The sequence below is a fragment of the Rhea americana genome, unplaced genomic scaffold (genome assembly GCF_003343005.1).
Source record: "Rhea americana isolate MKP2758 unplaced genomic scaffold, rheAme1 scaffold_376, whole genome shotgun sequence".
NCBI lineage: Eukaryota > Metazoa > Chordata > Aves > Rheiformes > Rheidae > Rhea > Rhea americana.
In genome coordinates this window covers 135,944-206,681 of record NW_028186508.1, presented here as the reverse complement: position 1 = coordinate 206,681, position 70,738 = coordinate 135,944, and the positions used below count along the sequence as shown (strand labels likewise).

Here is a 70,738-nt window from a genome sequence, read left to right as displayed (position 1 = left end):
AAACTGATTTCCCTGTGGTTGGCCCAGAAAACACCCATCACAGTCGGCATTGTAGACAGAGACAGCCCCAAATCCGTGATGGCCAGCATGGAGAGGAAACTGTACATGGGCTCGTGGAGGCTTGGGTCGGTCCYGATGACAAAGAGGATTGTGCAATTCCCCACCAGTGCCACAACGTAAATACAAGTGAAAGGGATGGAGAGCCAGATGTGGGCAGCCTCCAGCCCYGGGACGCCTGTCAGGATGAATGTCAGCTGAGAAGAATTGGTCTTACTGCAACACAACATGATGAACTGAAGCACAAAAAGGTGATACAAGCCTGTAATCAGTGAACCGAAGAAAAATACACAACCTAGAAATAACCCCAGATCATAAATCTGCAAAACCTAAGCAAATAGAGTCATGTTACAYGCACTGGCACTTTCAAAGTGCTGCAGTACAAATCATTGTGCACATGAAAGCATGATGATACAGAAACATAGCATAGAAAGATACCATCACTGCACTTTGCAATGACAACAATAAATACCATAGAGCGTGGCAGCCTGATAATTTCTTCATTTACTTATTACTATTGTCAATGTCAATATGTGATGTTACTGTTATTACAAACATTATTATTTTAGGAAAAAGGAGAAAAGTTTGTAATTTTTCCCTAGATAAATACCAAGCAATCAAATGTACCAGGTKAAGCAAAGATAACGTAATTTCACCTGCACCTTTGGCGTTCTAGGGCTTCAACTTAATGGAGTCAGAAGACTCTTGTGTCATTGATACAGTTTTTCACTCCAGAAATAAGTAGGAAGTTCTCTTTAAATGGTGAATTTAGAAGTGCTGTCAATTCTTTAGACTGTGTCCTGATGACTTCCTGATCCCACTGCAAGATGTGATGCAGTTTCATGCCAGTTGTCCTCTGTCTTCTCCTCCCTCTTCCCAAATAACACACTTTTATACCTTGGCTTCAAGGAGCCCTCAATGACTGAGGAACTGAAGCTCCCAGAGCTGTTGATCACACACTCATCGTAGAGGTAGCACAGTCAGGAATGTCCTCCAAGTATCTGTGTTGATCGCTCATGGTTTAGAGCAGATTCTTGGAGAAACAGCTGACAGGAGAAATGTGTTGTTTTCATAAATACAATGTGCAACCACACTGAAACGGCGGAAATTCTGTGTGTTTATTTTATCCATGGAAAATTTTGTAAGTACCTGGCAGGTATGCAAGATTTCTAATCTGAACATCTTTTGAACAGCAGTGAAATAAAACAAGACACAGCAGTATCAATCTGAAAAAGCCGTAACAGGCACTAAGTTCTTATTTTATGCTAAGCAGGTAAAACTGACTTAAAACATGGTAATGGATTTGCTGTTGTGGTGAGGAAGCAAGTTGATTACTGCCTGCTAATACCTTCAAGATGAAGAGATTTCTGAAAACAGAACACCCTTTGATATGGCAGGGGAGGTTGGAGAAGTTTTATCTCTTGAAGGCTAAAAGATTTGGTAGCTAAATTAAAGCTAGGGGCACTTTTTAGACGTGATTTAGCATTATCCATTGGGAGCAACCAAGCTTAGAAGCTACAGATTCTCTTCTGCCTAAAGTCTTCAAAGGGCCACTGGATGAAATTTCAGTTCAAAATGAGGTCACTGATTTAACRCCAGTAAAATGTGATCACCACATTAGTAGAAAATATGCCTGAAAGGGCCCGCGTGAGACCACTTTCCCATCTCTGACGAACCACCAGTAGCCATTGATCAGCCATGGAGGAACCGCACCCTAGTCCATTGCCTGCCCGAAGGCAGGATCCACCTATGCCATGCCATTCCTGACATAAACCTGCTCAATCTGGTTTTAAAAGTGCCAGCAATGGCAAATCAGCATCCTCCCTAGGCAATCTAGTGCCCTGCTTCGCTGCCTTCACTCCGCTCCTATGTTGACCCTCTCTTCCTGCAGAGACCTGACCCATCCTTCCTGGCCCTACCCACAGCGGTTGCAAAGAAGAGTTTATTCCCTTTTCCACAGCTCTGATAACCGAAAGATGGTTATCTTTGGTCTTTTGTTCTTTAACCTACACAATCCAAACTCCTTTAAAATTTCCAGGTCAGGCTTCATTCTTGTGGCATATCCCCAACCTATCTTCAGTTGGTCTACTTTATTTTTGAACTGTGGAATTAAACCCAAGTAACTTCACTGGTCCCTTCTGACCCTAAAATCTACAGATCTATGAACTGTGGAAAAATGAGCAAGTAGCAACAAGAAGAAATAAATATAAAGGTAGAAATCTGAATGGAAACTTACAAACAATATCTGTCATTTCAGCTTTTTGTTGTGCTTCCGCATCTTAGTGGTGCTGTGCTCATGTGGAATTAAAGATCATATTAGTCTTTCTTCTCAATGCATTGAAAACCTTAGTCCTGCCAARAATGCAAGCTTCTGAAAGAACTGAAGAATCAAGGCCAAAGTACTTCCTCCCTGTGCTGCTCACACAGAGCTATTTATAATGTTTTCCTGGCAAAACACTGCTGAGAATGAGCATTGTGAGCAATCCTCAGGCAGAACCAGAGCGTCCCTGGGAAGCAAAGTGTTGCTGTGAAGAGCTKCAGACAAGCCAAAGGGAATAGAAACTAAGGGATTCATTGTGCCTTCAACTCCCCACTGGGTAGGGGACACAAACCACACAGTTCCCACTCACGGTCCCCACTGGCCACACAGCCTCCATAGATGTAAAAGCACTGTTAACACAYGAAGAAAAACTGCAAACACTACTTCCTTTGAGCAGAGGGATCCTAAACACCCAACATCAGAGTAAAATCTGGGAAATGATTTACTGACCCTTGACAAATGAGAACCTTCCAGTGACATTACCTACTGGTGGAGGTGCTGGTGCACAAGCACTGTTGCAGTCCTCCATGGCTCCTTTTCCTCACCCTCTACCCGTTACGAATGTACTAACGCAAAGTTCCAGGCCTCCATCTCTCAGCTGTGTTAAAGCCTGGGACTGCTCTCACAGTGCCCATGAAATGTTGCTGAGTGCAAGGAGTTTCCAAGACACRGACAGGTTTGCTGAGTAGCTCCATGGTCAGTGCTCAGAAGCTTAGGGGGAAAAAAGTGCAAATAATGGTTAAGACAGGAATAAACATCAGGGAACACCATCAGGGAACATCCTTATACTGCTGTATAAACCTAACCTTTACCCTGATCTTGTGCAATTCTGCTTCATTGATCTCAAAAGTATATGTGAAACAGAGAAAGTTCAGGGAGGGCATCACAAGCAATCAGAGATCTGGAACAGCTTTCCTGCACTAGACACACAGACTCAAATGCCTATAAATACGCTGAGCTGCATGAGGTGTAAGCGCCTCTGGATCTTTGCTGTCAAACATGTAGGCATCAGCTGAATTCAGGTGTCTTTAGAYTGTACGTGGCAGAGGAAAAACTTGGAACCAATAGCTAAGAATTACATATCTGAATTCAGCCAGGGCTTGTCCCTGGTAAAGCATGGACAGTCTGAACTTTAGGATATAAGGCACCCTTGCTCCTGCTAGGTTATCAATGATCCTGGCCACATGGCATGGCAGAGGCAGGCACCTCTGACTTCAGTGGGTTGGTTTCTTTGCTTCTCTGTTCAATTATTTATGTTCTAATACAAACACACCGTAACAACAACTGAAAATAACATATTAGTTTATAACACTGGTAAGAGTGGACTGGATAGCAGGAGATGTTTCAGACACCTTGGCTGAGTCCAGGTGTATTTCTCCTCTGATTGGACACTGGCACCAACATCTTTCTGACCATTTTTCCATTTTTCCATTAGGTGCTCAAGGATTGCTGTTCTTTCTGTTCCTAGTTTGGATCCAGATGAATTTAAGGAACACGGACAGCAAGAACACTCTCCCTCATTCTTGAAGCTGATGCACAAGACAATTCTGATGGCAGAGATGAGTTAAACATAATGTTCTTGCTCCAGTGGAAGGACATCCAAGAAATTTTCTTGGAATGTATCTCCCTTTTTGCACATTCTCAAAATTGCAGTATATTACAATCATTCATAAAGTAGTTTTGCATTAATGCTACCCTGGCTACCGGTAGCAGTGTTCCCACAGTAACACAAGCTCAGCATGAGATGGATGATGCATCAGAGAAATTAGACAACCAGCCTGTGGCAGAACTAGTCACTTCCAGTACCTGTTTAGGTTGTTTTACTGATGACTTTATTGATGTCTCTGCTAAAATTCTGACATAGTATTTATCAAATGAAATACACCCAGTAAATACAGATTCCTATCTCAGTATTGTGCCATACAAATGGCACAATTCTCTCCTTGCTATGATTGTTTTGTGGCAGGAGTCACACCAGTCTGGCAAAAAGTCACTTTTTTTTTTTGTTTATGTGGCCAGTGAAAGATTGCTGCCAAGCTGGCATTGTTAGAGGACCTATGGGACCAGTATATAAAACCTTGTGCCAGYCTCTGGAGTAGTGAGTGCAGGACTGGTGCCCACATCTGGAGAAGGATGAGGCAGAATTAGAGAACATGGAGTTAGAGCTGAAGTTATTGGGGGGGTGGGGCAGCTGCCTATGGAGGAGACACTAGAAAAGCTGAGAATCTCTGATCTGGAGAAGATATGGGGGGTATGACCAAATTGCACAAAATCACAAAACAGCTGGAGTAGGAAGGGACCTCTGGAGATCATCAGGTCCAATCCCTTCCTCAAGCAGGGTCAGCTTGAGCAGGTAGCTCTAATCACGAAAGCAGCAGATAAACTTGATGCACAGCAGTCACCCACCGATACTAGAACTGCAGAGCACTTGAAACCAATATAAAATTAATTTAAAGTAAAGACAAATGCTTCTTTTACAGATAAGGTAGTGAACATCTGGAGCTTATTGTCACAATAGGTTATGAAGGAGGACAGTGTCAGGAAGTTTAAAAGGGGATTAGACAAATTAAGGGGCACAGGTCCATAAACAGATATTCTAGGGAGTAGTCAGGGAGGTTACTGCTAGTATCACTGACACAACAGTAATGGAAGCTGGGACAGTATGAGGGGAATGGACTGCAGAAATTGTCCAGGCCTATGTACTCTCCCTAAAAGATGTGTCCTGTAGACACTGATAAATACAAGGTGAGGTAACCCAACAGTCTGAGATACACAGGGACACAAAGTGACAGGTCATTTGTTTTGTGCTGATCTTGAGGGAATGTTGAAGGACAAAAAATTTGCTGGTCCAATTTAATCTCACTTCAGTGAGATTGTGTGTTTCTTCACAGTTAGGACATTCACTCTAGGGGAGTTTTATAAGATACACTGAACAAATACAGGGCCAAGGCATTAGGACAACCCATCACCACCACCCCATCAGTCACTATCAGTCTATATCCAGATCATTTTCTGTGCTCAGAAAAGATCTTCCCTGAACAGGACACAGAAGCACAAAAGGAAAACTGCAAATAGTGGGAATCACTAAGCACTGCAGGGGTATTACATGAAATTCAGTGGTAAGGGTAAAAATGCTCAGAATACATACATAATGGCTCTTCCTAGCCTTAAGATCTGAGCACATACTGACACCAAACTGATCATGTCTGCATGCAATGCTGCAGTGCAATGGCTCTCACCCAACGGAGCTTAGCTCAAAAGCTGAGTCAATACATGGAATCTCTATCAGAGAGGACGTTGTTCAAGGAGACTGTTCAGGGAAACACTTCCCTTAATTTTTTTCAGCAGGGTTTCCCAAGTCTGACTGGTTTTCTTCCCATAAATGATGGGGTACAGTATGGGTGCAACCAGCACATACAGTTTGGCAAGGAAAATGCGGATAAGGTGAGGAATGTTGTGCCCAAACTGAAGAATTAGAAGGGAGAAGGCAGCCAGTAGGTCACACATTGCTGTGACACGCAGTTAGGACCCACAGGTGCCAAGAGCCTTGGCCAGGGCAATGAAGATGGTCCTTTGRACCAGAGTGCACAACAGAGCAATGAAGACAGTGCCCAGCCCCACGACAAGGAGAGGCACAGTCAGTCCATGCACAGTGCTGATGGAGATGTGGTGGTGAAGCTGAGGACGGGACTGGGACAGAGAACGTGGAGAGGAAAGTGCACATGGGCTGGTGCTGGCCGCACTCCAACAGAATGGCCAGGAGCATGGCCGTGTTGCCAGCCAGGAACACCTCAGAGGTGGTGAGGGTGGAGGTCCAGAGGCGGGCATCTTCCAGCTTGGGGTGMCAGTCAGGAAAAGCACTCCTAGCTTGGAGCTGGGGCTGCTGAAAGCTGACATAATGTATTTGTTGTCCAAATGTCCTTACTCACTATAGAAATCAGAAGAGCAAAAATACAGAATTTTGCAGCTCGGTGGATTTAGGAATTTTCTTCAGCTTTTCTTCTGAGGTGCCTTCCTCCTGCATATTTCAAGCTCTCACATGTGCTTGTGGATTTATCTTCCCAATCTGTGCATTCAGAGGTCAATATGGATCTTGTTTCATAGTTCCCAGAGATTCTGTCCTTACCACAGAGCTGAGAAAACTGTGCCTATATCCTCTATGGAAACACCTTGAGGTTTTTGAGATATTTCATGGGGGGGGGGGCAACTTTAACAAAGATCACTCTCTCTGTGGATCTATCTATCCTCACGCACATATCTCTCACTGTTTATCATTTTCCAATTTTCCTATTAATCCTTCCTTACTTTTTTTATTATATGAATATACTCAAGTTTTTGTTCTTCCCTGGATAGCATGTAAACTTCCACATGTATAGCCTCTTCCATTCAGCGATATTAAAGTACTTCATCAAATAGAGGCAATTTGTCTTGCTGAGCTTCTGGCAGGCAGAACATGTGCATGTGTTCCCTGGGAAATAAATAACGGTGTATTGTTAAATTGCACATATTGGGCTCCCTATATTTCCATCAGCAGAGAACAGCAAAATACAAAAGCAGTTGCTGTTCACAGTCTCAGGCGTCAAGCATAGGAGGATGTTTATATATAAATAACTCCAAATCTGCTGGGTCTGCTCCACAGGCTGGGTCCTGAAGGTGTCTCTGYAGAGCAGCAGCAAGCCAAACTAGCCCCTGTGGTCTTCCCATCTCTCMGTTGTCACCTGCTCACCCTGAGGTCCTGCATGCCCGGCATCCTTCTGAGTGGTGAAGGTGTCTCCTTCTCCATCTGAGCTAGCTGCCTGGACAGACCTGCACCACGGTGGTACCTCTTGCTCCTTCTCGCTAAAGGCCAGCAGTGTCTCCTGAGCCGGACAAGCTGCTGAGCTGCCCTGCTGGGCAGAGGAGGGGAAGAGCTGGGCCAAGAAAAGCTCTTTTCTCCTGTCACCACAGCAGGCAGCCAAGAGCRATCCAACAGTTTCAGCATGTAATCACTGACTTCAGTTTTAATAACCACCTTCAAAATCTTCCTCGACTTTTTAATCAACAAAAACATTGATGGATGGAACAATCAAGTATTTGAAGTGAAAGGTCTGGAGTGACAGCRTCTGTCCAAGATAAAATGTATCTCCACTTTATCCCTTTCCTTTTATCTGCATCAAGGAAATCCCCTGCTTTACACTCTGTTTTAAAGTGTATTAAGTAATTTTTGCAGGGAAAAGAACAAAAGATTAGATATTCTCTCAGGGACCTTGGGGTTATCACTGTTATTCTTGCAGTCAAACACTGATTTATTTCTAAAGGACTCCAAGACTGAGCTCCAGCTCCAGGGAGACTAATGCAGTAACACAGTATTACTGCTGCTTGTAATAGGCCATGAGCTTTGTTATGAGTCTGCAGAACCTCAGGACTGAGGTTTGTCAGACTTCGTAGGAATTTGTSTTAATCTGCCTCCATCTTGGTTTTTACTAAATTTAGCAGAAACAGCAATTTTTATTCTGACCAGGTGGCTATGGCTGATTTGTTTTACTTTTGCTAACCACTGTATATTGCGACCATAGTTTATTGTTTCRTATAGACGGTAGTAACAAGTGGTTATTCTGTGTGGAAAGAGATATTTATGACTCTAACATAATGAGGACTTTTAACTGCATTATTGAGACTTCCTTTTTTTTTCTGTAGGTAAGTATTTGTTTGTTTATTTTCTCAGCAATAATTAGACCTGGACTAATAGTGATTTTTGAGTTAGACTGTTAAAATCTCAGTTACAGTGACAATAAGTTCTTKTTGGCTTTACACACACAATGTGTGCCCTTTTTTCCCAAAGCAAGACTCTGAGCGTTATGACCCTCACAGCATTTAGGACCTGGTGGGACACCACTGGGCAGAGGGGTTTGGCATACCCAGAACTTGCTGCCCCACAGCTGCTCAGTTGAATCTGCCCTCCAGGAAGGAGCAGCTGGAGCATGAGGTTAGGAATCCCTGACTTAATGTGCTGGGACAGCAAGAAACATCTCTGCTGTCCGCCCCAGGGCAGCCAGCTCACCACAACTCACCTTGGGGTGGAAGTTCCCAGCACACTGTCGATCCCAGACCCCAGAGACAACTTGCACAAGGCAAGTTAACTGGGTGGAGCAAATATGGATGCACCCTTCACCTGTCCTATCAAGATATTGGTAGGACTACAGTGAGAGGGAGAGTCTCCCCATCTGCACTGAGCATCACACGTAGAAGTACCCCTTCAGGGACACAGGACACATGTTCATGTGGCTCATACTGAAAAGGCTTTCTGGGGAGATCTAGACAACTGTAGAACCATGAATGTGAGACCTCTGCAGGACAAGACTGCAGAAGATAATAGAAGATTGAATCAACCAGCCCTTGGATAAGCATGCAATACTGGGGAAGGGTCAGCACAGCTCTTCTAACATGGAGAAAAGCCTCACCAGCATATCAAAAGTCTTCAAAGGACCTGAAAAGATTCCAGATGAGACAGATCCAGTTGATAACTCAGATTTCCAAAGGCTCTGAATAAGGCCCCCACCAAAACTCATCAAACAAGCAGCTGTCAGACGAGAGCAAAGTCCCTCACACTGGTGAATAATTGAATCATAAGATAGAGGCACGCGGCTATCCTTGAGAGCAAACCCCTGCAGGAGTCTGTACTGGGGCCTGTCCTTTTCAGTTTATTTTATCCAGGGTGACCAAATTTGCTGATAATAYTAAATTATTCAAGAAAAAGGAGGACTGGCTGAAGAAATCTGCAGAAGAGCCTAATAAGRCTGAGTCACTGTATGATACAACAACAGATACAAATCAGTTTAGATAAATATGAAGTGATGCAGTTGGGGGAAAAAGTAGAATACTTTAGACAGAAAATGACGGGCTCGTGGCTAACAACTATCTCTCAGGAACAAGCTGTCAAAGTTCTGACAGTTTTATGACAACATCATTTCAGTGATCAGCAGTACCAAAACCAAACCAGATATTAGAAATTCCTTATAAAGGAGTAGAAAACAAACCAAGAACGGTGTTAGGTGTCTGGGATACTGCTGTAGCTGTGACTCCTTCGGGAAGGGGGAACACATACGGCAAGACGCGAGGAGATCGCAACCCTCCAGCATGGAAAAGAGAGAGCTGAGGGAGATATGATAGAGAYGCAAAGGCACAGAGAAGCTGAATGGGGAATGGTTGCTCACTATCACTTCCAACACAAGAAATATGAAAACATTCAGGGCTGTGATCGCAGAACCTGTGTGGTTTAAGAGGGAAGGTTCTGCCTGTTAGCTGCAAGGGGGTAGGGGCTTCCCAAGGGTCTCATGGTCAAACCTCACTTTCAGGTTCAGTTATAGTGCTCAGGTCTTTGCAGCAAGGCTTATCGTTTCCTCTCATCAACTAGCATTTATTTTTTTAATTTGGGAGTTATTACTCCTCTGAGACAATAGCGCTTATTTCTGTATCTTTGTTTTTGAAACTTGAGCTTTTGTATTTATTTATCGGTGTACGGCAGAATCCTAGAACTGGCCTTTCTTGGCYGTTTTATCTCATGCAATGAAGTACAGCAAATTAAAACAATACGGCAAAAGGAGAGTAAAGGAAGAAGAGCTTGTTACAAATGGCCAAGGCTGATCTGAGATACGTCTTTTAAAATAAACTACTAAATTGTTCCCCCAGGTAAGAGATGGTGGCTTGTGAGAGAAATTGGGCACAGCTGGTTGTCAGTAAACCACTACTCCTAAGGTAATGTGTGCTGGCAGAAGCTAAACTTCATTAAGCATATTAGTGCTTTGAAGTGCCAGCACCTGTGTTAGAAGATTTTCCTATTAAAGCTGACCCCAAGATGTTGCTGCACTGAGTGGTTCCAAGGTCTTACAGAGGTCTTAGAGGCTGTTTTGACTGGTAAGTTTTTTGGAGGTTTGTTTTTGTTTGTTTGTTTTTTTCATATATTCAGTTATTATGCAGATTAGCTACTTTCTTAGTCTYGGGTTTATGTATGTGTTTCCTTGCCTCAATAGTTGCTCTTTTCTCCTATACCTCTTTATGCTGCTTTTAATGTTGTAAGCAGTGTATATTCTTTCTGTGCTTTGAAAAATTTTTCCTATAAGTGGCAGTTCTACACTGTTATCCTGCATTGACAAGGAACATGAGGGAGTAGCATTCCTCTTATCTCCTGGATAAGAAGGAGAGGCTAAGACATCTTTATATGAAGCTGTTTCATATTTATCAAATCTCTTCTCCTATGAAGTCCTTAGTTCTGGCTCTGTAATGGCTCTGAGTTGCAGATGAAATGAAACAAATGCCTTTTTCTTTTGAGCTATTCCTGAAAACAAGGTGGGCTTCTTGTAGTTGTTGGTCCAGGCAAGGTGTTGGCATGCTACTGCTCTTAACTGCCTCTTCTGAACCACTAGCTAAAAACATCACTGGGGATGTCTAGCTTGTGTGAAGCTTGGACTCTGAGAGCTCTGAACTTAAACRGTGGGCTGGCTTAGTGTAAAAAGGAATCCAGCTTGAAAGGATCTAACAGAGCATTGTCTTGCTGATCATGGTGCCTTGTGGGATTTCAGAGGCTGACTGTCAATTAGTGACAGCCTGTCCAGAGATAACATCAGGCTGACCTTGCAGACTTTCTTTGGAGCACTGCCATGTTTCTTGGTGCTGTGAATTGCTAACAACCCTTTTGCCTGTGCAGCTTTACTGTTCTCCTGCCTCTGTGGAGATGGCAGCAGGGCAGGTGCTGCTTGTGCTGCTGGCTGCCTTCATAGTGACTACTGCCAAGGACCCACTGCTGAATATCTGCATGGATGCCAAGCACCATAAAACTAAGCCTGGCCCAGAGGGGCTGCTGTATGGCCAGGTATGATGTTGCTGTCTTGGTGATGTCTCTGTCCAACTATCACTCTTGCAGTCTGGGATATGTCAGTTGGGATTGTCTGGGTCCCCTCTGCCTGCTTTCCCAGATCAAAGATGCTAGTGTGGAGCTCTGGGCTTAGCAGCTTCTTGTCTGGGAAAGATAGTCTGTGCTGTGTATGAGGCTGACTTGTTTGCCCCTTCCACCAAAAGGCTGTAGCAGACAAGRTGGTGGTGGTGCCACTAAGACACTTTCCCTCAAGGCTCAGCTACCTGAGATCAGTGAGATAAATGATGGCAAGATTCTCTTCTGATCCCTCTGTTAGAGCTGCTTTCTACTCATTGAGAGCTCTGGTCCCCAGCTCTTAGTGGGGACAGGCCAAACAGCCAGCCAGTGTTCAGCAGGCAGCTTCTGTTGCTTCCCTGGAAGCAGGGAGCTTTTGTTTCTGTTCTGTGGTGCCAATCTTGTGTGTGTGATCTAGGCTAGGATCTGATCTTTGTGGTCCCCCTCTTGCTCTGATGCAGATCTAAGCTCTGCAGTTTGAAGTACCCTTGAGCTGCTGCAGAAGAGCAAATGMTCTTGCTGGAGGCAGTGCAGGGAGCTGGCGCCTGCAGCAGCCTCTGACTAATTTCAGCTGCTGCCTGGCCTTCCTGATGGGCCTGTCTCCTGCTTCATTGCAGTGTTCCCCCTGGAAGGACAATGCCTGCTGCACAGCCAACACCAGCTCAGAAGCCCACAAAGACCAGTCCTATCTCTACAACTTCAACTGGAACCATTGTGGGGTGATGCCACCCAAGTGCAAGAGGCACTTCATCCAGGACACATGCTTGTATGAGTGCTCACCCAACCTGGGGCCTTGGATTGACAAGGTAGGTATCAGTTCTACTGTGATTTGAGGCAATGGAGCTTGTGCTGGTCCTATGATATATATTGGTGCCTGTATGTTAGGCTGTTGCATGCCTGGATGTGGGCTGGGACATGTGCTCTCCAGGAATGTTGAGCCTTTTCATCTGATAGCTAGACTAACAAATGACTTTGCTATTGTCTGCTTAAGTACACAGAGAGGCTGATACTAAATGTTCTTTATCAAGATATGTTTACTGAGACTGTAACTTTAGGAGGCCAGCTCTGGAGCCTGGGGAAAAGGCTGGAAGGGGGATTCAGAGGAACTCTGGGATGTAGCAGAGCCGCTGGCTTTTGAGGGGCACTACCAATGTGTATTGCCCTCTTCTCTTGGAGGCTGACAGCAGCTGGCGTCGGGAGAGGATTCTCAATGTACCACTCTGCAAAGAGGACTGCGAGGAGTGGTGGGAGGATTGCAAAGACTATGTCACCTGCAAAGAGAACTGGCACAAGGGCTGGAACTGGGCAACAGGTTAGTGGGCTCTCTGGAACAAGCCTTCTCTCATCTCTGCCAAGAAAAACCTGGGAGTGTCACTGCTGCCTGCCCTGTGGTCAAAGCCAAAACAGTTAGTTGCTCTCACTTTTTCTTGAGGGTTGCAAACTAGAACGTAGTCAAGCCAYAGTCCACCAGCATGTATGTGGTAATGAGCTGTGGGCAGGCTGTTACCTAGTGGCCCACCCCTTTGCATGGGAGGAAAGAACCAAAATGTGTTCAGTCACAAGGGTCCTTCTGGTATTGTTTGTCTCTAGGAACAAACCGCTGTCCTTGGGGCTCCATGTGCAGGCCGTTCTCCCATGTCTTCCCACGACCTGCTGACTTGTGTGAGAAGATCTGGTCCAACTCCTACAAATACACCACAGAGCRCCGGGGCAGTGGGCGCTGCATCCAGATGTGGTTTGATCCTGCCCAGGGAAACCCTAATGTGCTTGTGGCAAAATACTATGCTTGGAAGAAGAGATCTTCTGCTTGGATGAAGAACATGACTCCTGCTGAGACAGGCAAAGCTGCATGTGCTTTGCCATGGCCAGCCCTGGTTCTGCTGCCTCTTGCCCTTGTGATGCTTCCCTAGGAACCCAGGAGCTGTTGGCCTTGTGGATGGTGGGGGATCCCTCTAATAGCTTTTCCAAGGGTCTTGGCCACTCTGAAATGAGCTGTCCTGCAAGAGAAGGCATGGATAACACTTAGATCTGTCTGAACTGTTTGTACAGGCCAGTAAGTGCTTGACATGAATTTTGTTGTTGGACTTTGTCTGCCTCTGCTTACAGGTAGTGGTGAAGGACACTTTCTCTGCCATGCTCTGGAGGGAAGTCCTACACTTTGCTCTGGCATAGGATGTGTTGCTCTTTCAGCACATCTGTTCCCACCACATGCTCAGCTTCTCCTGTCTTTAGGACAGGCTCTGACAGCTGTGTTCTAATTTGGCATTGCTGTTTATGGTCCTCAGCTGAGCTCTGGTGCTGGGTTTCTTGGACTCCTCTCCAGATCTCTGAAGGGTGAAGAGTGATAATAAGTGTTCTTAATTGGCCTTGTTCAACTGAAGTTGAAATAAATACTATTGAGGAAGTAACAGGTTTCTGGGTGTGAAATAAGCCTACTGTTTTGACCTGGACAGGGTTTTTATARATGAAGAAACCCTTCTGGGGGAAGGGAAGCTGCAGCCTTACCTCACATGCCCTGGGAGATTCTTGGGTGCTGTGCTCTGCTCCATCCCACTGGAGGAGAGACRTGGCTTTCTGCTTGTCCACGCTGGTGCTCTTGCAAGCCTAGGCRTAACAAGAAGCAAGACATCATGGGTGCTTCTGTCCCTAGCCTTAGCTATTCTCCAATGCCCTTTTCCTTCCCTTGGAGATGGCTTCCCAAAGCCAGGTGCAGGCTGATCTGTGTGTGGATTTCTGGAGCTAAAGGCAAATAGCTGTAATAGCTCACCACAAATTGAACAGCTGCAGGACTAGGACAGTTCTGCYATGATGTTCCTCAGACACATTCCCTGAGCTAGGAATGAAAATGCACGCTTTCAAACAGATGTACTCTGAAAGCTTCCTTTGCTGCACCTGTGCTTCAAAGGTCAGGTTGACTTGTATGGCTCTCCTTCCCCCTGCCTGTAACCTGTTTCTGGCTGTATATCTGTCACTTATTTATTTATTTATTTTTTTTTTGCTGTGGGGTAACTGTTCACAACCTCCCAATGGGATTTTCAGACTTCATAAGTAGCTGTGTAAAGGCTTGTACTGACTCTTTTACTTTCCTTCTGAAGAGGAAACAAGTTTCTAGCAGAACTTCAACTTGTGAAATGCACTTGAGGGGGAAGTAATGGGAAAATGCTCAGGGGGCTTAGATTGTCCAATGTCCATAGTCTTCAGAGCTTTATCTTCTACTGCTTTAAGGAATTTTTAAACCAAAGCAGCTATTCCTAACAGTGTGTGTTTTATTGCTCTATGCATTTCTAATCGTACAACCTCCACTGTAGCTGATTACTCTTGGTTGCTTTATGATCAGACACAGACACTTCCTAGCTTCACTGTGTTGTCTACTGAAGCTATTCTAGGATCTCGGCCTTTGAAGAAAAAAGCTAACAAGAAAACCTAACAAAAYTGCTTTATTAGTCTTTAGTTGTAGCCACTTGCTCCCTGGGCACTTCACTAGTTCTAGTGCTGCTATTATTGACAGGCATGGGAATAGCCCCATTTTGCTTATTGCAAGTGACTGTGTGAAATCTGGGCCTTCCATAGGGGAAACAAATTGGTCTGCAACTGCAGTTACTTTTCTCTCTGCCCCTTGATTCCTGCTGGAAGAGTCCCATAGTCAYGACTGCCAACAGCAATGTGGTGGTCCTCACTTTCCAGGCTAGGCTGCACCCTCATACTTCTACTGTGTGAGGTTGGGAGAGGTTCTTCATAGGTATGGGGGGATTCATGCACTGCAGAGCATCCACGCTGCAGTGTGTCAACATGGAGCAGTGCTGACTGGCAGGGCTTTGGTGTGCTAACCCTGAGAGCAGCCCTGGAGTGGCAGATGGGTACAGCTGACTGCATCTTTTCTGATTGCTTTGTGCTGTTTGTGGGGAACTGCACAACTGTCTACTACCAGGTTGGATCTGAGCTTCTGCAAGCTTGTGTGCAAATTACTACCCATACTGGTCATGACTGATTAGAGTTTGTCTATGATGCTAGCTGTGCAGAGCACCTTGTGATTTGATAGCAGAGAAATTAGTTTTCACGCTCTTCTTGCTTTTACTTGTCTCTTCTCTTTTTTTATGGTTGTATTGTATTTCTTTCTGCTTTTTTTTATGGAGGCTTCAGTTTTTAACTTGTAAAAATCCTTTGAGCTGTAGTGATTTGCAGTGCCTAATGACAGATAGAAAAGCAGCCATGTGAACAGAGTGAACATGTCAATGTTATTACTTGAGCAGGGACAACTCTCTATACTACAGGAAACTTCTGCTTTAGTGAAGCTGTGCTAGAGATAAGACACTTGAGGAGAAGAGGTTGTTAGATCAGTGTCCRTTGGGCATAACAGGTGAAGTTTATCTGCTCAGCCCTGAACTGAGCTAAAAAGGTTCAAAACTGCACCTGATCTAACTTCTATATTGAACACACCTTGTTTAGATAGGGTTCAACTTAGCAGTCTTTCATGCGTTAATCCTAGCATGCTAAATACCACTCTTGACTCATTATTTCTCTGGCAGTTTTCTTAYGAATAAGTCCAGAAATGGGTTGAACTGAACAGAATTTTACAGAAGTCTCTTCAGCTGGCTATCTTTGCTCTAACTACTTAATTACTTGAAAAGACGCTATCCACAGCTGTACAGGGACAGGAAAGCRCTGATTTCACATGATATGCTGAAACTGCTGCCCATCGGACTGGCCCAACATTGCTTCACTGTCTTTGCCTGCCCCCCTTACTGCTGTGTRGAGGTGAGCCAGGCCAAAGAGCTGTCTGTACTAGAGCTGCTGTGAGTATTGGGGTGGACTGATGCGCGTGTAGTCTACTTCTTATTCTCCCTATGCGAGACATTCACGTAGCTGGAGCTGTCATTACTCTTCCTCTCCTGCCTAACGCACTTGCGGCAGTCTAGCAGCTCTTGGAGAGTGCAAGTGGCAGAGGAGCTCTCTGATGAGATCRGCACAGAGAGGCAGCTCATCTTGGCTGGCAGCACCTTCCAGTTAAAATGGTGAATTAAAGTTTGGCYGTTTCTGCAGCTTCCTCAGCTGCCAGCTTTCCCCGGCTCTCTTCCACGCTGTGCTTGGTGTACATGCCTTGGGCAGTGCACCTCAACAGGACAAGGCAAATGCAAGCAACAATTATTTAGTGTGCTTTCACTGTTTCCATGTGCCACACACTGTGTGTGTGCCTTTCTTGTGAATGTTCTGTGTGGGGACAATCTCCTGCTATGGTCTGTGTTGATAGCCCTGATCTAACACCAAAAATTACTTAAGTACTGGCTTTGCCCCCACAACAAGTAGAAAAATGTGGCAGAACCTTACGTGTATTGCATACCTGGGGTAAATACTGGGTCACTTGCACTTGGTTGGTTTAAAGTGAGCAGTTAGCCATGTTGGATGACTCTCCTGACTGGTATTCCTTTTGGCAGTTGTGCTCTGGTCTCCTCAACGTGCACAGGAAGCTGAACTGCATGCTAGCCCGAGCTGGCAGGGTTTGGTTCTGTGTCTCAGCCCCTTGCTGAAGCAGGATAGTCTGTGGGGGCTCAAACACCAGAGAAAAGAGGGTCGGGAATGACCGACAGGAGTCAGCATGGGGAGGGCACAGCAGCACTCCGTAGGAAAGGGGAAGCATTGGGGTTGCCTCTTTCACGCTGCAGGATCTGCGTGTGCAGGGAGCAGTGCAGTGAGGTGGACACAGCAAGGCAAACTCTGCAGGCACGGGAAATGGCAAATGAGACCTTAGGCCGCGAAGGGATGAGATGAGAAGGATCCTRAGGGTGCTCCTGTTCGGCACTGGTGGCCACGGTGAACTGGCCTGTAGTCATGCTGCAAAAGGCCCTAGCTAGCACAGACAGACAGGGCCAAGTCTACCACTAGTCAGCTGCTCGTGGCGGGGGCACRGGACTGGCAGGTAGAAATGGGCTGGATGAGGGCATAAAATGCCATTCTCGCTGTGCCAAGTGTGGGAGCAAAGTCAGGTGCTGCGGCCACAGCCTCCCCCTTGCTTTTCTCTCGGCATCCTCAAGGACCAAGAGCAACCTAGGGGAAGGTCAGTGTGCTGCTTCCTGCACCACCAGCTGTGCCTGAATTTGGATCAGTCCTGGATGCCTTGGCCATGCTGCGCTGAAGACTGCAGCCCCTCTCCAAACATCCTGGGCARCTGTACACTGGCCTTGGCTGAGGAAGGGCTTTGGCTGCAGTGTGTGCCTCTGAGCCCACTGCGGGCACGCCTGGGGACTGCATCTCTCACCTGCGTCATGGCCCTCCAGGGACTCCTTGGCAGACTTGTTAAATACCTCCAGGTCCYGGCTCTCGGGCAGCTGAGCCCTCCTCCTGCGGCTCCACCCTTGCCCCTGCAGCAGTGGACCCGCATTCCTTGCAGGAGCAGGGCACAGGTGAGAGCTTTGGGGTCAGGCCACCCTCCCATGTCTGGGCTGCCTCGGGCTGTGCTATATGGACTTCCTTGGAGGAAGGAGCCCCCTTGTATTCTGGTCTTGCTGGTTTTCTTCCTCTCTCCCTGCAATGCAGRATACGAACTCCTGAGAGCTTTGTGCATTGATCACGATGCTCTCAGGAGAATGAATCTGTACAGAAAGGGGAACAAGGTGCTGTTTGGGGGTGGAGTGGGGGTAGGGGTGATGAAAACATGGAAATGCCCTAGCCTGTAAGAATTTRGCCCTGTTAGGGACTCGGCAGTGGAGGCAGAGCAAGTAGAGCTGTCCTGCGTGTCCCTCTGCACTCAGCCTTGAGCTCTGGCATCCCTGAGGCCATCAGCAGCCTCTCCTTGGAGCATCTGATGCTTCCTCAGCAACCATGGGCAGCGCAGGAGTGTGGCTGCTGTGGGGGAGCTCTGTGACCGATCGACCGAGTGCAGTGGGAGGGCAAGGAAGGGTGCAAGAGCTGTAACACTGCAGCCCAAATGCTCCACTGGAGATGTCTCCGTGCCTGGCAGGCACTAAGGGGCCCAGAGCCGGAGAGCTGTTGTGAGGACAGAGCTGTGGAGCTTACGRCCCTTCTGCCTCTGAACCTGGACCAGGAGAAGCTTGCAGATGGAGCTTGCAGCCCAGAGCCCCAATTTCTTCTCCAAGCTGCCTTGTGCTATGTGCAGAGGCAGCCTGGCAGAGGTGCATCTTCCCAAACCAGCTACGGCATACTTGATGAGAAGAACCCTCYGTGACCTTCCCCAAATTCACCTCCCCAGCTGTGCTTTCTGGCATTGTCCCCGACCAGGGTGYCCAGCCTGGGCCTCCAAAGGCTGGGACTACAACGCTGTTACAAGGGCACGTGCTGTAATGAGTCCCAATCTTCAAGTCGGTGGCCCCATCTCAAACACGCGGCACCTCCTCCCGCAGCAGTGTTCAGCCTGCAGGTACGTTGGGGCTGAGAGCAGAGCTTCCTCCAGAAGGGGTGGGAAAAGTGCTGAGCAGAGGCAGGTTGTAGGGTGGGCAGCCACACTTGCCATGGGGCCACCGCCCCATCCTCTGGCACCCCCTCCAGAGTCATGAGTACRTCTGCAGATGGCGAGGACCCCCATTTTGTCACAAAAAGCACCCCRTGGTTGTGCCTGTGGCACTGCTGCAAGGCAGGACAGCTGAACTTGCTCGAGCTCCAGGTTGCTCCCCTGGGCTGTAGTATTTAAGCCCTGTTGTTTCCAGAGGGACACCCTGCTTCTCCCACCTGTGGGGCAGGTTGACAGAGGCAGCTGCAGCAATGCCCAAGCCATGASCTGCAGGAGCAAAACAAGCAAGCGACTCACTGAACAGAGCTGTTGTTTGCCCCAACCCCAGGATCACAGCATTGCAGAATGGAGAGAAAAAAAGAAAGAATCATATATTGGAGGGACCTCTGGAGACCTCAGGCCCAGCACTGCACTCCAAGTCCTGTCCCRCAGAGGCGGCTGCTCAGAGCTGTGTCCAGCTGGGCTTTGAATGTGTTCCAAGACGGAGCTGCAGCAGGATGTCTGGGCTCCTCTCCCAGTGCTTGACGGCTGCCTGGGGAAAAGCACTTCTTCACGCCTAGTGGGACCTATCCCCACTGCAGCTTGTGCTGCCGCCTCGCAGCCGGCTCTGGGCCCCCCTGAGGAGGCTCCAGCTCTGGCTTCCCTCCCCGCAAGGAGTCCCAGTGCGGATGAGACCCCCTCCTCTCCCACTTCCCGCACGCAGCTCTTGGCCTCTCTCGTGGCCCAGGCTCCAGCCCCGACCCACCTGTGACTGCAAGGGGCTGCCTGCAGCCTCATCCTGGGGGGTGCAGACTGGCTCCAGTGCCCACACGTGGCCCCAGCAGAGCTGAGCAGGGCTGCAGCTGTGGCATTGGCYCCACTCATAGCTCTGCTGCCAGCACAGCCCTGGGGGCAGTTGGCCACTCTGCTGTGAGCACCGGCCACGGATTCATGGGCATCATGTTCTCCGCCAGGACCCCAAGCCCTGCCCTGCAAAGCTCCCCCTACACAGCCTCTCCCAACCCCCTTTCCTGCACAGCACTCTTCCACCGGCAATGCAGGATTTGGCCTTTGCCTTCATTAACTCCCTGCAGTCCTGACGGCAGGTCGGGGCCCTTCTGAGCAGCAGCCCTGCYGTCCCCACGAGTCACTCTCCTGCTCTGTTGTCCTTTGTGGACGTGCTCAGGTTGCGCTTCACCCCTGCGTTCCGGGAGCAAAAGTAAAACATGTTCTGGCTCCTTACAGCCATGGCCACCTGAAAGGAAGAGAAAATCCGTTTCCTTGCCCTCTCCTTTGCCAGCCAAGTAGCTGGGCCCTGTGTGAGCYACAGCCCCACCACGACCTCTGCTGCTCTGCTGTCAGCTGACAAATGCACATGCTTTCACAGGTTCTTGGATGTTTGCTCCCAGCAGCACCATTTCTCCAGCCCASTCATGTCATCTCTGAACTCTACCGCCTTYTCCCACTCTCCCACTTTCCTCCTGGTTGGCATCCCTGGCCTGGAGAAGGAGCAGTTCTGGATTGCCTTCCCCTTCAGCATTATGTATGCCATTGCTGTGCTGGGGAACATCACCCTGCTTGTCTTCATAAAGACAGAGCCAAGCCTGCACGAGCCCATGTACCTCTTCCTGGCCATGCTGGCCTTCACTGACCTCGTCCTCTCCACAACCTCTCTACCCAAAATGCTCAGCATCTTCTGGACRGGCTCTRGGCAGATCRGGTTTCTCTCCTGCCTTAYTCAGTTGTTCTTCATCCACACCTTCTCGTCAGTGGAGTCAGGGGTGCTCGTAGCCATGGCCTGGGATCGCTACGTTGCCATCTGCTACCCACTCCGGCACTCCACCATCCTCTCCATGCCGGTGGTGCTGACCCTCGGGAGCGTGGTGCTGGTGCGTGGGGTCATCCTCGTCAGTCCCATCTGCTTCCTGCTCCGCAGGATGTCCTTCTGCCAGCAGCACGTCATCTCCCACTCCTACTGCGAGCACATGGCTGTGGTGAAGCTGGCATGTGGGGAGACCAGAGTCAATGTCATTTATGGCCTCTTTGTGGCTTTTGTGGTGGCTGGGTTTGATGTGACTCTGATTGTTGTGTCCTACACCATGATCCTTCGAGCAGTAATGAGGCTGCCATCCACAGAGGCAAGGCTCAAGGCCTTCAGCACTTGTGCATCCCACGTCTGTGTCATCTTGGCACTTTACATCCCTGCCCTCTTTACGTTCCTCACCCACCGGTTTGGCCAGAGCATCCCTCACCATGTCCATATACTGGTGGCCAATCTCTACCTGCTGGTGCCCCCCATGTTAAACCCCATTGTTTATGGAGTGAGAACCAARCAGATCCGCGACAGAGTGGTCCTCCTCTTCTTACAGCGGAAGGGAACCTGACTCACCTCTCTCTGACTGCTTGCCTGCTGAGACCCGGTGGCTGTCACTGTGGTAGCTGAGTGCTGGTATGTTGCACTGCATTGGCCCCCYTTCTACGAAGGGAAACCCCTTTGAGGACCTTCCTAAAACTGCCCTTCACTGCCCCTGTCCTCCCTGTGTGGGGCTCACTGTGAAGTGCCCTTGCCTGTGTATGTGTCTACCTTCATATGTGCAGACCCTCTGATTCTTCGCTCGCCTGCTGGTAGTCGGGGAGGGGGCACTGACATTGCACAWTTTTTTTAAAATATACATCTATGTAAACCCCCCCCAATAGCCAATGGCTACTGCTTTCCCATGACCACTCTCTTCAGGGATTTGGGCACACATCCTCACACTACCCTACTTTATCTTCTTCTCCTTCATCTGGAAGAGAGATGACTGATAGGGTAGGGAAGCAGTCTGTAAAATTCCATGACTTTAACAGGACATTTGAGAGTAATTTTCTGTCTCTTTTAATGCCAGAATAAGGAAGCGTTAAATAAAATAGCAGGTGGCTGATTTAAAACCAATTACAAGAGGTGTTTTTCATACAACAGGATTAAGGGGAYATGTCAGAGTAAGTTGCAAATGCCAGAAGTCTGCAGAGTCTTAACTGAACGACAAGACAAATCCTCAGGGAAAAAATCCATTAAGGAATATTCATCACAAAATCCTGCTCTTAGTTCAGGAAGTGTCCAAGCCTCAGATTGAAAGAARCTAACAGAGAAATTATCCCCTGGTTCCTGCAGCGTTCTTGTTCCTTCCCTGAACACTTGTCTCCTGCCACTGTCAGTGACACAACATCAGCCAGACCCTCCAAGCTCCCTCCAACATGAGTAGAGGTTCCTCAGGCACCATTCACTTCCCTGGGAAGGAACAGACCTACCCCAGACTGAGGACAGAAAATAAAAGTGACCTAGAGCTTAGAAGGATCCAGCCCCTTGGAGAACTGCTGAGAGTGTGATGAGGAGGCAATACACCGTGTTGAGATAATCCACCAAGTTTGAAAGGCGGGAGCCCTTTGCTGACATCATACCCTCCAGAATCAGAGTGAAACAGTCTCTTAGCTGCTGTATCTTCTCACCTTGTGGGGGGAATATCTGAAAAGCAGAATGATGTTGATACCCCTTGATTTGAAAATCTGTTTCCATAACCAAAATTTCAGCAAAGAGAGCTTAACACAGCAGGAAGTAAGGACTAGCAAGGCGATGGGGATTCTGGGGCCACAGAAGACAAATTCTCTCTAGTCAAGGCCCTTTCTTGTCTGTCCCATTACCTTCTCCCCAGATGAATAAGTTGGAGGAAGGACCTTTGTAAAAGAACTGAAAATGACAGGATCCATGTGCAAGCTTTGCAACATCCTTGCGACATGACCAGTGAGAACCTGGAAGACACTTGCTGATGACACAAGATGCTTCGCCCAGAACACCTCTTCGAGCAGAGCTGGGACCAGGTGCTGGATATACAGACATGGGGCAACTGCTGGTCTGGGAGAGGCCAGCTACCATCACGGAAAGGCTCTGTGGACAAGGGCTTCTTTTGAATGAGCATTGGGCAGATGCTCTAGTGTGCTTAAGGCACAAAATGAGGGAAAAGAGATTAAGAGTGCCTGTATTACTGCTATCTACACCACACCACACCTCTGCTTGGCAGTGAACAGGAGACACATTGCACAACCGTGTGACGTCATCACACACACACAGCTGGCAGGCAGGTGATCAGAACAGATATATACATCCCTCCCAACTAGTGACAGGACATGAATGAATTTCGTATCTCTTGAATATCCAAGAGCAGATGGGATTTGTCACCGCTCTGCCAACTCTAGGCTTCAGCTCTCGCACATCGGTAGCAGCAGGTCCCAAACTCCTCTGCATGGCATCACCTAGCAGACAACAGCAAACTTTTTCTGCACATCCAGGCAAACCAGGACTCAAGAGACTTATTTAGACCCAGTGATGCCTTATGTTGTAGGCATATAGCACAGAGAAGTTTTCTCAGATGTGTGTCTATATGGCTCCTTGCACAGCGGGGACTTGATCCCCAAAGCTCATGAACATTACTGTGTGTCACAGGCTACTAGCTCTTTGCCTAGAAGTGAAGGCAGATTTGATGTTGATTTCCTATCTTTTTTTTGTCTGTTCCCTTGAGTTCCTTCATTCAAGCTGCCTATGGGGGTTTCATAGAGATCTTATAAGCAGCTGTGTGAAGCATTAGTCTGACTCAGGCTTTCTCAGTGCAGTTAAAACAAAATCTCTGCAGCTGAATTTGGTAAGTTTCTGAAATGCAGAAGAACAGGAACATCACAGTGAGGTTTCATACCTGCTCAGATGACACTTACAGAGCCTCATCTTGATGCTAATAGGTTTAGCTATAGGGTGTTCAAAAGCAAAATAAGAATAAGGTGTTTTATCCCTTTTCTTTGTTCTAATTAATATCTTAATTCATGTTTGTTTTTTCCCTCCAGTTACAAGAGGGTTAGAAAATATTAGATCTAGAAAAGACTGTTGTGGTGATTTGTTCTGGTGTCTTGCATCACATTTCCAGAAGAATTTTGTATCTGACATTCATCAAGCCCATAATATAGCCTTCAGGCAAAATACACATCTCGGTAGAAATTCTGTTCTTAGTTTTACAGTTCCAAAAATGAAGATTTTTGTCAATGTTTTCTCTTTTTTTCAGATTTTTCAGACTAATAGTGTTTTATTTCAGTTCAATTTCTGAGAACCTTCAGTTTCCTATCAGTGGGTCACATTGTGCTTGTGGGCTCTATTGAAAGGCCATGTGTGTCCACCACATGGAGACAGATGGACAATTTTTACATCAATTTGGCTTTTATTTTCTCCATCAAATAGTCTAAACTAAATAAATCCTTCAGTAAGAGACTTTTTTCCCCTTAGTACAAGAAAAAAAACTCTCTCCTTTGATACAGCTCTGAAAGATTTGATCTTATTTCCTGTTTGATGTCGGTGCTCTTCTTGAAGTTTTGGAGCTTCAGTTCCCAGAGGGATCTCTAATTCGTAGCAGTGACTTTGCTGTTGCGCAGTTGCTCAAGGGTCTCCCACTCCGAAGAGATTAGGCAGCAAGCCTTGCCTCTCCAGTGCCGTCTGGCACACAAGCACCAGCTGCCTATCCCGGCCCTTCCCACCGCGTAGATGAGGGAGCCCGCATTGCCCCAAGCTGCAGTCCTGCATTTCTCTTCCTCTGGGAGTTCTCCGGTGCTGACACTTAAGGTGAAATCTGCACTACTTCCATACTTTAAATTTTCACAAATCATTATTCATTTCTTTTTTACTAGATGAACAATTACAGGTTTTGTCAGATAACCAGTCATATTTACAAGTTACATTCTGAGTACTGGAATTCAGCTGCTAGGAAGAAATCTGGATCACAGGGATTTAAAAAGCCTAATTCAGTGTGAAATAAATATATACAATTTAATCATAATTTATGACTCTAAATCAATAATATTTTTTTTAAAAAAAACATTATTTGGGGGAACTTCTAATATATTGATGTAGGTGATAAATTTCCAAACTCCTTTATGCTTTGGTCTAAGACTATCCCTCATTACTGGATATTTTACCCCATAGTCATCAATTAAGAGGGAAAAATAATCAGCAGCACATTAATTAACCACTGCTATGAACCCAGGTGATTTATAAAGTGATAGCATTTGCCTGCATAAATATGCATATGTGTGTTTTCTGGTTTGTGAGCAGTACCCTTATTTTTCAAAGGTTTTTCTTTCTGTTTTAAATATACATACTCCCAAGTCCATCGTGTGGTCTTCCAACAGCTCCAACTCCTCCTGTCATTCATTCTTTCTGATGAGCATCCCGGGGCTGGAGGCTGCCCACATCTGGCTCTCCATCCCTTTCACTTGTATTTACGTTGTGGCACTGGTGGGGAATTGCACAATCCTCTTTGTCATCGGGACCGACCCAAGCCTCCACGAGCCCATGTACAGTTTCCTCTCCATGCTGGCCATCACGGATTTGGGGCTGTCTCTGTCTACAATGCCGACTGTGATGGGTGTTTTCTGGGCCAACCACAGGGAAATCAGTTTTGATGCTTGTTTTGCTCAGGGCTATTTTGTTCATTCATTCTCTTTCATGGAGTCTTCAGTGCTTCTGGCCATGGCCTTTGATCGCTATGTGGCCATCTGCTACCCGCTGAGATATGCCTCCATCCTCACCAGCGCCAGGATAGCCAAGATCGGGCTGGCTGTCATGTGCAGATGTCTCTTAGGGGTGCTCCCGTCCCTCTTCCTGCTGAGAAGGTTGCCCTTCTGCCGGTCCCATGTGCTCTCCCACTCCTACTGTCTGCACCAGGACATGATCAAGCTGGTATGTGCAGATGTCACATTCAATAGCATGTATAGTTTAGTGGTGGTCATTCTCGTGGTGTTATTAGATCCATTGCTAATAGTTTTGTCATATATGCTGATTGCTAAGGCAGTTGTGAGCATTGCATCCCCAGAGGAGCGTCTCAAGGTTTTCAACAACTGCTTGCCCCACATCCTGGCAGTCCTAGTACTGTACATCCCCATGGTTGGCTTGTCCATGGTTCACCGTTTTGGCAAACATGYTTCCCCTCTTGTTCACATCCTCATGGCCAACATCTACCTGATGGTCCCCCCTGTGCTGAACCCCATCATCTACAGCATAAAAGCTAAACAGATCCGCAGGGGTGTCCTCAGGGTCCTCACCCCAAGCAGGGTCCTCTCCCTGTGCCAACACCGAATATAAAGGATCTTCACTAACAGCTCACCACAGACAAGTGGGATGAACTCATTATGGCATATACATCGTTTGAACATATTCTTATGGGTGAAGATAGAAACAATTCGGAAATATTTATATTGGATACATTAACTGTGTAAAATTATATCACAGTCCTTACTCTCTTATTCCGTCCTTGAATTGGGATTTATCGTATGTTTTTCTCTACTCCATGGGGTATATTTGTGCTGCCCACAGAAGGAGTTCATGCCCTAGAAAAACATAAATATGCACATTTTTTTTTTCTTCCGGCCATTGTGGTTGTAACATAGCTTTCTCAAGTATTTGTAATGAGCACTATACTGAAGAATTAAACTTCAGTCTAGGAAAAAAAATCAGTATATGATTAGTCACATTGTTTTCATTCATCATGTAAGCAGCCTTTCACTCACCCTTTAGGAAGTCAAACAATGCACAAGGATCAARCACCTTTGTACCTCACTGAAATGTGGGTGAATGCAAGGGGTTTGAATGAACATGTGCCCAATCTGTTTTAATATTGGATGCTCAAGTCTACCAAATACCATTCCATCGTGCTAGATAGACAAKGCACAAAGGTAAATTATCTGGTTAATTTTCAACTTTATCAACAATCCCTTCACTAAGCATAATTAGAAATCCATGGATAGTGGAAAGTGTTAGGGCTTTAGGCAAATTTCTGGGCTGCTGTCTTTCACCTGCTCTGAGATTACTGTAACTGAACAGGACATGGAAAATGACTGGACACAAGAAATGGCTGGACACAACAATGTGAGAAGTGAAAAAAAAATGTACAGAATCATGATGAATGCCTGAATAACAGGTGGTTAAAGGGGAGTTGTGCGCTAAATGGCCAGACTTCACAAATAACCGGAGGGGGACACTGGAGACCTTGTAGGAAGTCTTGCCAGGCAAACAGGGTCTGTGTAACCTACGTAACAGGAGAACAGCCAAATGGATGGATCACGCATCCTGCTGTCATCATGTTAGCACCAACCCAACACTTCCTAAAAGAACGGTCACTAATGGCTTTCCTTAACTGTGCACAGTAAATGCTTTCAAACTGTGATGCTATGATGGCGATGACACACAGCCATGCAGATGTGCCATCGTTCTCCTTCAGCAAAGTTCACCCCATCTACCCTTCCTGCTTCCATGTGTCTGACACACGTGTTAGTAGGAAGAATTATTACTATGTTATTACTCATCTACGACACAGCCTGTTAAGTCAATAGCTTTGTGTTGCTCAAGTCCAGGTGGGTAAGTGGTGAGCAACTAGGATTTATACAGAGTTCATCATGCAGAGAAATAAAATCTTTTGCRATGCCCTGAACTTAACCAGGCAGCCATGGTAAAGCGTTGAAAGCCTGTGGCTGGGCAGAGCTGGTATCAGCTCCAGGCCAGGATAAATCAGGAACACCACCAGTCTCATTGTGTAGGGTTCAGCAAGAGCATTTGGGAAGCTGGGCGAGTGCCTTTGGGTTTCACATGTGCTGGAGGAGCGGGTGGCCTTTGCAGTCCATGCTGCGCAGCACACAACCTTGGCACAGCGGCATGCAAGGGTGTGCAAGGGCCAACAGCCTGACAGGCACTTGCCTCCCAGCAGCGACCATCCTGCGCCCTGAGGCATCTAGACCGCAGCGCTGCTTTGCAGTTACAGAGCTAAATGTGCTTTCAGTAAATGCGTGTGTTTAACCGGCCTCAAACCTCTCCTGATCTTTAGACTCAGCCATTAGGYAATAGTCTTATCTCTATTTGTTTATATACTGCAGAGGCCATTCAGTTTTAATGTACATTTTATCACTATTTTAAACTCTTAAATACTGGGAGATGTGAAATAATACAGCTGCCTCAAACATCAAATCAATGTAAATACAATGAGAATATGACAAGAGAAGATGACTGTGAGTAGTAAGTTATTAAACAATATTTCCTGTATGATTCCTGGAGCTAAAGCCTATTTGTTTATTTACTTCTATTACATTACCTGAGAGGCTGCACTTAAAAATTCAGAATGACACACTACTGAGGAAATTGATATCTGTTGCACATTATTTTCTCCTGCTCAGTGGAACAAATTTCTCTTTTTGTTACCCAAGATGTTGACTCATGTGATTTTGTAGTACCAAGTTTTATGTCTTTCCTTTACACAGTGTAAATAAGCTACATTAAAAAAAAGGGAAAAAAGGGAGTAAAAAGTGAAAAGTGTTGTTACCCATCCCAATAGGTAATAGAGCTGAAGGAAAAAATGGCTTTTCATTTTGCAGAGGTGAATTTAATCATTTAACAAAGTACAAAGCAAAGCAGTTTGACAAGAAACTTGCTTGGGTTTATTTTTTGAAAACAAGAACCCTGAAAACATTGTTTTAAGTAGCCCGAAATATTTGATTTTACTTTTAGCAATATGAAATTACACCATCATAAATAAAATTTTTTTTTCTTGAATCATTTAATACACTTCAAATGACACTTGGACCTACCGCCTATCTCAGAAACTGCAGAGGTAAACTGTTTGCAGAGTGCACAAATGTGCTCTTTATAAGCACTTTGGGACTTATGTCCATGACCTACAGTCTCTAATCTAGTTCTTATGATGATCAATCAGTTGTTGCTTTGGTTTTGGCATATGCAATGTCCCAGATTCCTGAAATAGTGGGGAAAACGTGTCCCTGCAGACCTCAGAGTCCCTTTACATCCCAGCGTCAGCTTATACTAGCACATGGTTCGTGGAAAGAAGAATAGCTTATTTTCATGGGGAAATGTTCAGAGCCTTCAGGACGAGAAAGTCCAAGCACCAGTGCCCCTGAGCAGTGCTGCACATCGGGGTGGTCTGTCTCTCCAAAAGCACAGGACCACAGAGAGCAGTTGCAGCTTCACCTTTCTATTAATCTTTCCTATGGATCCAGATCCGACAGCTTGTTATGGTAATGACCTAAATCATTCAGATCTTTTGTACAGCTGAAATGCTCCAGGAGCCACAAGCGCTGAGGCCAGCAGCCAYAGGCGGCAGCCTGCACAGTTTGGACCATTTGTGCCAATCTCAAATYGACTAAATAGTACAGGCACTAACAAAAGTATTTCCCCAACATTTGGGTCATTGGATCTCGCTCCTTAGTTGGTTCCATCCACTTGCAGCCAGCAGTCTGCAGTAGGTATCCATATTTGCAGTGGCGGCTGTGTTGAATTTGTGCAAGACTGCTGCATTAATGTTCAAGAGCAGTCCCTGAGAGCACTGTGCCTCTCCAGAGCCACACACGCACCATGTGCTTGAACAATGAGCTCCAATTTTTGCATTTCTGTGCCACCATTCCAACTGCAATTAAAAGCAGATAACCAAGTATATTACACTTTCTCTACCAACACTTAATAATTAAACAATATATGATTATCTWGATTATCTTCTTTGCAATTAATTTCTCCAGCATTCTTTGTGTCAAGGGCTTGCTTAGAAACCTAAGGGCTAAATGTCCCTCTATCAGGTATCAGGTCCTGAAAATTGCAATATTTTTGCCAGTAACTACATGTATGAAATTCATGTTCTATATAGCACATCAAAAGACAGCCTGACCTTTTCAGTCTCCTTTAGCACACAGTAAGCTGGATGGCCTCAAGATTATACTTTGATATTGTGCAGCTGAGGTTGTGAGCATGAACACAAAGAACTGAGCCCAGAAGCACAGATGTGAATCAGATCGCACTCTTACTTGCATACAAAGAAGTGGACAACTCTTTGAAGAACAGACATTTCAAACTATGGCAAATTATGTTCTATTGAAGCACACTCAGACTGCTGCTGAGATTGCATTGTATATTCAGCCTTTGCAAAATCAGGAAAGCTTCTTTTGCAATAGATTAACTCATATACTAGGCAACTTCTCTCATTGGTAGCTAGGTTTGTGCACATGGACGAAAAGGCAAGTTTTCAGGCAGAGACATTCCTCTCCAGATCTGAACACATTTGAGGTATGCACTGTCTTTTTTTTCCATTAGTTTTCTAATCGTTTCTTATTAAATATTGCATCCCTTGAATAATACCTCAAGGTTCTGAACACTTGTATCGTGTATTTGTATTGTGCTACTTTTTTGCCCCAGTAGTCACTTTTTATCTTACATTCACACCCACACGTTCTCATCTCCTGTGTCTTCCTTTTTGGCCACGTCCCCRACCAGCCTTGATCAGCTGCAACCCCCTGATGAGTCTGTGAACCCCAGGAGCTGTGTGTGGATGACTGCTCCAGCCACAGGCAAAAGCTGCTGTCTTCTGCATGCTCTAGAGATGTCTGCAGCAGTTTGCAGACCTTCATGGTCCTTGCCTGATCCCTCTGCAATTTTCTCCCTTTCTGATTTCAKTGGACATCTCTGCCCACGTTCACTGTGCCATAGACCCAATCCTCCCCTCCCACAAAGTTTTTGTACTCCCTTTGCTCCAAGGATGGGGAGATGGTCTGGAGTCTCCCTTATTACCTGAGCCTGGCTACCTAACACTGGTGTAACACAAGATCTTGCCCTTTTGCTTCTGGACTCCCAGCTACCACAGAAGGTAATTATGAACTAATTAGAAACAGAATCTAACTTGTCTTATTGCTAGCTCAGGACTAGTTCCAGTTTAGCAGGAGTCTGAAAAGATTACTCACCCATGCATAGTGCTATGCACTTGCTTTGAGTGAGCCAGGATTGACATTTTTTTGAAGTGTCAACAGAGTCTCAAATTAAAGCCCAGGGTTTGACTTCACCTAAGTTTTACCTTCCATTAGTTCAAGTGATTAATAAAGTTGAGATGGAACCGAGTTTGCATTATTTTGCTGGAGCAGTGCAAAGCCCTTGGTGACTCAAGGACCCTAGTGACATTTCATAACATTGTTCCATGAACAGAGGCTCAGTGGGGTCTTGCTGATGAGACATTGGTAGGCTGTGCACACACTTCTTTCATTCTGAAAATGTAGGTAATAATTCCTCCTGAGCATTTCTGCAGAGACTGCTTGGTCAGTGACACAGCTGTGTGTGCTAGTTATTAGGCTGCCTCAGATTCACCAGCTGAATTTATCAGAAATGGTTTTATTGATCAATGAGCTACTGTTTACTCAGTTCTCCAGCCATTCAGGAAAATTATTCCTTTACTCTTCTCTAAAGAAGCAGGACAGATCTGACTCACAAATGCAAGGACAATTTTGTTCATTGAATAAAGACGAGACACATACAAAATTCTTAGTAGTAATTAAACTCAAATTAGTAATTCAGATTAATGTAAATCAAAATTTGAAAAGTTTTTTATATATATATATATATTTTACTTCAAAATGACATGAATTCAGTGATTTCTGGCATAAAGAAATTCAGCTGCCCCTCTCTGGACAGAGGCATTCTCTCTGATTTCTGGAGGAACTGGTGACAATGTTGTAAATGTACAATTTGCTGAGTATTGTAGCACTAATTTAATTCTCTCTGGTAGCTTTTGTGTCTGTGCTGGATCATCTTCATGCAATTTTGCAAGGTTAGGAGCCAAGTGAGATTTTATCGGGTTTGGAACAGAGGCAGTTCTTTTTTAAAATTATTTGTTGAAATCTGGGATTCATAGTAAGACATAGAAGGTCAAGATCTGCACCAGCTAAGAAGAAAGATATCAGGTTCTAAAAAACATTTTACGGGTACTTTTCATTATAATAGATCAAGCTTAAGGCAGAGCAACAACTAGATTTAGATGGTTTCTCAACTTCTCTCTGACTATTCATAGCTCTGTGGAAGCTTTTCAGAAAAAAAACATTTCTGTGCAGTGGAGCAAGATCTGTCCAGTTGAACAGGTGCAGTTTAACAGCTCCTCAACAGCTAAGATTTGAGGTGCTTTCATAGACTTCTGAGGACCTAAGTCAATCTGCATTAGCTGTGTTTGTGGTCTTTTGTCAGCTTATTTATGCCTTTTTTCTTTTATTTAGAAGGAATACCAGAGCTAAACCCCACATCTTCATGGCCATCTACAACCCCCTGCAATACACATCTGTCCTGACCAACCCAAGGACAGGCTCCATGATGCTGGGGCTCACAGTGAAGAGTGTAGCACTAATGATGCCATTGCTCTTTTTCTGAAAAGGTCACCTTTCTGCAAATCCCATGYACTGCTCACTTCTCCAGCCTGCATCCCAGTTTAATCCAGCTGCCAAGCGCAGGCACCACTATCAACAATATTCATTTGTTGTCCTGGCCACATGTGGGCCAGACTTGCTGTCTATCATCCTGTCTTATGTCATCATCTTTAAGACCATGATGAACATTGCCTCCAAGGAAGATCACCTCAAGGCCCTGCACATGCATCTCTCATACCTGTGTTGTCCTGATTTATTGCATCCTGATGACCAGTTTGTCCATGCTACACAGATCTGGTAGACACTATTCTCCTCTGGTTCACACCCTCATGGAGAATATCTACAGACTTCGGTTTCTTTGGAAAAAGGTTGTCACTGTTGGTTATTGTATGAGACTCCTGAAAAAAAAAGAAAGGAAGGAAGGAAGGAAGAAAAAAGAAAGAAGAGAAAACCAAAAAAACCTACAGCAAAAATTCAGACTTGCCAAGGCATCCAAAAAGAGACTGGGACATTTTACTATAGGAGAGAGAAAAGTATAATGAAGTAGTAGTAGTTCAGTAGTATCATTGCTTCCCCCAAATACCACATAAAAGGAAACCCCCGCAACAGGGAAGAACAAACTGATAATGTTAACATTATAGCAAATAACTACACATTAGTCATGAGTAAGTTTAGATAAATAATACAAATGCAATTTAATGTGAGTAATAACAGGAAAAAAATGTTAAGTGTGCAACTAGGTCCCAGTAAGGTCGAAGCAACATTTTCTTTCTCCAAGACACAGACACAAAAGGGTTTCTGGAGAAGCCAACTATACAGAGAATTTGAACATAATCCAAGAAAGTATTGTTGATAAAAGACTGCCAAGACACAAGTAAACAGGAGGAACTGAAGGAGTTGATAGGAGCAAATTCTAGGAGGTACTGTAACTGTGAACACAAAACTAAATTGTCCACAGCTGCCTTTGTACTGCTGAAACTAAAATCAATAGTTTATGCCTCACAGATGCCGGTAAAAAATTAATATCAGTATTCTCAAATAAAGAAGGAATCTTTGGCTTATTGTGTGACTGCAATAAATATCATGTCTTTACTAATAGGAAACTAATATTAGCAAAAATTGATCATAAGTGATTCCAGTTGCCAGAAGGCATTGGCAAGAACATTGGAAGAAAATGCCCTAAATGTGTGATTTGAAAATCAAATAAATATGCAGAATGGGACACTCTGTCTAGACCATATGTAAGCAATACCTCTAAATCCAGAATAGGGTTTAGTATCTGCCCAGCCGTTAATGAAGGCTACATCTCTTTGAGGTGATGTTGGTCAGCACTTGCTCCCTCTAGGACCAGTATTCCTCCCATGTCAGTGAAACAGGCTGTTGGTCATGGCTTTCCATCAACACTTCATAATCCCGTGAGCTATACCTCATCCTGGACACCCCAGAGGGGACTGCAGTTTTAGTAGCCCACATTCACTGAGTTTCTGCTCCTGACCTGAGCTTGAATGGATGCAGTCCTGCATGTCCAGTCTAGTCCATCATTCGTAACATAACCTCACACATACCACCGTGCTGACCTGCACAGGCAGAGTAGCAACAGGATCTAAGAGCTGGTTACAGCTTTCTGAACAACAGGGCTCTCACCAACTCATGTTCCCATCCTCAGCCTCCTGTCCATGCTCATGCACTTCCAGGCCATGTCTGAATTGTATGAATATTTTATACTTATGGTCTCCCTTTCCCTTTTCCGACCCTAACTGCAATTCCTTGAGCAATTTCCAGTTCTTTAGGTCAGCCAAGGAGACAGCATTATGCAAGAATAAATATTCTAAAGAGATCCAGAATACAGTCTCATCTGTCAAAACTGAATACTGACATGTTTCTGACCAAGCTTTCCTTGGAAGTCTTGACAGTGACAGTCACAAGCAGCTCCAGATGGCCTCCCTCCACCCGCAGCTCATCAAGGGGATAGGGAGGTTCAGGGAGCTGCATATCATTTTTCTTCCTCATTTCACAGAATCAGCAGCAGCAGGGGCTGAAAGGTGGCATGAAATATTTCTGTGGTTTCCATGCAGTGGAAGATGCTCATGTGACAAAATGAAATAGCTCCCTTGCAGGCAATGAAGACCGTAGCCTTAGCTACAGACTGTCAGCTTCCTTTTTGAACTAACCAGCAGCTGCCAGTTATCAAATTTCTGATTTGTAGCACACTTTGCACAATCAATCAGGCTTGTGTATTACAAGGAGACTAAGAATGGCAGAATGAATTATTCTTACTGCATCATAATCAATACTGGAAGGACACTGCTGTGTCAGCTTCTTCAGACAAACACATTTTTCATGGGTACTTAAGCCTGTGATAATTACAAATTTCAAATTAAAGTTATGGATTGTGCAGTGTTAATTTAGTGAGTTATAAATATTCACTTTTCATATGACATTCTGCATATAAATATATAATATATATATACACTGTGATTGACAAAAAGGTAAGGGAAGGTCTGGTGTCAAAGATAGCACACCACAACCATCAGGTGTACTGTTGTCTCAGAACGACTAAGTTCAGTGCTTCTGGGAAGGTTAGTGTTAACATCTCACTAAAGGAATGACATCTAGTAGCAGGACAAAAGAGGTTTTTAGAACAATCTTGTGCACATGTGGTTCGTGTCTTGTCCCAGTGCAGTCTCTGTGTCATCTTCCCAGTTTATCATATATGTCACTAAACCTAAAAATGGGGCTTTGGTGCACAGATGTATTTTGCATCCTCATTCTGTGACCCCTGTACCCTGGTCAAGGGCTGTGACAGGCATCGCTGGTCCASAGACACCAGCAGGAGGTTTGCTACTGAACTCAGCAGGAGCAGAGCTGGGCCTTGGCTGTGCTGCCCACGTGCATGGAAAGGGGGGATGGAGGCGAGCAAGCAGTATTACAGGCACGGGAGGCTGGTTTCGCTCCAGCTCTGAGCTTAATGTCCTGCTGCTCCCTGCTGGCCCTGCATCCCAGCTGGGACTTGCAGGAGAAGCCTGCAGACATCCCCACCAGCTAGTGAACAGCCCTGCCCGGGTATCCTGGACAGCAGGCTGGCAAGTCACAGGCTTCAGGAGGGCTCTTTGATACTCAGACGTTGTTTGCTGGGATGGGGAAGGYGATTTGAGGCCAGTAAAATGCTGCTGGCACATTCTCAGCAGAGCTGGGGATGTGCCACTTACCAAACCAGACTGCTTGTGCGTGCCGGTGCTGGAGACCGAGGTTTGTTTCTTGTGCACGTGAGGCCCCTCGGCACAAGGCTCTCACAGAGACCAGGGCACAGACCTCAGGTATTACCAAACAGTGCGGACACTGAGCTGGGCTTAATTCATTAACGACCTCTCGTCAGGTCAGATTTCAGCTGAAAAACCACATACTTCTGTGCCACCAAATCTCTGCTTATGACCAAAAACTCAGACTTAGCCTTTCGCTTGCCATGAATTCCCTTAGAGAGTCACTGAAGGCAACAGAACTGAGATTACTTAAGCAACTGAAACACATGGCCTGTGGCTAGAGCTACGGGGTTTGAGTTGCAAGTATATGGTATCAGGGTTGTGTACATGAAAAGATGAACCCAGATAAGGTGACTGACTGAACTCCTAACCGCCTTCAGAACAAAACATTGGACTAATGTTATTACAGGAATTGCCCAGGTAGGAATTCTGGGCAGCCCCAAAGATTCCCCCAGTCAGGTCCTTCTTGGGCCTTGACCATATGACAAGCACTGTGTGCATGCTTCACTAGTTTGATTAACATCCTGGCCATCCTGGAGACTTACCCAGGCAGTAATTCTACAGTTTCTGCTGTAGAATTGACCAAATTGTCCACAGATAAGACACTTGTAAATAGTCAGTAGAAACTGATCCTGTAAACATAATAGGCATGAGATGTTTTGTATGCATTTTAAGATAATCAATAGCAATGGATGCATGGGAGTAGTCACATAGCACAAAAGGTAAGGTGGATATGAGTTCAGTGAAAAGAAGGGTTTGAGGAGTCTCCCTTGATCCAGCTGAAGAGGTTGAAAGGACTCTTGTAGCAGAGACTCCTGTCTACATCTAGACAGCGACCAATGATCCTGTCTGAGATTTAATTCTGCAACCAAATATTACCTTATGCAAAGATCTCAGTATTTAAAAAAAAACCCACTGTCTATGATTGTTGATGCAACAGACTCATAGGCTTAAGTAAACACAATGAGATTTGCCTTCTCAGCTGCTACCTGTTGCTGCAGCTAGGATGTTTTTTTGTTGGCTGGAAGGGGATATGCAAGGGCAGGGTGAGTCTGGAGATTGGTAACCTTCTCTGCTCTACCTGGAGAAGCACAATCCAGCTCATGCAGAAGGGAAGGGCTGCTCAGCCGCACCTGCTCCTGCTGCTGGTCTAAACCATGCCATCTGTAACCTCTGGAGCAGACTGCACCAAACCCAGTAATATTTGGAAGCTGGCTACCTTTCATGCCTCTATTATCAGGGAGCTGGAAATCTTGCTGAAAGAGGCAAAAATATTGATGTTAACCATCTTAGACAAGGATCTGTCCTGTTGAGTGTTTAAACATACTCAGTTTCCATTAAATTAATGGTAGCTTCAGTAAAGGTGCATTAAAAGCCTTGGTGGCTGAAATGCTGTGTCTGGTCAGAGTAAGAGAAGTGAGGAATCCAAGTAATGAGGTGTTGTCAGTCAGCCATGCCTCTGGGTTCAGCCTGGCAGACACACTCTGGAGATGCTCATCACTGCCTCTAAGATGGGAGACAAAATAATGGAGGTGGCCACTGCTCTCATACATATATACTATTTTTTCATCCACCAGCTCACTATCAAAGCCCTCAGCAGACTCATGGGATGTTTCCAGTTCCCAGGGTGGAGGATACCAGACAGTAATTGAAATATTTTCCTAAAAGATTTCCTATTCAAACCAGGAAGGACTGGGAAATATGAGCATCCCTCATTACAGGAACTTTAAAATGATCTTTCTTTAATACTTTTCACCAAAGGTTCCCAGGCTTCTTAGTTAAGCCTTTCTGAAGGAAAGGGCCCATATGCCCGCTCACCGGGCTGTCCCAAAGCCATCAGGGTTACCCTCAGCCTAGGCTTTTACAGCACATTTAGTCTGCTGGAAAGCACAGCCTTTGTCAGGTCCAAGTCACAGAATTGTAGAATCGTAGAATCATAGAATCAGTAAGGTTGGAAGGGACCTCTGGAGATCATCTAGTCCAACCTCCCTGCTCAACCAGGGTCACCTAGAGCATGGTAGACAGAGTTGCATCCAGGCAGGCCTTGAAGATCTCCAGACAAGGAGACTCCACAACCTCTCTGGGCAACCTGGTCCAATGCTCCATCACTCTCACAGGGAAGAAATTCCCCCTCACATTCAGGTGGAACTTCCTGTGTTTCAGTTTGTGCCCGTTGCCTCTTGTCCTGTCACACGAGGCAACTGAAAAGAGTTTGTCCCCGGGACAAGTGGCTGGGAGGAGTGGCTGATACAGCTGAGGGCTGTGCTGCCATTCAGAGAGACCTGGACAGGCTGGAGAGTTGGGCAGAGAGGAACCTCCTGAGGTTCAACAAGGGCAAGTGCAGAGTCCTGCACCTAGGCAAAAATAACCCCAGGCACCAGGACAAGCTGGGGCCTGACCTTGTGGAGAGCAGCTCTGCAGAGAAGGACCTGGGAGTGCTGGTGGACAAGAAGCATCTTCCCTATGRGGAACAGCTGTGAGCGCTGGGCCTGTTTAGCCTGGGGAAGAGAAGACTGAAGGGGGGATCTTATCAATGTGTACAAATATCCAAGGGAGGATGTCAGGGGGATGGGGCTAAACACTTTTCAGTTGTCCCGTGTGACAGGACAAGAGGCAATGGGCAAAAACTGAAACACAGGAAGTTCTGCCTGACCGTGAGGGGGAATTTCTTCCCTGTGAGAGTGACGGAGCACTGGACCAGGTTGCCCAGAGAGGTTGTGGAGTCTCCTTCTCTGGAGATCTTCAAGGCCTGCCTGGATGCAACCCTGTCTACCATGCTCTAGGTGACCCTGGTTGAGCAGGGAGGTTGGACTAGATGATCTCCAGAGGTCCCTTCCAASCTTACTGATTCTATGATTCTATTATTTCCGGGGATGGAGGTGAGGCTGACCRGCCTATAGTTGCCTGGATCCTCCTTCTTACCCTTCTTGAAGACTGGAGTGACACTGGCTTTCTTCCAGTCCTCAAGCACCTCTCCAGTTCTCCAGGACTTTTCAAAGCTGATGGAGAGCAGCCTGGCAACGACATCTGCCAGAGTCACACTCAGAGTCAGGCTGAATCSTCCCTTGAATTTTCAGAGTGGAGGGATCTGTATTTTTCCCACATTCAGCTGTAGTTCACAGTAAGCTAAGCCTGCTTCCACACTGCCTATGTCAGAGAAACTCCAGAGCATTAAAAGACCTGGATATTGCCCTTGGTCTCCCATGGATAGATGCGAAGTGACTCTGTTGGGATTGTTAAGGCTATTTTTCCTGCAGAATGTCTCACAGCAGGCCAAGGGACAACGCACATCCAGCTATTTGGGGATTTTCCTCAGAAAGTAGAAGCAGTATCTCAGAGACTTGCCCAACCAGCTGCCATAGGAGGCATCGTTGTGGTGTAAGGCAGACTGGGCAGAACCCAGCTCTGTTACTATAGATTTCTCCAAAAACAGATTTGTCTTTTTTTCCYTTGCCCTTCATTTGTAGTGAAAGCTAAAAAGGTTCCCAATGCATCATGTCAGCTGTGGCWCAGAGGCCTCACACCTGAATTCCTCTTCTTGGTTGTCATCCCAGGCCTGGAGGAGTCTCACACATGGATTTCTATCCCATTTTTTGAGGTACATCAGGGCAATGATGGGAAAGGGTGCACTGGGCTCCTTATCATGGAGGACACCAGGCCCACGAGCCCATGAATCTCTTCCTGTGTGCTGACTGTCATTGGCACRGTGGAGGACAGTACTATGTCTGTGGTGACCAGCAGATAGGAAAAGATATGTGGGCTTGAGAATACACCAGTGATATCAAAAGCCTAGAGCATTTTTTTTTTGTTTCAGTTCCAACAAAATTTCACAGGGGACCTGGCTCACTCATGTGTTCTCCATCCATTTTGTCTCTGCCATGGAGTCACCTATTCTGTTGGCTATGGCATTTGATGGACACATTTGCAACATGCTGAGATGCACAAATGYGCTGACACACTCAGTGATAAGCAAAATCAGGCTTGCTGTCTTCCTCCAGGGCTCTTCCACTCATCATCCTCCCACGAAGGCTGCCCTACTGCAGCCACAGTGCCATATGTCAAAGCAGTGACGAGCACATAACCTGCCAGGCTGTGCCAGCCTCACATGCAGTGTCCAGAGTGGCTARATTCTGCACCTACGACTGTGTCCTATGTGCAGACCTCAGTGCTGTCTTTGACCTCCCTCTCCAGACTGCCTGGCACATGGCTCTAAATACATGCGGCTCCCACATCTGTGTCATATACAAACACTGATGTCTTACATGCCATCATTTTAAAAGCACTGTTCTAGCTTTTAGCCACTGCATTCTTCATCATGTTCACATTCTGCTCACCTGTCTCTACATCTTCACTCCTCCTGTCTTTAATTCTATTATTTATGGAGTGAAAATGAGGTGGATTTAGAAAAGAGTGATCCATGTGTTTTTAGGAGGAAAGGCTGCAGGAGCTCRGCCTGTTTRTCCTAGAGAAGAGAAGACTAAGGGGAGATGTTATCGATATCTACAAATACCTGAAGGGARGGTGTCAAGGGAATGGAGCCAGCCTCTTCTTAGCGGTGCCAAGGAACAGGACACTAGGCAACAAACACAAAGTGAAACACAGAAAGTTCCACCTGAATATGAGAAAAACTTCTTTCTTGCAGGGGTGACAGAGCACTGGACCAGGTTGCCCAGAGAGGTGGTGGAGTCTCCTTCTCTGCAGATATTCAAAGCCTGCCTGGATACAACCCTGTCTACCACGCTCTAGGTGACCCTGCTTGAGGACGGGGGTTGGACTAGATGATCTCCAGAGGTCCTTCCAACCTCAACCATTCTGTGATTCTGATTTGTTCGTTGGAGGCAGATAGCTTTGCTGCTGTACTGAGACCTCAGCCGGCTCCCAGGTCTGACGGCTTTGTCCCAGGGTGAACACTCAGCACAGAGCTCCCYGGGCACTGGTGGAGATTTGTAGTCAGCAAACAAATCTGGATAGAAACAAACATCTGGAAAGCGTCCGGTATTGGAGTGACGTTTTCAAGCTGTTTTTAGCCAGAGGGAGGCTGTCTGCTGCCTTGGTGGCTTTGCTGGGCTATTCTCTCTCTCACGGGGGCAGCTTTACCGTGCCCCTATGCAGCACTCTGAACAGTGAGAGTTTCCTAGCACAGAGCCTGTCTGGAGCCAAAAGTACTGCTGTGTTGTATGACCTAAAACATCCCCCCTCCTCTGTTTTAATTTGTCTTATTAAAGAAGAAAAATTTCAGGCATTCTTTWTGGAATAGTTTTTTATCTGTGCATTTACTCAAAGTGTAGTCAAATAGTTAAGGAAAGGACCTCATACGTACTAATCTACAACACTTACTTTTATTTCTGTTTTATTTCTTTTGAAGATTTTTTTTAATTCTATGAATTTTAATAAAGAAGCAATTCCTGTAACACACTTGCAATTCAGAGGAACTAGTTCATTACATATCTTTTCATCTGACACCAGAGAAAAAGACTGAGATGGAAGCCTCGTTGCTGCACTAACGTGAAAGCAGTCAGTCTCCATTTCATACGGAATTTCCCACAAATGACTCTAATCGGGATGCAATCTCATTTCCTTGATCATCCACTTTTTCCAGTCCTTCAAAGAGTCTGATTTTGTTTTTTTGTCTTAATTTTACTATGGACTGTTGGGGAGGGTAACGGGGGGATCTTAGGTGTTCTGCATTCAACTGTGGTTGCAGATTTAAGAGAAGATTTGTCCTGCTAAGATATTCATCATTTTCTGATAGTGATATCTCCCTCTCATTCACTCAGAAAATGATTTGCGGAGTGGCTGAACACTTTTACAACCTTCTCTTTTATCTGCCTCGTCCGCACACCATACACGATGGGGTTCAGCAGTGGGGGGACGAGTACRTACAGGTTGGCCAGCAGGATGTGGACATGATGGGGAATCGTGTGACCAAAGCGATGTGTTAAAACAGTGAAAAATGCAGGAATGTAAAAAAGTAATATAACACAGACATGAGAGCCACAGGTGCCAAAAGCCTTGCGACAGGCAGTCCTAGAAGGGAGTCTGAATAATGCCAGAAGTATCAGGATATAAGAGACACCAATTAGTACTACGTCTAACACTATCACTGCGAAAGGCACTGCTAGGCCATACAAGATGTTGASGGAGATGTCAGCACAGGCCAGCCGGGCTATGCCCATGTGCTCGCAGTAGGTGTGCTGGATGATGTTGTGCCCACAGAACGGCAGCCTTTTCAGAAGAAATATACAGGGGAAAATAATGCAGAAACTTCTCATGACAGCCACCAGCCCAGTTTTCATGATGGTTGATTGTGTAAGCACAGCTGTGTACTGCAAGGGATAGCAGATGGCTACGTACCGATCGAAGGCCATGGCCACCAGGACCACAGACTCTGCAGAGAAGCTGAAATGCAGAAAGAACATCTGGGTAAGGCAGGCACCGAAGGAAATTTCCCTAGCGTTGAACCAGAATAGAGCCAGCACCTTGGGCACTGTCGTGGTAGACAGCATTAGGTCAGCAACGGCCAGCAGGGACAGGAAAAGGTACACGGGCTTGTGGAGGCTTCGCTCTGTCCTTATGACAAACAACAGGACACTGTTTCCTAGCAGGGCTGCAAGATACATGGAGCAGAACAGGATGGAGATCCAGTTATATGACTTCTCCATGCCAGGGATGCCAGCCAGGATGAATGTTGCTGGAGCCAAGCTGGTGAAGTTGAATGGCGGCATAATTTTTGCCTGAAAACAAAGACAGAAAACACTGCRCAACTTTATTTTACATACTAAAGCTATTCCATCACTGTCTGATACCAAATGCCTTGYATTACCTTCTCTAATCTGCTAATGGCCACAGCCAGAAGTATGATCCTGAATTATGTAGGCTCATGGGTTGCAAAGTATTGCAACATGTTCTTCTCATCCTATGATGTGAAAAAGGCAGCTGTCCAAATTGTCTCTTCACTTGATTTTAACATGATATAAGCACGTTTTTCTTCCAAGCATTTCCACTTAGACCTGGATCAATGGAGACAGAATCAGTTCTCATTGTGCAAAAAACACATTAAATGGATGTACTRTGAGTTCAGAGTGGAGAAAGGAGGGAGCCAGGCAAGAAGAGAGAGGAAAGGTCAAGTTGTTTCAGCGATGCATGAGATATTCTCTGATATCAAAAACTGCAGAGGGAATAATAGAGAGTTTTAAGACACCTGAACTCACACTAAGTTAGAGAACAAAATTGTCTCCARATCTGAAGTTGACTGCCCTCTCATCCCTGTCTCCAAAATTCTCTTTCCTTTTGGCTTTGGGACTGAAAAACTGCTGCTTGTTTTGCACCTCTTTATCAATCAAACTCTACCAAAAATAAAATTTGAATGGGCAGTTGCAGAGTCCTCTGGGCCATGAGAAAACCTGTGTGAAATGGAGTTCCTCCACCAGCCAAGGAAAGGGCTTGCAGTGCTGCCCTGGACAGGGTCCAAAGACCATCGGAGACTGAGTCAGAGCCAGACTCACACAAATTAATATGGGATGACAGTTCTTTCACCAGCCTCTGCAGTAACATTCAGCTCTTGGTATCAAAACCCAAAGTAGGATTTACTCCTACTTGAGAAAGCAATGCAAGTACTTAAAAACAAAACTGTGAGATTGCTGCACACCAGAACAGTCACTTAGGAAAAAACAACTGYATTTTTAAAGGCAGAGGTGGATCTCAGTTCACCTTCAAGTGGGAGAGGGGAGATGCCATTTCAGGTCTAAAATATCCCAATTCAAGAAAGTCCAGGAAATCTGCTTCAGAGATACAAAATACAACAGAGAAGTCTTTAAAAAATAGTGACAGTAGTAAAGCATCTAATTTTGTAAATTAATTAAGTCAGTATAAATACTGCACGAAATAAAAATGTGTGTTGTATTAACAGTCATAAGATATTATTAACACTCATAGCATATAAATTCTGTGCTGTTATACTGAAAGCCAGTGATTTGCCTGACTTCAGATGTCAAACTGCAAGCAAACAAGGGTCCCATTGAGCCTGTAGGGGGGAGTCTCAGCACAGAGAGGAGCTTCATGCCAGAGGAGTCTCAGCAGTGGAGCCCTTCCTCCACAGTCTAACCACCGGCACACAAACACATCAGTGCAAACACAGCACTAAGGATGCATCTGCTACAGCTACCTCTGAGCACTCTTGGATTCTTCTTCTCTTAAAATATTTKCAGCCTACCTTAAGCTAAAAGCTGTAACTTATGAATTTGTATCCCTACAGTGATTCCTGGCCATGCCCAGCTGTGGGCTCTGGCTGAGGGTCTGTCTATACAGGGATTGCTTTGATTTACCATCCAAATTGTGCTACCACATCATGCTTAACTCAGCAACCCTTGCTTTCAAAAATGAGTAATCCCAGCTGTGTGGCAGAGTCCTCAAACCATGGCTGGTCTTGCAGGTCTKCAAGGCAGGGAGCCCTGGGAAGCAACTTTACCTGATAGCTGTTAGGAAACTGGCACCTCTGAGTAGGAGTCTGGTCATCGCAGAGATCTGTCCCCGGCTGCACGTAGAGTCATGTGGCTGAACAGCACCGACCCCAAACACACAACGCAAACAACTCACCATCACCTTGGTCCTAACAGAGATGAGGATCCCCGGCTGTGCTCCAGGATGCCAGAGCCAGGGAGGCGGATGCATTTGTACAGTGTCTCGAGGATCCCGGAGGGCCGTGGGGATGGCACTGTGCCATGGTCAGTGGCTCTGCAAGCGTCCTTCAGCCTGTTAGATGTTCCCTGGGGTCTCATCCCTCCCTGCTTTTCCAGTCACCCCCACAACGCTGATATTACAAGCAATGGTGCCACGTGCAGTCATGTTCACGGATCCCCAGCRCCCAGCTCTGCATGTGCCCTGGCTCCCTCCCCACCACTCACGCAATTATATTCACACAKTTCTGTCCTGAGGGCCCTGCTTGGACTGACGTGATGTAGCTGCAGGATGTGGCAACACACAATCAACCTCTGAAAACAACAGACACGCTGAGTCCTAAATAAGTGGTCTGACTTTTCAAAAGTGCTAAGCATCCAGATTTAGAAGCTTAACTCAAATAGTCACTTTTGCAAAAAATCTTAGCCACGTATGTATAAATAGCAATACATGTTTTGAATAGATTTGTCAGCATGATGCATCGCAGACTCAGTGATCAATGCAGCAGGAGGAATTTGGAAATGTTTCCCTGTAGCAGTGAGAGAAGCAATCCATGGGTTGTGCTCCTGTGCGGGTAGGTAGAGGAGGTTGGAGGAAGAATCTGGAGGCAAGGAGCACCCCCCCCCCCAAATCAGTGGCAGGACACTGCCCTTGATCCGTCGGCTCAGTCCTTCATTCCGCAGGAGAAGYATGCTGTCCTCCATCAGAAATCTCACCCATATATATGTATACATATGCTTAGAAATGTGCTATTCTGTATGAGCTACTCTCTGCAAGATGAATCATTTCAGTGCAAATGAGCCTTCAGGCAGAGGCAGCTATGCATGTCACGGGCTCAGGAGCACACCCACACCTAGAGAAACATGGCATTTGTGACCATGAACAAGAATAATTTCACAAGAGCAATCCTGGAGCTCAGTCCTCAATGCACATAAAACTCCCAAAAGAAAAATCCCACCATGCTGAAGCTTATGTAGGGTTACAGGTATATAGGATTGTCATGCTAAATAAGATGCGATGTCCAACTGGGCCAGAACATGGTGCTGGTGCTGATATCCAGGAAGTAGCAAGAACAGCTTGGTCCATCCTGCAGCAGCTTCACTGCTTGAGGTACCAAAAAAAAAATAAATAAAAAATAAAGCATGATTGATGCTACCTATGGTAACTCTGGACATATGATGTTCATGCTTCTGACCTGGCTGGAGATGTCTTCCAGGAATCATCCATGATCTGAGTCTTTGTCATTGAATTAACCAGTGCAGGGAGTATGGGTGGGCACAGAGGCTCAGTCATCTGTACTAATAAATTGGGACATTTTCTGGTGTTTTAGTCCTGGCCAGACAGTAGCCTCTCAAATGATCCCCAGGCACAGGAGGTGGCCCTGGCCAGGACTTCCCCTGTTTTGGAGGGTGGTTGTCATTAGCAGGACAGACAAGGCTGTGTCTCTGAGCAGTCCTGGCACACGTGGTGATGTGAGTGCGGCCACTGGCACTGGGAGAGGTGGGAACAAACTTGGAAACAGAGATTGAGGAGCCCACCAGAAACCAAGTTACCCTCTTGGACATGAACTCCTCTCCAGCAAAACCCTGAGATGCAGTGTTCAACCAAGGTGCAAAATTCTGGTCTCTTCAGCTTCGCGTGACTCAGCATGGGAGTTGCTGGGCTTTAATGTCACAACGTGATGAGTTGCAGGACTGGAGATCACACCCCATGGCTCTTGGCAATGGGGAGGGGTGACTGTTGGGGTAAGTCTCTCAGGAGCTGCAAAGCCAGGGCCAGTTTTGTCTGTGTGCTGGCACACTGAAGACAGAGGTAGCATCTCTTTTTAGAGRTGCTATCACCCATGCCTTCAGGTGCCCATATACGTTTAAAAAAGCCCAGCTTTCAGGGATGAAGATATAAGCTTGCTCATAAGTTAGATAGCTGTGGTTTAGCAACCCAGCTGCCTCCGTGGTCAAGGAAAAGAGAGGAGGATGTGCAAAGCAGTGAAGGTTCAGGTTGTCCTGCAAGCACAACGATCCTTATGCTCCCACTGCACAAAGTGCAAGGAAACACAGACCTCTGGCAACTCCCAGACTGCATAGGCTCTGTGCATGTGTTCAGCTGTGCAGGACTTCAACAGCACCTCTTGTGATTGGACTCTTTGAGCATGGCCAAAAGGAGAGGGCACTTTACAGCAGCACAATCTTGAAGCAACATCAGCAGCTTTAACTGCTGGGAAAATTTATAAACGCTCGATTTGGTGGTGATACCACTCTCCTCAGGCYATGGCTGCTGCATGGAGACCTCAAAGGGTCTGTGCTCACCACCCCTTGCGACAAACTGTATTCCTGTGGTCAAGGCTGAGACCAGCTTCTTGAGAGAGGAAAAGGCTGAGCCAAGACCAAGAGCAGCTTGTCAACCATTGCTGGAGGCTAAATCCATCGCAGTGAATTGGCTTTATCACAGCGGGTTAGACCCAGCGTGCCCACTGGCACACACAGTCCTGCAAGGAGTCTGCTATGTGAGAGGCACGTTTCACAGGGCTATTTCGCAGCCACCGCCTATTAAGCACCCAGTCACCTCCACAGGCTCAGTCCTACACTGGTCCTTACTCCTCCCTCCAGCATCCCAGGCCTGCACCACAGCTGCCTCTCCAGGTTTTGCAACGGCTGCTTTTCAAATCAGAAAACAAAAATACATTCACTCAGCAAAGCGTCCTTATGCGCTCGAACAGTGCCAGGCAGGAGGGGCTGATCCCCAGCTCCTGCCACAGAAATAGCCATCGGCACCCTTTTACCTCTTCAGTCCTGCCCTCTTGTTTTCCGTGCTCGCTGCCTGTCCCTCTCCTTCTCCAGGGCGTTGGCAGGGGAGATGCAGACAGTTCTCAGGCTCAGCATCCRCGGGTGCAGCTGCACAGCAGAGGAGCCTTGGCACAGCTGGTCCCGGCCTGGGGCATGTTTTCCTTTCCTAGCTGTGCTGAGTGTCTCTCTGCTGACCACATCATGCTCCTTATCACATTATTCAGGTCAAAGAGAATTCAAAAACTACAGGAAAGTGAAAAATAGGGAGCATGGAGAGAGAGGGAACAATCTGCAAAAGTAGCAAGGAGAGACTGGACACAACAYGTCTGAATTTGCCAATAGCTAAGGACCGAAGATGAGGTAGGTGAAGTAGTAGGAGATAAAAGAAATTTCCAGGTAGAAAACCTCTCATGGGACATATGATRAGGAAATTAAACCAGGAGAGAATGAATGCTTGCAAAAGAAATGAGCTGGAAACCCAGGGCAGGATGAAAGTGGATCAGAGTTTGAGYGCTAGAGCAAAGAGGGGAAGGGGAAGGAGTAGGAGAGGAAAGATGTGATGAGACAGATGGAGAAACAGGCAGAGGGGGTTGCAGAAGAGGGAGCTGGGATGATCCTCACCATGTTTACACCAGGCCTTGAGTACCTATGGCTCTCCCCATCACTTATCAGCATTTGCATTACAAAGTGCATTAAAAAGCATTATTGCTCCATGTGACACAATCCTGTTCACAGTCTCAGATTCACAATTACACATAGCAAAACAGAACTTGCAAAGAGACCCAGCTCTGGGCCTATGAAGGATTTGGAGATGTTYGAAACCCTGTCTTTGTCCCAGATCTCATGTGTGACAGTGGGCAAATCATAAGGAGTTTGGGATTTACTGACGGGAGAATGCTCTGAACTGTTGAGTGAAGCTAGAACTTTTCCACATAGACAGGTAGAAACCAGCTGTGAACATGATCTGGATGGGAATCAGAAGRTGATTTCTAGCCATCATGGACCTTCCTCTCATAGGAAAAGCAGAGGCAAAAGTGACAGATTGACTTTCAAACAAAAAGTTTGCTCAGCTGAGGAAAGGCAAATACCCACAATGGCAGGGATCAGACTAGGTGGCTTAGGTATTCTCTGCTGCTCTTCCTTATGGCCATATTTCCAAAAGAGCAACTGTTGTCAACGTGCAATCATTTATTTTGGAGTCCAAATGGGAGCCAGGTTCATTTATCRGCTGGTCTTTAACATCTCTACATCTCAATTCCTAACTTGTAAAATGGCATGTTTTCCTCCTCTGATGTCTTTTTCTGCTGTGTTTTTCTCCTGCATACACATCAGGGGACCACACTCTACCTGTGCTTGCATAGCAGCACATTCAGGCAGGGCCTGCCCTCACTGTTTTTGTAACACAGAGAACTCCTCATCTCTATAGTTTTGGATTTGAGACATCTTTGCAGTAAATAAGCAATTAATTCTCACAGATGGAAGAAAGCTACAGCACACAGTATCTTAATATGCACCCTGCTGCTTTTAGTGCGTAATCAGACTGAATTACAACAGGCAAAAAGAACCAGTTATGGGATTTCATCTGATGACTGTGTTTTTGTCAGTATCTCTACTGCTGCATTGACTTCTCCTTCTGTGTCAATCAGAGCCTGCAAGTTTGCATTTTGGTCCTGGAAGCCCATGGCACTGAGCTGTTGCATTTGTCTACCAAATCTGGTCTGTGGTGCTTGCTCATCCATCTCCTCTTGGCTCTCTACTTCATCCTTATCTGACACTAGACTTGCATCTTCCTCAGACTCACTGCTTTTTGCAGAATCTTCCATGCTTTCCAGATCCAGTTCCACATCTGGGTCRCCCAAACCAAGTATAAAATCTGGAACTTCTGTTGAGAGGGTCTGTAAACCCAGCTGGACTTGTAGTAAAGCCTGCAGTGCTCTGGGATTTCTCAGTAAGGATGAAATCTCAGTGTTCTCCAGCTCTGGGGGCAGCGGCTGTGCCCTTTCATCTTGCAATTGAGAATTTCCATCATTCAAAATATGAGTGTTATTCAGCAGCATTTGTGCTGGGCCTTGGGGGTTTGTTAATATATTCTCCAGGTTATGCATGAGTTCTGAGTCTTCTGTTAGCTGCTGGACCATGTTCTGAATCCCTCCTGAGCTGGGCACCACTGCACGTGCTGCAGGCCCTAAATTCAGCACAATAAAACTGTGGTCTGCACTGTTATAGGCATCCTGGCCATCATAGTCATTTCCATTATCACTAGCCCTGTTTGACTCAGGGGCCCAAGGGTTGGGTAGTGGTCTCCGGTTTTCAGTACAGGCTGGCARCCTGGCTCTACTCAGGGATGGATTACTGTCCAGTGAAGCAAAAGGGTTGTTTCCCAGTTGTGCCTGCACAGCATCCAACATGGGCTCCTCAATTTCTCTGTAGAGCTGTTCCAGAGCACTGTATCCACCAGGTATGCTTTCAAGATTGTTCAGGGCACGGTCATGGTTCCTTATCATCTCTTGCATCATGGCAGGGCTGCTGGAGGCTTCTAATATTTCTCTGATAAAATGTGGGTTAGTGAGAATGTGGCTGATCTCAGGATTTTGTTCAATCAGCTGCTGCACCTGGGGGTTTGACATGATGAAATCCCTGGCAAGTTCAGCATTGGCAAGGATGTTCTGCACAGAGGAGTTCTGCATTATCTCACTTACTAAGCCATGCAAAGACACATCTCGCTCTTGAACTCTACTCACCAAGTCTGGCACATCTGCTGAGTCCAGGCCTATGAGATTTATGCCTGTCACCCCAATGAGAAACCCTAGCAAAAACAAGTTGTTGTTGATGGTATTCAGATCCAGGTCTGAACTGACAAGCTCAGCCAAGAGGTTTTCCATGGTCTGGGCCACTAGTTCCTGGCTGGAGGTCAACAGGTCTTCAAAGTGACCTTGGAGTTCAGATATATTTGGATGGTTGAAACCTGGGTTTTGCAGATCAGCCATGCTTCCCAAGAAAAACAAGTTGGAATTACTGTGGCTGGGAGGTCGCATCAATGTGGTTGCAGCATGTTGATCTGCCAGGCCATCCTGTGGTCTCTTTTGGGACCGGATGACAAGGTGGATGCTGACCCCACTGTGGACTCCATACTGGCTCAGAGTGTCTTGATCCTTGAGAATTTTCCCAGCAAATATCAGCGCCAGCAGGTCAGGGGGAGTTTTGAAACGCTTGGAGACTTCTTCCTTAAACTCCTGGATGGTGCTGCTCTGAGCAACCTCAAACTGCTCCTTCTGCTTGAGGGTCTTCACAGTCACTTTGATGATATTTGATGAATCCGTGGTGACAACTGGTGGACTAGCCCCTGCAGCCTCTTTGCTTTCGGACATGGTGACTCTGAGACTGGGCCTGCGCTTTCGTCCGTTGTAAAGCAGAGGTGCTGGCAGAAGATGGGAAGCCACGAGGGCCAGTGCCTTTCAGCTGAAATATGGGGGTGGTTGTTCGTCCTGTATGGTGACACCCGCCTGGGAGGGAGCAGTGAGAAAGGGGCGAGGGCTGCTTCTCCCCGTGGTGCAGCCAGAAGCCAAACCCAAAGCGCACATACCAGCCAGATGTTGCACAGCTGCTCCACTTGCTTACCGACCGAGGGGCTCCCTCATGTTCCCCGCGCGGCTGCTGCCCCTGTCCACCCAGAATTGCCATCCTGCCAGCCCGCGTGTGCTGTGACCTCACCAACGACATCACAGTGAGCAGCAATGGCCTGGAGAGGGGACATCTCCCTGCAAGCCGAGCTTGGGCTTCCTTGTGTCTGCTGCCTAATCAACCTGGTTCCRGGGACACGAGAAACCAGGGAAAATCCAGGCTCAGGGGACTCCAGGCCTGTTTCCACAAGCCTCTCTGTTGGGAGATGACCTCCACACCTGGCAGGGTGCAGGCTGGCACAGCTAACCATTGCAATGTGCCAAGGTGCCTGCCCTCTCCCCTCTGGCCCTTGCCCACTCATTCCCTCTCACCAGGTTTGCTTTGGGGATGTGCTGCTGCCCATCCAACTTTGGGTCCTCTCATGGTTTTGCTCCTTGACCTGCACACCCATATGGAAGGTCAGCCCCCTCCTCTCACAGGGTCCAAGGAGCGTGGTCTCTGTACCCACCACCTTTCCAATCCCACTGACCCAGCTGCATGAGGAGGAAATACATCTGTTCTTCAGTCTGAGCGCAGGAGCACCCCTTCTCTTTTCAGCTGGGAATCATCGCCACAACAAGGCACACTGGGAGCATATGTTGGTTTTACCCCCTGGGATTTYCACAGTGCAGATGTTCCCAGATAAGGGTCTTTAGGCTGAATTACACAGGTATGAGAATAGATGTTTTTTCCATGCCAGGTCCAGCCAGGTCTTCCTTACCTGGAGTAGGATGCCCTCAGCTCATCTGCTCTTCAAAAGGTAGAACCTGCTCAAAGTCTCCCCTCCACAAGAGATTAGCCACCTCTCCGTGTGGAGGCTATCATCATGCTAGGCTGTGCAATCTCCATATGCTTTAAATAAGGATTTAATTCAGTMCTCATGGATGCTGTTACATTTAATTCCCCAAAAAATACACTGCAGCATAATTAGCAGAAAAAATACACACTTTAACTCAGCTGAGAAAGCTGGTGTTTGTTTTGAAATTGTATTCCTAATAAGCAAAAATGAAGTAAATTTGTCTTTTCATCCCATGTTTTACTTCCTGTTTGTGTGACTTTTGGAAAAAGTTTTCTCTGCCTTCAGTCTGGTGCTCAATTTCTTCATTTGCAAAATTCAGACACTAACTTCCATGAAACCAGTACAAAAATCCAAGTGCACATCAGAAAAGCAGCTTCACTTGTTTAGGCTTTTTCCATAGCTTTCAGGGTATTTAACCAAAAAGTTTGTGAGTCATGTGCAGAGAGCGCCTATTTCATACCTGAAGCATGCTAATCACATCACATGGTAATTCCCCAAAGTGCATGCTATTGGTCCTGCTCTGTTGATGACGTCAGTGTGATCTGGGGAAAAACTGACTTCTTGGAGTCAGTGCTGCTGTGAGGTCTCATAGGCATCACTGAGACAAGCAGAAATCCCTCACTGTGCATGTGAAATGTGAGGGCATGGGCAACCCCTCAAGGGGATCCCAGCCCTGAATTTRAGTCTTGCTATTTAGGGCTGCATGGAGCTCGCATCCCGTCAGCAACACAGGGTGGCAGGGCTCTCCCAGTTAAGTAAACCCATCTTGCTGTCACAGGCACCCATATACTCCTGGATGTAACCATACAACACAACTCCTTCTTTGGACTATCTGGAACAGCCTAGTTACACTAATGCTTGGGGATTTCCTCCTGATTTGCATCCCAGATTTATTTATCTCCTGATTTGTTAGAGGAAAGGCATTACAGCAGTACACATTAATATAGGCATCTGAAACACTCAGTATTTTTAGACAAAAAAAAAAGAAAAAAAGGAAGAATCCACTACCTGAAGGAAATGATTACTCTCCACAAAACTGTGGACCACACTGGCCTTCATTTTAAATGATCAAAATCCAGGTGTTCAGATGAGCAAGCTATGAAAGAATGCTATGATGAATGGACTGAATGCTCCCACCTCTTTGCTGTTGCCTGTCTGTCTCCTTGGTAGAAGTACAGCTCTGATACTTCCTTCACCATTAAAGAAGCCCATTAACTTGAGTTKCTCTGGTTCTTCCTGGAATTTGATTTCTGGATCTTGCCAGGGTTCAGGACTTGTCCCAGGAACTGCTTGCAGTACTTATATTTAAATGTTGTTCCTCCTCTGATGGTGTTCATAATGTGGAGGTGATTCACCAGACCCAGAGCTATTGCTTGCAGCATTTGCAGAGTTCCCAGTATTTCCCAGACTCCGCAGACGGAAAGCAAACCACGGAATCAGCACTGGCGCTTCCACTGCGAGGATCTGCAAGCCCTGCTCAATCTGTAAACAAGCCTGCATAGCCTTTGGGTTAGACATTGCTGCTAGCATTTCAGGGTTCTGAATCTGCTGAAGAAAATGTGGCATCCTCTGCATGACGTCTTCTTGCTGCTGCATGGCCTCAGTGGAGGGCGCAGCCGAGGCTGCCAGCTGGGATCTCTGCAGCAGCAACAGTGTCATCCACTTTGTGTAGAAGGCACACAAGTTCACAATCAACTGGAGAGATTCGGTGACCTGATGAAGCATGCTCTGAACACCTCCTGTGCTGGGGGTCTCAGCTCCCTTCCCAGAGCCAAGGCTGGGCAACAAGGAGCTTTGMCCAGGCAGGTGGGTAGTGCTGTTGGTGACACCGTGGTCAAGGTCAGCAGAGATGCTACTGGTACAAATACTGGTGGCACTCTGGGAAGGAGAAGGAGACCCTGAACGGTCCCTAGCACCATTATAGGAGAGCTGGCTTCTCCTGSCTGTTCTCTCCAGGGATCGATTTCTCACCAAGGAAGGAAAGGAATTGTTTYCAAATTGCTCATGCGTTGCATTCAACAATGCATCCTGGCTCTCTGTGCCCACACATGTCAATGTGCTATCACGTCCTGGGACATTTTCAAGGTTGCTCACTGCTCGGTCTTGACTCCTTATTTCCCGCAACATATCTGAGTTCCTGACAATGTCCAGCATCTCTTTCATGACATTTGTATTGTTAAGGATGTGGCTGATCTCTGGGATTTGCTGTGCYAGCTGCTGCATCTGTGGATTGGCCATGATGAGCTGCCTCATCAGGTCAGGGTTGGAAAGCATGCTCTGAGCAAACAGGCTTTCCAACGCCTGCACCATGACTGCTGAGTTGGGTATGCACCGCAGTTGGTTCTCTTGCTCCGTACTTTGGGCACTCATGTCTGAGTTGCTGGTGCTCCTCCTAGCCAAGATAAATGTGCTGCTAGAGGTGGATGAGGCTCTGGGTGGCACCGGGGAGGAGCAGGCACTCGCAGGTGGGCTCCCTGCATGGAGCAACTCTTCCTGGGATGCCCTTGGCTTTCTGATAACAAGGTAGACAGTAACRCCATCATGAATCCCAAGTTGCCTGAGTGTGTCCTGATCTTTTAAAATCCTCCCAAAGAATACCAGCACCAGCTGGCTGGTCTGGCAGTTGAAGTGCTTGGAGATGACTTCCTTGAACAGCTTGATGGTGATGTTTTCTGGCACCACAAACTCCTTGTTCATCTTGGGTGTCTTCACTGTGAACTGGATGATGCAGGGRTTGGCAGCAACTGAGGACATAGCTGTTTTTTCTCCACTCTCAACCATGGTCAGCACAGTGYTTGTATTTTGTTGAGTGATGATATTCTTATTGTTACTATTATTATCGTTTCTACTGTTTTTGCTGCTGTGCTTTCAGGTATAGAAGAGTGGGAGATGAGAGGTGGGAATTGACCTGGCGCTCTGAAATGCCAGACTCCGCTCCCAAACCATCCCTACCCACTCCCTTGCTCCTACGTCCATGCCACTGGATTCCTCATTGCCTTCGTCCTCCTGCTGCCCCTTTCCTCTGGGTTGCAGTCCACRGGACTATGACATCATCAGTGACATCTTCACAAGCAGCCACAGCATCCCTGTCACGTCTCTATCCCCCCATGTGTACGTGGGCAGAGACATAATAATCAGGAGGGTTTCACACTCCGGCTGGACTCCACTTTTGCCCTGCACCAGCCTGTGCATGTCCAAGAGCGTTGTTCGTGCATGGTCAGGATCAGCTGTGAGAGAACAGATCCTCTTTTGCTCTGCTCTTGCTCTCCTCTGCTCTGGTGTAAGGTGGGGAATGTCCTGGTCCAGGGGATCTTGGTTGTCTCCACTTACACACAGCCAAGTGCATAAGTTCCCTGAAGCGGAGACTGTGTCTCCTCTTACTGCCTGAGACGTTTCCATCAAAGACCTTTGCATGCCCAAGGACACAATTCAGTAACAGTTTCTCACCCCATCTCCTAAGATGGACAGAGCTGCCCTGGTTCCTGCAGTGAAGAGGCTTGTGACAACTCCACCTCAGATGGCTGTTGCTCTTAATCTCGTTGTCATTAAGGCCTTTTGCCCTGGGGTGAGGGACAGCTCATCCATAGGAGCTGCAGGCTGCTTGCATAGAACTATCTTGACAATCACCGAGACGAAGTARATTAAGCAGGAGATGCCATGTGTGAAGTGAAGGAGTTACTCCTGCAGGAGTCAATCCTGCTTTCCATGAACTAAACCCAGAGTAATGACTGGTCTCTACTGCACTTCTCCTCCTCCTTCACTGGYATCACAACAAGCAATGTGAAAGGGGATATGGAAGAGGGAAGGTGATAGAGAACTGGTAGGACAGGCACTGTCATTGCCAGCTGTTCTCATCACCAAGCACTGGAGATGCTATATCTGGCCTCAAAGCACCAGCAGCATCTATCCCTGCTTAGAAGAGCCCTTCCACACCACTCTGTAAGTCAAATCTATCTCTGGGAAACCCACTCTGTACCCCATAACTTCAATATTCCACATGGTCATATTGTATAAATTGGGTATAGCCAGTGCTAGAAAATCTACTGCTGCCCTCCTGAGCTTCTCACAGCAGTTAATAATTCCCACTGTTCAAAATAAGCTTTTATTTTTAATCAGAATATGTTTGGCCTAATTTTCTATTCATTCCAATTCATACTTCTCAAGGGCATTACAATGATCCTTAGCATCAGATGTTTCCTCCTGAGACATCTACCCTGCAATAAAGATRCCTCTTCAGCTTTTTAAGAATTATTATGTTTTGCACCCTTTATAGATTGAGCATTTTCTCCAGCACTTGAATATGTCTGTTCTGTTTCATTCCTCTCTAGATTTTCTTGCTATCTTTTAAAAATAATCCCTCTCTGCCCTGCATGACTCACATTAACCTACTCATCCCTAGCGATTCATTTTAAGGCTAAAACAGGCTGTGAGTTAGTATGGGCCCCAAACAGGTCAGCCAAGCCCATCCTTATTGAGCCCAGGAATGGGTAATTATTTTTAGAAGTCTTTACTCCAAAATGTGCTTTATTCCCTGACCTTCTGCTGTGCAAGGCAGAGCCTCCTATGTGGCACAATACAACCTTGGAGGGGCTGCATTAAAACACAGCCACAAATTGCCAAGGTAGACCTCTGGGTTCATCCAGACCGCTGCATTCACCGATGCCTGCAGCTGAGTGCTAGCCTCTGAGGAGCTGCCTTGGAGAACAAGAAGAAAGTTGCAAAARCCTGGCAGGTACATGAGGGAGAAGTCACTCCTGGCAGGTCAAAATGTGGAACAGGAAGAATGGAGATAAACTGCAGTACTGTGTGCTCTCTGCATTTACCTGCTGCTAAGGAAGGGCTTAATGCTGCCCATTTCTGCTTTCTCCCTTAGGGCAGTGCAGTTCTGATGCACTGTGCTGCTGATCACCTGCAGGTTTATTCTCCTGCGCTTATTAGCCAGCAGTTTSACATTTTGTATTTATCACTCCTGCAGCTTTTTAGATGAAATTCTTCTTCTAAAAATCCAGATTAACCTGTAAGTACAGTACATGTTAGTAACAAACTGCACATACAGCGTTTATGGACACATATATAGCAAGTCATTGCACAAATTCAAACATTAAAACTTCAGAAAACTCTCAAAAACAAACCCAGAGATTAATAAATTGACAGGGAAAGCTGCAAGACAGAAAGAGATTGAGGCTCTGTGTGGCACTTCATCCATGAAGCAGCCTGGATTTACAGCATGGGCAAAAGCCAAATGAGTCTGCTGCTACCTGTTCCTCCCAGCCCCAGAGCCCTCCCCTGTTCAGAAGGTCAAGTGTTATGGGAGGAATTATTATTTCATCTGCTTTCACTCCCCTCACCCCCTSCCAGTCTATCACAAATACCAATCGCACCACACAAGGCTGCATTTTTTCCTCCTCTTCTGACCATCAGTATAGATGTCTCCATGGGAAGATGTCATGACAGCCCTCAGAAAGCAGTATTCTCCTTATTTGCTTTATGCATCATGTAAGAAAAATACATCTGACTGTGGGCCAGTCAGCAAAGCCGAGCTGGAGTGCGTCCCACAGCTACAGGAGGTGCACAGCTAATGAAGGAAGGGRTGCTTGACTCAGGACTTCCCTGATGAGCATGAAGGGGCTGGAGGTCTCTGCATGTAGCTGCTCTGTATATGTCCTTTCAGACAAAAGCTGTTCCTGCCGCCTGTGCAGGAAGCCTGTCTTACCTACTGAAGTATATAAAATATCCCTGCCTCTAATACCTCCTACCAGCTCACCTGCTGGAGCTAAAGCTCTCAGGTTTTTGGACAGGACGAGCTTCACTCCAGCTAGGAATCCTAATGGTAAGCCTGAGGCTGTGTTTGTGAGCTGATGCCACTCACACTCAAAGCTCCCCATGGTGCTGGTCTGGTCGCAGTGGTGTAGATGCYGTTCCTTGCTTCCCACCCCTGCACCTCTGCCTCTCCAGCCCTGCATAGCTCTGCCATCAGACTCCRGGACCTGCGTAAGTAGGACAGACTGCCAATATCTCATACCTCCTCTGAGGACACGATGCACAGGAGCAACTGACTAGCAAGTCAGTGGCAGGCTGGCTGTCCCCTCTAGGTCTGAAGGATCAGTGAATTAGATGCAGCAATGAGTGCAGCATCCAAGCTTATCACCAAAACAGTAATCATTGCACTATACCAGAGGTTCACAGTGATGTCCTCACAGGCCAGCTTGGCTTTGCCYGTGTAATGACATGGATGGAGGAATTTGTTTCTACAGAATGTGAAGTGCTTAACAAGAAAAACAATGGGGAAAATAATGGAGAAGCTTCTTGCTAGAGTAGCCAACGTTATTGTGCCCATCATCCACTTTGTTAAGAGCGTCACATATCTGAGGGGCTTGCAGAGGCTAATCAAATGCCATGGCCAACATGGCAACTCAGCACAGAAAATGAACATCTGGGCAATGTAAGCTTCAAAAGAAATCTCCCAGCCCTAAACCAGAATATTGCTAGTGTCCTGGGCATGGTGATAGTAAACTGCAGCAGGTCAGCAACTGCCAGCATGGACGAAAAAAGGTACGTGTGCTCACGGAGACTTCTCTGAGATGATAATGAATAGCAGCATGGAATTCCTAAGGAGAGTGACTACGTACATGAAGGTAAAGGGAGTGGAGATCCAGAGGTGAGACTCCTCCATGCCACAAATGCCCATTGGGACATAGGTGATGGGAATAAGGACAATGTAATTGTCAGCTGACATGATAGCCTATTCCTTGCACTTTCTCCACAGCTTCCAGTAACTGAAAAACAGGAATAAAACAATTTTAGTGTTATAGGGCTTGAATACATGTGCTCTCAACCTCAGGGCCACTGCCAGAAGACCTAATGCACGACAACTGTTTGCTGAATCATATCATTGTGGAACAAGTCAGGCTGGAAGAGACCTCAGGAGATCTCTAGTCCAACCTCTTGTTCAAGGCAGGAGCAGTTCTGAAGTCAGGCCAGTTTTGTCTCAGACACCTCCAAGGAYGGAAGCTGCATAGCCTCTCTGGACAACCTGTTCCCRTTAYTGGACTGTRGTTATAAATCAGTCAGCCTTGTGCAACTATAGATTTGCCTTCACTCCTAACAGACAGGAGGTGGACTCAGTTGGGGGTGGCACGAGGTTTAATTCATTTTTTTATTCTAAACACAGRGAGGGTGTTCTCTTCCCTCTTCCTTGACAGTATGTAACACCYTGTTCTAGTTGCTGCCTGACACAATAAATCTGGATTCCCATCTGGATGTGAACACCCAGGTTAACCTTGATGTTAACCTGGTTAAAAGCAGTTCCACCRCAAAGCCTGATGCATGCTCCTTTCCCCATGCTCCTCAGAACACTCTGCACACATCTGTTTTGCAGCTTTGGGCTGACATCCTCTAGGGTTTTTTCTGTGTGCCTTTGAGGACAAAGTGTCTCTCCTATAYGTGAAATAATAGCAAAGGTTTTGGAGAACCTGGGTGGATCTAGTAGCTTGGGCTGAAAACACCCCACAAAATGCATCAATTTTTTTGTGCATAGACAAGAATGTGGGAGGTTAAAACCCAAGGAAGGGCCTTTGCAAGACTCAGCTCAACGTGACGATGCCTATGTTTAGGTGCCTCTCTGGAGGCAGCTGAGCTCTCACACCATTCRGGGTACCACCAACATCTGCATGGAGCTGTCAGGAGCAATGCGTCYTTCTGCAGTAGCAGCTGGAGGGCAGGTGGCATCCCTGAGGACACCTCAAAGGGCAGCAGACACCACACAAGGGCAGCTGAAGCGGCCTCAATTAGTAGAGTCTGGAGGGCAACTGGAGCAGGCGCCCTGGTCGAGCATGGGTGCCTGCTCCAGCCCAGCTGAGTCACTCCCTGGGAAGGAAAGCTGGGTCAGGTTCAAACCCTATTTAACAGCCATGGAGCGCAGTGCACTCAGCACACAGGCTTCCTGCCTGCCACAGCAGGAATAATTTTGATTTCTACCCTTCCACAGATAAAATATMKTTCTAAAAGCTCAGAAACTTGCTYRCTCAGTGCAAGYAGCTCACCAGTTTCCCAGCCCAGTCATGAACRARGGATTTCTGTGGGCAGTCCTGAAGAGGGGATGTGTRGGTGCTGGAGAATCTGCACTCACAGCAGGMAAGAGACAGAGATATTTACAGACCTTCTCTGAACCTCAGGGGACCCCAAGCCAGGAGACAGCTCATTTCGCTTCCCTCTATTCCCTTACCGCACCCATCTCAGAACATAAATCCTGATAAGAATTAAAAACAGAAAGCCAAGCATCATCTGAGGTGCACCCACCAAACTGCTCTTTCCCCAGRACACTTGCATTTCTCTAGTTGCTTCTGCTCAGACACAGTCCCAGTTCTCCAGGTACACCCTGTTTGCCTTATTCCTTAGGAATATGACTTTGCATTTGCCTCTACTAAATTAGTTGTATAACAACCCTGTCCATCTCAACAGCATGGTTATATTGGTCTTTGCAYCAGCTAAAAATCATATTAGCAACGATTTTACACTTGTTTCTACACAGCTGATGACAATCACATATAGTATCACACTCTGTGTCCAATCACTGCTGAATCTACTCGGAAATACATTGAAAACTTGCTCTTGGTGCCAAGCTATCACTGAATCAAGATTTCACATTTAGCTAACCTGTACTCCATTAACATCTGCTTTACTTATAATGAGGTGTATTCTTTTCTGTCAGAACCCTATGAAAATAAAACATCCTTACATTTGTATTCTGCCATCAGGTAATGTCATCGCCCAAAAGTGGAAGCCATCAGAAAATTAAATGACATAATTCTAYGGAAATAAAACACTAAAAATAAGTATTGATTGCCATTAACCACATTCTTTTTCCCCTTTTACACTTTATTGATCAAGTCTCATATTCACTTTTCCATTATTTTATTTGGAGCTGATGTCAAACCAAGCAGTTTCAAATTTCTCTGATAATCCCATTTTCACCTTCTCAATATTCTTAGAACATGACAGAAGGGGGGGTAGGGCTTTTTTCTAACATGCCAACGATCACTGAACACGCCTATCTCAAAAACGTTCCTGTCTGGTCCATTTTTCCAGCTCCCCACTGTTTTTCAGTCACTGCCCCCTTTGCAAAGCATCGTTTCTCCCCCACCTTGCCCGTAGGCAAGGTCCCCTCCTCGCCCRTGCCCACCTGGCTACGTCCTCGTGCCGGAGCCCCCCGACCGGAGCAGGACGGCCACTCGCTCCCGAATCTGCCTCGTTCTCACCCCRTACACGATGGGGTTGAGCATGGGTGGCACAACGACGTAGAGGTTGGCCAGGGAGACGAGGACGTGCCGAGGAACGCGCCGGCCGAACCGGTGTCCTAGGAAGGAGAAGAAGGCCGGAGCGTAAAACATGGCGAYGACGCAGAGGTGGGAGCCGCAGGTGTGCAGAGCCTTGGGGGAGGCGCGTGGGGACGGCCACCCCCGGAGGGACCTCAGGATCAGCGCGTAGGAGAYGGCGATGGAGACGGCATCCAAGCCGGCCGAGAGGAAAGCAGCGGCTACCCCATACCAGACGTTGACGGTGATGTCGGCGCAGGCCAGCTGGGCCACGCCGATGTGCTCGCAGTAGGTGTGCGGCATGACGTTGTGTCCGCAGTACGGCAGCCGCTCGAGGAGGAAAATGGCAGGGAACATGATGCAGAAACTCCTGGTTAAAGCCGCCGCACCGGCTTTCGCGATGGTGGAGCGCGTCAGGGTGGCTGTGTACCGCAGGGGGTCACAAATGGCAACATACCGGTCGAAGGCCATTGCCAGTAAAATGGCCGACTCTGCCACAAAAATGAAATAGATGGAGAACATCTGCGCTAAGCAGCCACGGAAGGAGATCTTGGTGGAAACAGACCAGAGGACACCAAGGGTTTTGGGCACGGTGGCAGTGGATAACAGGAGGTCGCACACTGCCAGCATGGACAGGAGGATGTACATGGGCTCATGGAGGCTTTGCTCCTTCACGATGATGACCAGCAGGACCAAGTTGCCTAGAAGGGCGACAACGTACATCAGACAGAATGGGATGGAGATCCAGATGTGAGACTTCTCCATGCCAGGTATGCCGACCAGGATAAAGACTTCGGGGTGTGAGCTGGAGTGGTTGGGCGCTGACATCGTTCAGCGCAAAGCTTTAAGTCATTTCTTATTTGCAGGAGCTGTGTGTAATGATAAGAGAATGGCTCTAAGAGCAGCCAAACCATACCCGGGATACTGTATTAGCCACAGGGAAAATGAGTTCTTAATTAGCATTGCTCACAGCTGAGATACTTAAATTTCTGAACCAGATATTCTCTGGAAGTGTTAAATATTGGGCAATTTGCTCAGTCAGGGTTCCCTGCTGCCATTCAGGTCCCTTCATCTGGACTTGCTAGTGTCATTTCTGCTCCTTGGCTCTTTAACATAAGGAGAATGTTCCACCYGCAACTGCAGGGAGCTACAGCAAGAGATTCATTCCTGAAACAGTGATCACATGAATACTCCTTGGGATGACATTTTGGGTGTGATAGTCATCTCTGCTGCACTGAGAAATCTTCAGGATTGGAGGTATTTTAAGAAGAATTTTCTTCTCTTCCCGAACTGCTACAAACAACGTGTGAGCACTGCTCATCCTGCCCTGGGATCTTATTTAAGGAACACTCAGCATTAATGAACCACAGCAATCTGAAAGCCACTGAGGAAACAGACCCAGGAGCCTGGTTCGATTCTGTCCTTCCTGGGACTTTATATCTCTATATCAGCCCCCAATAAAGGTCTGTGTCTGTAACCCTGTCTGAGAGCTCACTCCTCTGAGAGTAAGAAATGTGAACGGCTGGGAAAAGCTTCTTTCATGCCCAAAAGGGCTGAGGAACAGAAGACTATGTTTTTTTTTTTCCAACTGCACTGGTAGCTCTGTTTTATAAGACCTGCAGACAGCAATGTCCAATCACCCAGGTACCTGGAGAAATTATCAKGTGGGATGTGAGAAGAGATAAAATTAAAAGCCACCAGCAAGAAGACATTACCAACTTGCCCAGGATGTAAAGCAGATTTTATAGTTCCATGAGGAGCAGCCTGCTTTGTGTCAGGGCTGCCACCTTATGTAATACGTCCACACAGCATAAATCAAAGCTCTGAGCTGCTGTTGGCTTGCCAGGTGAAATTAAGCCAGTACTGCTCATAAAGAAAGAAAACCTCTGAACTCTCTGACACCAGTGACTGCTGTTTTAAAGGATAGGGAAAATTTACAGGCATACTTCTGCGCTAGCTCACACAGTGCACTTGTAATAGTAGGTCAGAAGTCCATTCTCAGAGGTGAATTCCTCTACATCAGCTAAGTCTGCAGGACCTGAGCAGGTCCTTGCTTTTGAAGAAATCTTGCTTTTCTTCAAGAAACACATTACCCGGTTCCCTCCCTCACGCTCTCATGCAGGGATTTGGGGATCATGCAGCCAGATCTGCTGCCAGGGAACGGCTACCCACCTCTGRCAGTGATGTGACACAGTAAGACCCACATGGACAACTCTACTCACATTGCCGCACCTCTCTTACCTGTCTCTGTCTCACCAAAGCTGTACAGGAACAACAGAGCCTTGAGCCCAGCCAACTCGCCAGTCTCCTGTGCCAGGCAATGGGCTCTGCTGTGACCATGCCTGAGCCAGCGGTTTTATACTTCATCCTGAACATGCCAGGAGGGAGCACRGGGCCCTTTTGTTTGTGACTCTAGCCCTGACACAGGTGGGGAAGAGTTTATTTACCAGATTATTTCCTACTGCAGTGCTAATTGGGTGGGGATTGCACAAGCTCTGCAGACCCTCAGGGGTGCCCAGAGCAGTCAGGTAATCGCAGATGCCCCGCAGGAGGGGTGTCCCATAGCTGCCTCAGTGAATCCTCCTCAGTCACCACACCTCAACTTTACACACCAGTAACTTCTGATTCAGTGCCTAGTCCTGGCATTCAAAGGGGTTTTCGAGGCTGTGCAGATGAGCCAGCATGGAGCAAGAGGAGACTTGCCAATCAGACGTGAGTCATCCTTGCCCCAAGACTGGAAGGGCTTGGTGGTTAAGATCTGTTTTAGCTTTTTGTGAATCATAATAATGGAGATGAATTTCGAAGCTCAGAGGTGGACATCAGCAGACATTCCTGCCGTAAACGTTTTAGCTTATATTGTTCTCATTTTGGATTTTAGAAAAGAGTAACAGATTTATTTTGTCCATTGAATCACTATTTCTCCTCTAGAAACCAGCAGAGACCCTGAGAAGACTGCATATTGGGGTCCAAGGAGCCGCGATCAGCCAGTTTCCCAGCTACTATGGACCTTTGGCAGAGCTTTGGGGACCAGCAGGGATCTCTAATACATCAGAGCAGAGCAGCCTGTCAATGACTCTGTCCTCGCTGCTGAGTAGCTGTCTCAATTCAGGCAGGACAGATTACAAGAATGTGCTATTTATTATCTCCCTATTACAAGGTGCCCTGGGAATCTTTTTTAATTAACTAACATTTGCTAAGACATTATGATGATAGAGGCGAGATGAAGTAAAATCATTAAGCTTTACTTATAATTTATTATCCACAGAGCTCTGCAGATGAAGAACAATTAATAAAGGACCATTGTTTGTAGACAGCAATTAAAAATGAATGGAAATGTGGTACTTTAACTTGAAACACTTACGGCTTTGTACATGTTGAAAGTGGTGTTTCTCTCCATCTTTATTCAGTAAAGCATTCAAATATAGTTTTAGAGCACTTCTTCAAAACATGCTTAAACCCTGATTCAGCACAAACCTGAAGCATGATCTCAACTTCAGATACATACTTGACTCYTCAGTGCATATAAACCTGAAAAGCCTGCCCACATATTCACTGAAAACAAAGGTCTGCTTCTTCCACTGTCTCCATGGGCTTTGGCTCCCGTCTCACAGCTTTTGAGCTTTTGCGTGCAATGCATGGACACTGTAAAACTTTTCCTGTGAAAATTCCTTCCTCCTTCCCAGGAAAAGGTCCTTGCAATCCAAGTATGCCTACAAACAGCCTACTAAATCAACTGAGCTGAAAAAAAAGACAAAGAAGCCTTAGAGAGAAATAGAAGGCAAAGTGCAGAAGTTCTGGTTTCACAGCTCATGTGAGTTATTAACCATTTTAGAAATATAAATCTTCCTGATCAGCTGGCTAATATCCCATTATGCATGCCCCTTTGGACAATAATTGCTGAGCTAGTGATTCATTGACTCAGGGACACTTTGCTGTACCTGTGAGGTTTGTGCCGTGACCCAGCTGACACATTCATCTGGAGAGCAGAACAGTGCCAGGGCTGGGCTTTTAGAACTATTTGCTCATTTTTGTACAACTGTTCCAGGAAATCCAAGGAAGTGGAATGATCCCTAAAATTAACTCACTTCGCACATCTGAACACAAACCCCCATCTCATCCAAGCTGGACACTAAATTACAGGTGAAAATGTGGGTGCCTCCAAGGATGCCTTACCCACGGGAGAGTTTCCACTGGGCTCAGCAGGACTGTTCACTAAGGTACAGCTACTCCCACCTTAAATGTCAGCAGGTCACGAACTCAGTAATATTCTCATCATTCGGATGACAAGACCTAACCCGCAGGCCAATACGATCATGTTATTGCTGTTCTCTTCCCTGTCCTTTTCCCATCATTTATACTTGGCTTGGAAGCTCTCTGCAGCCAGGTCCACTGTTCTGGTTTGCATTTGTAGAGCGCCAGGCACAACAGGGCCCCACCTTCCCCTGGTTCTATAGTAATGATGGTTCAAGTCTGCTCCAGGGGTGTTTATAACAGGGGCCCTTCTCAGGACTACACTCAAATTTCTGGCACCTCTGAGCATACGCACTAACTTTGGCAACATTGTGTGTGGAGTTAAGCTTGTGCTTAGGCGCGTAACTGAGGAAGGGCAAAGGAGGAGAAGCAGTAAAGAAGGCAGGAGGAATAACCATGCGAGTTAAACTGCTATAGCAGAGGTATCACTAACAAAAAATATTTTTTGATATTGACAAATTGTGATGGCAGGTCAACTGCTATTAGAGATGTTGAAAAACCTTTCACAAAAAAACCCTTCAACAGTGGGTCACTTGGTCGATGTATTCTTGTTGTCAGGCAGGCAGGTAGGGCTGGAGGAGACCATCTGAATGAGCAAAACAGGTCTCTTGCAGTCACCAGCTGTTTAGCATTTCACCACTGTCTTAAAATCTGTTTTAACCTCTGTGACACCTAGTGGGAGGCTATTCGAGGTCCTCCATGCCCTGAAGACCTTGAAGTGTCTAATTTCACTCCAAATGTATTCATATTTGCCTATATTTATTTGCTCTCATGACACATTTGTGAAGCAGCCTGGTATCCCATCAGAAATCAAGGACCGGTCTGTAGAAATACTCTTCCTTTTTGCTAAAGAAAAGCCCCAGAACGCTCACACAAGTATTTTGAGGACATTAAAAAAAAAGCCAGGAACAGCAGCAGCATTTTTAACCAGCTCTGCTATCATCACTGCTATACAAACAGCTTTTAATCATCAGACTTTCATTTCCACTGTGATTGTCATGGGGTTCCCACCTCGGATGAAACCAGAAAAATACAAAAACAAAAAAACCCCACAAACTAAAAAAGTGTTGAAAGATTTAAGAACTTTTTAATCTGAAGTCATGAATCTCTTTCTTTCTCTTTTCTTTTGATATTAKAACAGTTGCTGAGATGATGAGAGCACATTAGGATTTTGGTTGCTCTATCTGTGTTGCCCCCAGTCAGCTGGTGARCAAGCTTGGTCCAGGAGAGTGCTCATTGCGCCCGTTCTCAGTTAGGGGTGTTGCGSTGTTGCATCTGCACCTGCTGGCTCTGAGCTCCTGAAGCGGGACGGGAGATCTTGTGGAGCCCGGAAAAGGGGAGTCCTGCCCCCTCCGCACTGCCAAGGTTCACCAGCCCCTCCAAAAGGCATACGAGCTGTGGCATGACTCCTGCTTCTGCTGACAGTTTCTGCAGCATCTGAAGGACCTGAACCAGCACTTGCATTCCTCGGGACCCCAGTTTTGTACCTGGTGCCTCTGAGGTCCAGACTTGCTGCTGTGGCTGCCTTTGAGGAGCCTTCCCCACCACCGGGGCATTCTGAAACTGCCTTGCAGTGGTGTCAGGTTGCTGGCTAGRCAAGTGTCCTCCACCCCTCCCACTAAGGGAAAATAGGATGTCCTGCAAAAGCTGCTTGATGATCTGCTCCAAGAGCCTTCTTATGGCTATGAGCATGACTACACTAGACCCTTCTTCAGGTCTCATAGCTGATGCAGGGTCAGCGCATCCTGGTTTCTTCCGAACATTGCTGACATTGCCCTGGGAGCTGGGTTGCAGAGGATGAGCCTTTAGAAATGGCTCCCTAATTTCTGCATTCAAAACACTTTGGCTGTGGSCTCCAGGTGGGCAGTTTCTGAAAGGAGCAAAGAGTTGGTCTCTAGGCTGCTTCAGGGTGGCTCTCTGCCTCAAAACCTGGTTTTCAGCCTCCCCTAGCTGCAAAGGGTTATCTCCACCCAAAAGGCTTGCTAGGCAGCTCTCAGTGTCTTTGGGTTTCCTCATTATTTCCCGCACAGTCACTGGGCTCCTAGCAAGCTCCAGCATTAATGAACCTGGCATGCTAAGAAAGCGGCTAATTTCTGGGATTTTCTGGATGGTTATCTGCTTCAGAGGGCTGTCTGTGAATAATTCCTTAATGAGGTCAGGGCTGGAAAGCATGCTCTTAATGGGGGGGTTTTCTAGGAGCTGCAACGTCATGTCAGTGGTGGATAACAGCTGACTCTGAAGCTCAGACAAGTGTACTGTGTTCAAGTCAGCGCTGCTTATAAGTCCCTGAAGGTCTTGTGCATTGAAGGTTGAGCCACCCTTGGTCTCTGGTCCAGAGATGCCAGTTCTCTCTGCTGGAATCTTGAAAGCCCCCTGGAAAGAGCTTGTTTGCTGGCCAAGATGGTCCTGGGATCCCCTTCGTGAATGGACCACCAGGTAGATGGTGGCTTCATCACGGATACCGTACTCACCAAGGGTCTTGTGATCCTTCAAAATTCTGCCAGCAAAGACCAGCACAAGCTGGCTGATGGGAGATGAGAAACGCACAGACACCTCCCCTTTGAATTCCCTGATGCATCTGTTAATAGGCACTGCAAACTCCTCCTTCTGCCGGGGGGTCTTCACTGTTACCCTGACAGTTGGAGGGGCAGCAGCTTCAGGGACATCCATGCTTTGACCATCCTTTGGGAAATGATCCCTCAGAGAAGTAGCACTGGAGCTTTTCTTCCTGCAGAAGCAGTGGACAAATGGTGGGAGGGCTGGACACAACAGCCTGGGTTCTTCACCTTCACTGCTACCAACTCCTCTGGCTGCTCTAGACCCTGGTGTTTGGAGAGGCCCAGCTGGGGGGAGACATCTCCATCCACAGGCAGGAATATCAAAGCAAGCTGAGGGCTCTGCTGGTGGCCCACGCTATCCCCTCAACCCCGCCCTGCTCCGAGGACCTCTGTCATCATGTCTCTGCACTGTGACCTCACTGCCAATATCACAGCCTTTCAGTGGCACTGCGCTTGGCACCACTGGTTTCTCCAAACCAGTGCAACGGGAGCACTGCATTTCTTTATCAAAGACACAAACTCACAAGTGGACAAGAGAAGCGTGATGTGAACAGCTTCCATATTTTCAAATGCTGCTAGTTTTACTAATGACCATTGTGAAGATCCCGGCAGGGGTATTTTCTTCACCATAGGAGCAAACGGGAAGTGATCTGAGCTGAGTTATATATCAAATTTTGTATTTAATTGGGAAGGGTAAAGGGCAGAAATGAGCAGTCAAAACTTCATGATGCAAAGACTGAAAAGACAAAACAGCAAAACAGTGAAACCTCAGCAGTYGTTGATTGCCCATATTGCCCAGGCCCCTGAGACAGGTCCAGCTGTTGCAGAGGACAAGGCACAGATGAATCGCATAGCATGTAATGATGAGAAGCAGCTCTTTTCAGCTGAGGCTTTGTTACACCCTGTGTAACATGCATTAGACTACCTGGATGGTCTGCAGGCTGTGCAAAATATGTAGAGACTGCCCTAAATACGACCTAGGTTCCAATTTGTCCTCAGGAGTTTTCAGAGGTTCTGACTCTTCCCTGCTCTCCCATGGTGCCAGGCAGSGCTAAGATACTATTCTTGGCATTTCTGGCACAACTCACACTCACTCTGCACMGGTGTAAATGATGACATCGGGGTGGTGAGCACTGCCATTCTGCTTCAGCCCTGAGGATAAACAGTGCCCAGACCCCAGTGTCTCAGAGTGGCATGTCGGAGAGAAATGCAGCAGAGGGAGGTACAGAGCAGAGAGGAGAAGCATGCGTTTGTCTCCACAACCCACCCAGTAAAGCATGAAGGAAAGATCTCCTGGCTCATGTACATTCCCTCCTGTTCCTCATCCCAGAGTGGCTTCCCACAGTGGAAGGGAAACCGATGCCTCAGCTTTGAAGTACATCCGGCAGTTCAGCGCTTAAAAAGCCCTCGGTGCCACYGAGGGTTTCTTAAGCCCAGAGGAACTTAGTAGAGGGGTGACAATGGGAGTCTCCTCGAACCTGCACATTGGCTCTGGGAGACCCATGGAGGCGACCAGCTCTTGCTGCTGTGAAACCTGTTTTGAGGGGAAGGCACAAACTGAAACACAGGAAATTCCATCTGAAYATTAAAAAAAMMCCACTTTTTTTCACTGTGAGAGTGATCAAACACAGGAAAAGGTTGTCCACAGAGGTTGTGGAGTCTCCGTCCTTGGAGGTACTTAAAACTCAACCAGACACAAGTCTGGGCAATCTGCTCAAGCTGACACTGCTCTGAGCAGAGGGTTGGACCAGATGGTCTCCAGAGCTTCCTGCAAACGTCAACTATTTGCAGCTCTGTGAGAGGCAATGAAGTGGCTATAGCCTCYGAGGGCTTTTCCAACTCATTCTGCCAACAGAAAAAAGGCACAGTGTCAGTGCTTAGCAGCTTCCTGGCTAGATTTGTACTTCCTGTTGCCTGTACAGAATATCCAGTGTTTCATCCCCCTCCTCTTTGCCCTCCACAGCCCATCCCCAGCAAAACYCCCAGAGACTCTGTAGGAAGCACCAGCACTTTATTCAGCCAGCTGTAACGCTCAGCCTACATCAGGGCTGCCATGGCAGAGCATGGGGGCTATCACCCCTGCAGCAGGGCTGGCTCTGGCTGCTTCCTTGCCGGACACCACCAGGGAGTCGGCTCTGCTGCTCTGCAGTGGCCACACTGCCCGGTCTTCTCTGAAGAACATCCTGAGGCATGCTGCAGCCATGTCTGCTTTTTGCGGCCCTGCACATGGTCCAAGAGCATTGCTTATTTAGAGCCAACAGTACTCAGCTGCAATTTTTGCAATGGTTTACAGAATCCTTGACATTTAACAGCTGAGCCAGGAAGGCCATCAGGACTTTGCTATGAGACAACACAATGGTCCTATCTGAGCATATACCATCCACCTCGCCAACACACCAGAGCACTGTGGACAGAAGGTGCCTTGCGCTTTGGTGGTTAGAGCTGGACAGACCAGAGAGTTGCTGTGACTTTATCAGGAGACTGAGAAGCTCCATCCATGTGGGAAAAGCCCATTTCTACTGTTCACAGGCCATGGAAACCAGAGGGCTACCTCATGGCAGAATGGTGGCTGCTGGTATTGGTGTCTCCAAGGTCCTGCATGTTAAAATGATGAGACAAAAATCCATCTTGAAAGTGCTGCAGAGCATCCTAATTTTTCAATGTTTTTTTCCAACATGAGACCTGAAATTCTGGCAAGCTTCTCCTTGAGGTCTCCAGTGCTGCTTTCACTCCCTTCGCCCTGTGGGTCTTTATTGTTGCTTGGGGGATTTTACCATGTGCTGGTGCACAGTACCTGGAGATGAAGGTCTCCCCTCTTTCTGACATTGTCACCCATGGTGTGAGATTCACTGAAGTGGAGGCAGATGTWTGCAGATGCCCAGAACTGGCATGCTGTTTTTGCAATAACTAGCACTCATTCTTCATATTTGCACTGCTTTTCACAACTRTCTGAAGCAGACTGCCATTGACATCAGGTAGAATATGATATTACTGATGCACTTGGTGCATACACCAATGTGAGGAACAAGAAAAAGTTCAATAAAACTAGTTTTGTGTTGAAGTAGAAATCAAATATATGACAACAAAGTGATGGGTAATTGATCAGTCAGAAGTATGGTCTGAAAAGGATTTTGAGAAGTAATGTGCCTCACAATGAGCACTGCTCAGCAGTGCAATATTTTCCCCAAAAGAGAAAATTTCCCTGTGGGATGTGTAGGCCATAGGAGATCATTGTCCCTCTGTAGGCAGCACCAGAGTCTTTAGTTCAGCTTTGGTCATCATGGCTTAAGCGATATGCTTCCCTTAAACAAAAGACAATAAAGCCTTTCCCAATCTCAGAGGGCTCTTCAGCATGTAAACACCTYGAACAGCAAGAGGTTCCAAGGTCCTTCAGTAATGCAAGCTGTATGTATGARGGCAGGAGGATAACTTATTGCCTCTGCCATAGTAAACACCACTTGGTCTATCCAGC

At 46.6% G+C, this 70,738-nt stretch overlaps 7 protein-coding genes and 2 pseudogenes across 7 annotated transcripts in view; 3 read left to right on the top strand and 6 right to left on the bottom strand.

Annotated features, from left to right (window-relative positions):
* The window catches only part of LOC146591333 (olfactory receptor 51Q1-like), a 969-nt gene extending 682 nt beyond the window's left edge, over nucleotides 1-287 (bottom strand). Inside the window, exon 1 of the mRNA XM_085313074.1 lies at nucleotides 1-287. This exon is cut by the window's left edge and continues 682 nt beyond it. Coding sequence (XP_085169200.1) covers nucleotides 1-287 — 287 coding nt within the window.
* Nucleotides 288-11,084: 10,797 nt separating this feature from the next.
* LOC146591332 (folate receptor gamma-like) lies at nucleotides 11,085-13,192 on the top strand. Its single transcript, XM_085313072.1, has 4 exons — nucleotides 11,085-11,225; nucleotides 11,900-12,088; nucleotides 12,459-12,594; nucleotides 12,873-13,192. The coding sequence occupies exons 1-4, from the start codon at nucleotides 11,088-11,090 to the stop codon at nucleotides 13,190-13,192; spliced, it is 783 nt and encodes a 260-aa protein (XP_085169198.1). The 5' UTR covers nucleotides 11,085-11,087.
* A 6,559-nt stretch (nucleotides 13,193-19,751) lies between these two features.
* LOC146591331 (olfactory receptor 52R1-like) lies at nucleotides 19,752-21,107 on the top strand. The gene is made up of 2 exons (XM_085313071.1): nucleotides 19,752-19,781; nucleotides 20,199-21,107. The coding sequence occupies exons 1-2, from the start codon at nucleotides 19,779-19,781 to the stop codon at nucleotides 21,105-21,107; spliced, it is 912 nt and encodes a 303-aa protein (XP_085169197.1). The 5' UTR covers nucleotides 19,752-19,778.
* Nucleotides 21,108-24,280: 3,173 nt separating this feature from the next.
* LOC146591330 (olfactory receptor 51Q1-like) lies at nucleotides 24,281-25,876 on the top strand. Its single transcript, XM_085313059.1, has 2 exons — nucleotides 24,281-24,358; nucleotides 24,866-25,876. The coding sequence occupies exons 1-2, from the start codon at nucleotides 24,281-24,283 to the stop codon at nucleotides 25,874-25,876; spliced, it is 1,089 nt and encodes a 362-aa protein (XP_085169185.1).
* Nucleotides 25,877-40,990: 15,114 nt separating this feature from the next.
* Nucleotides 40,991-41,950, bottom strand: LOC146591329 (olfactory receptor 52B2-like). The gene has a single exon (XM_085313070.1). It carries the CDS (start codon nucleotides 41,948-41,950, stop codon nucleotides 40,991-40,993), a length of 960 nt encoding a protein of 319 aa, XP_085169196.1.
* A 6,302-nt stretch (nucleotides 41,951-48,252) lies between these two features.
* Nucleotides 48,253-50,052, bottom strand: LOC146591328 (ubiquilin-1 pseudogene; annotated as a pseudogene).
* Nucleotides 50,053-52,226: 2,174 nt separating this feature from the next.
* LOC146591327 (ubiquilin-1 pseudogene) lies at nucleotides 52,227-53,924 on the bottom strand (annotated as a pseudogene).
* A 6,404-nt stretch (nucleotides 53,925-60,328) lies between these two features.
* LOC146591326 (olfactory receptor 52B2-like) lies at nucleotides 60,329-61,285 on the bottom strand. The gene has a single exon (XM_085313058.1). The coding sequence runs from the start codon at nucleotides 61,283-61,285 to the stop codon at nucleotides 60,329-60,331; it is 957 nt and encodes a 318-aa protein (XP_085169184.1).
* Nucleotides 61,286-65,956: 4,671 nt separating this feature from the next.
* LOC146591325 (ubiquilin-2-like) lies at nucleotides 65,957-67,378 on the bottom strand. Its single transcript, XM_085313057.1, has one exon. It carries the CDS (start codon nucleotides 67,376-67,378, stop codon nucleotides 65,957-65,959), a length of 1,422 nt encoding a protein of 473 aa, XP_085169183.1.
* Between the last annotated feature and the right edge of the window lie 3,360 nt (nucleotides 67,379-70,738).